A 60,948-nucleotide genomic window follows, 5' to 3' on the forward strand; every position below is an offset into this window, starting at 1 on the left:
GCAACTTATTAAAGCAGACCACAGATTTTATAAATTCTTCAAGATTATTTGTAATAATAAAAATGGTTATATATATCAAGAGAAATGAATCCAAGACAGATTCTAAAATGTGTAACATGTTAAATTAAAATGCTATTTTTTTCCTAATCAGGAATTTCAGTCAGTATTTTACTTGGCTCAAGAATGGAACTTTTTCATTAAGAATGGAACTACCACATGATCCAGCTATTCTACTTCTGGGTATTTATTTGAGAAATAAAAACACTAATTCAAAATATATATCCACACCCATGTACATTTACAATAGCTGACATAGGGAAGCAACCTATGTGCCCATGGACAGATGAATGGATAGAGATCTGGTATTTATATGTAATGGAATATTACTCAGCCATAAAAAAAGATGAAGTCTCACAACTCATAACAACATAGATAGACCTCGAGCATATTATGCTAAGGGACATAAGTCTGAGAATGATGCTCATGTGTGGAATTAAAAAAAAACACAGCAAAACAAAACAAAAACAAATATGTAGATGTGGAGAAAAGATTGGTGTTACCAGAAAGGAGGAGAAGTGGGGAGAAGGCAAAATGGGTAAAGGCAGTCAATTTTATGGTGATGAATGGAAACTAGACTTTTGATGGTGAGCACTCTGTAGTGTATGCAAAGCTGAATTATAATGTATGTGTGAAATTTATATAATGTTATAAGCCAATGTTACTTAAAAAAATAGAATTTTTTCCTGAGGACCTGGAGACATTTTATAAGCTATATTTAGCTGTTCCTAGAAGAGTTTTGCAAATGCAAAGAGTTAGAAAATATATGAAGGATAAATATAAACATTTCCCAAGATAACCAGTACTGTTTACTCAGGTTAGAAAGTTAGACTAGTACACTGATAAAATACTTGGAGCCTTGCAGCGGTTCATTTGCTTGAGAGAAAAGCACCAGTTTTTACTACCTTGAAATGTTTTCCTGTGAGATCAAAGGGGGGAAAAATATATATATATATATATATATATATATAACTATTTGATTAGTGGTTGTGGAAAAAAAACTTGAAATGTCCATTACTTCATAGAATCAAATTCCCTATAAATAAACATACCTTTAAATGTTACTCATTTTCTGTAATCAAATGGTATTTATTGTCTTCTCTTTTTAAGCAAGGCCTTCTACATTTACATTAATACCTAAGGGTTTTAATTTTATAATGACCCCAGGTGAAAAATTAAGGGAACATTTCCACTTGATTGACTCTAAGATTTGACTTAGTTGTAATTTACATCCTTTTAAAAATCTATTATAAAATACAAAATATATTCCCCGTGGCTCTCAGTGGATGTGTGTGAATATGTATGCAATGATGGAGGTGAGGGGAGGTTGGAAATTGATGTTTATAAGAGAATGTAAAGATTTTGAGATCTAGCATTTATAGCATTAGCATATCTTACAGAGTCCCATAATTAGCACATCTACCTTTATAAGATTCATTATTTCAACTAACAACAAGAAAATGAATTTTCTTTTTTGTGTAGGCACTTTCTTACCGTATAAAATATTTAGAAGGAAATTTAAAAAATAAATAATGCCCTTGATCAAGGAAAAATCCTGAAAAAGAAGCACAAATACTCTGATTTACTGAGATAGTAACCTCAGTTTAAAGCTCATGCTTATACTCATGTTGTTTCATACAGACTTCTCCAGGCCATTTCTTCTTCAATCAGTTATTTTGTTCACTCATAGCATTAGACTCTTCAAAAGTACTCCACGTACTGGGTCTTTATATGTTACAAACTTGTACTTACACACCCTTGGAATGTTGCTTTTGCTATTAAAATACAGTTATTTATTTATTTTGAAATTAAGAAGTAAAACTGTCTTTATTCACAAAATACATGAATCTTACATACAGAAAATCTGAAGGAATTCACTTAAACTACAAAATATGCAAGGTCAGCAAGATCATTGGAAACAAGACCAATATACAAAATAAATTATATTTCTATACATTTGCAACAAACAATCCAAAATTGAAATTAAGAAAATTGTTCCATTCAAAGTTGGAGAAAAAACACTTTTGCTCTTGGAAAGTTGGTTTGTATATATTCTAGGACTAGAGTTTTAGGTAAGGAAGTGCTAGGATAAAATTGTGTGTTCATGCTCAGTCGTGTCTGACTCTTCGTGGTCCATGGACTGTAGCTTGCCAGGGTCCTTTGTCCATGGAATTTTCAAGACAAGAATACTGGAGCAGGTTGCCATTTCCTTCTCCAAGGGATCTTTCCCCACCCAAGGATCAAGCCCACATCTCTTGCATCTCCTGCATTGTCAGGTGGATTCTTTACCAGCTGAGCCACTAGGGAAGCCAGACTATAATTAACCTGCAGCAAATAATTCCTAGGACCCTTTGGGTCTCTATATTCAAGGTTTACTAGACAGATTTATAGAGGGTTCTCTTTCTTAGTCTAGGGGAAGAATCAATCTTTCTGGTTTTTTCTCTGAAAAATAATAGATTTCTACATAGAATTTCAAGCAGAAATTGGATATATAACATGTTCTTAATAAATATGTGTTTATTGACTAATGTATTAATAAATTGACAGAACTAATAAATGTGTTAATTACCTCCAGAAATATTTAGTTAAGTGCCAAAGTTCACACAAGATTCAGTGATGAAATTACTTTTTTGAATTTGATAGTTGTTTATGCTACTTTCAGTATTGGTTTGTTTTATTCATTGATTTGGTTTCAAGCAAACACCAATGTGATTTATGACATCACAAATGAAATTATTTAATCTACCCCTGAATATTATCTGTAACTAGTTTCACACCATATATCCATTCTTCTAATCTTAAGATATAAGCACAGACTTTTTATGTCAAAACCAGAAAACTGAAGGCTGACATGATGATTTAATTTAAAGGGGGAAAAAAATAAAAACCTCTAAGACTCTGAATGGCCAATAAGGTCCCCAGACTTCATCACCAACTGTTTTTAATTACTGTCAGTGCTAACAACAGTAGAGAAAATTTCATAATTTCAGGGATGTAAAAGCTGGTATACTTCCTGTTTCAGAGACTGTGCTGTCTTATTTCTGTAAAGCAAACCTAATTTTATAATTCTCCTCCTTAACAGATAGTGATGGCTTCCCCTACCCCTGCCCATTGAAAGTGAAAGTGAAGTCGCTCAGTCATGTCCAACTCTTTGCGACCCCATGGACGGTAGCCTACCAGCCTCCGCCGTCCATGGGATTTTCTAGGCAAGAACACTGGAGTGGGCTACCATTTCCTTCTCCAGGGGACCTTCCCAACCCAGGGATCGAACCCCGGTCTCCTGCATTGCAGACAGACGCTTTACCATCTGAGCCACCAGGGAAGCCCCAACTGATGGTAATTCTGGTGTTTACAGTGTGGTCCCTGAGGCCTTAAAGAATTTCCACTTCACTTTCTACCTCTCAACCAATAGGCCTAATGCTTCTTCCAAACCCAGTTTTCCAAATATGCCAACTTTCTGTCTTTGAAAATGTTGCCTTTACCTGGAATAATTTTCTCTCTTCTCTTTGTTTAGCAAATTCTTATTTACCTTTTTTTTTCACCTAGCTCAAATATTTTATTCTCTTTAAAGCTTCTTTACATGTCTCAGTAAGAGCCAGTTTATCTCTCCTCTTGTCACTTTGTATAATTAATGTATTCAGTGTTTTAGGTGGTTAAATATTCCTTGATTTAGTTGTTTATTTATTTGTATCTTGTTGTTTCAATTTAGAATTTTGAGAGAGCCTTCGTCTCTCTCTGAAAATATTGTGGCCTATCAGACATTTTTTATCTCTCTGCTTGAGAAATGTATTTGTAAACTTACTATGAAAAAGAGATAGACCTAACTGTTGAATTAGATAATTCTGAATCCTGTTAAAATGGAAGTCATGTCCATGAGTATTCTTAGATTCTCTGGGCTTTCAGTAGGCCAAGAGAAAAATGGAATCAAACTTTATTTTCTTCACTGTCAAATCCTAATCTTGAAAATTAATATATAAATGTCAGTAATGTTTGATTAGAAAAATGATAAAACTAAACTTTTAGCAATAATATTGCCCTTGATAGTAATAAGCTTAGAAAAATTCTTAGGGGAAAGCTCAGAATCCTAGAGGGCTGACTATCTGATTTCAATGCAAGCTAGGGAAAATGTGAGACACAATAGTATTGTCTAAGAAAAAGTTAACATGCACACCCCAGAATAATAATTTCTACCAGGTACTGAGAGAACATGATGTGGCCCAGTACATCCTTGTGTGCCTTTCCAGCCCACACCCAAGGAAAGGATCATTTATCATAAAGAACCAGATCAAAGATAACAAGGGAACCCCGTTCACCTAAGAAAACTCTTCTTTAGGACTAAGTGACCTAAGACATTTAAAGAGGGCTCATAGGCTTCAGTCTTCTCTTTGGAGCACCGCTGGTCAGAGATTTTCCCTGTCTCATGAGCTTGCTGAGCCTTCAACATCTGCCTTCCTCTTTCATGTCATCCATCTTTACCTTCAAAGTTTTCATTCCTTAGCTTCAGGGATAGTGGTTTCTTGAACACATGCACTTATTTCTTCAATAAATGCTTGTGATTAAACTTGGCTGGACTCTTTTGCAAAACCACTGCCCTAACAGGAACACTCAGCCTTTCCCATATTTTTCTCTCACCACCATATGGTCCACGGCACAGAAATTATTGCCATTATTTTAAATATATATCATAGCTAAGTATATATACATATGCATTGTAGCTAATTATACTCAGAAAAATATTTTCCTCTATGTGTGCATTATTTTGTATATTTTTTCTTCTATTTTCTACCTTCCTTCCCTTCCTTTATTTCCTTTCTTTTCTTTCTACTCTAAATATTAACGACTTGCCCCCTACAAGCAAGAAACTCTATCAGATATTAAAGATACAACGTAAGGTAAGACACACTTTTCTGTTCTTTAAGGTATCTTGTTTTATGGGGATGTACTCAAAGAAATTATGCAAGGCCTAGAGAATCCCCCAACAAAGGGTTTGATATTAGTTTTATTATGTAACTTGTTCCTTCCATGCCGGAATAATTGCATTCACTTTGCTCTTCACCAATTTGCCAGAATTAAAATTAACAGTCTGAATCACCTGTCCCTTAAATTAGAACAGATTTATTACTTATAATTCATAGGATACTTGTTCCAACCAGAAGCCCCTCTATCAGTAAAGACAGCATCCCAGATGCTTCTGCTATCTATGATCAGCCGGGCATCTAAATTATAATAACATCCTGGAAAGGACATTGCAAGCAGAGGAAACAGCATGTATGGAGGCATAGAGGTGAGCAATAATAAATTATTGAGCATTTAGTAAGTGCCAGGCAATGCTCTAAGCACTGAACATACATTATCCAGTTAATCATCTTAACCACCTTGTAAGATAGGCACAGAGAAGCTAAATGATCTATATAACTTCATACAGCTAGTGAATGACATGGTCACACTTTAAACTAAGCACTTGACCACTGCTTTATATTGTTCCTGACTTTGAGAGTTTGATTTGAGAATTAAGACAGAGAGGATTCTGGATAGCTTCCATTTTGGGGGGTGGGGGGAAGGCTTGGGTGACATGGTATTATTAGTGAAGATAAGAAATAGGAGGAATGAGCTTGGCAGAAGGGTAAATGTAATCTTATATGTAGATATTCAACTGGAAATGACCAGTGGACTCAGAGAAAAATTTGAGACTGAGAATAAGATTGCATGAGCTCTCAGCATATGTAAAACAATGCATTGTAGAGGGTTACAAAAAAGACTATGCAGAAAACAAAGATAATATCTGTGGGAATGAACCTGCAGGAAGATTACCATCTGACAGGTGAGTGAAGGAATAGAATCACATAAAGAAAATAAGCAAATTGAAAAGTAAGGAAAAAAGAAGGAAACTGCACTATAGAAGTAAAGACCTTCTTGGGGTACCTTCTTTCTCCTGAAACTTTTGTGATCAACGATTGTCAAGAATGTATTATTTATTATACTATGAATACAGCATTGACCTCAAGCTACAGAGAAACATATTAACTTTTAAATTTATGATCTCATAGCAGTGTCAGAGGACACAGAGCTTACATTTAATTAGATCCTCTGCTGTAAAAAAATAAAAATGTTTTCACCCATTCTTTGAGTCCCCTGGTATTATTGATTGCTTTTGTAGAATTTTAAAATTCTTAACCTAATTTTATGCTCTGTATTTTCCCAAGTTTGCCTACCACATCTTTCTTCTTCATCCGAAATCCACAGTTTCTAGCATCTTTTACTATTCTGGCAAAATCTTGTTACTCCGTACATAGACTTCATCTTCCTTGTATGTATAGAGTCAGATAATGATTATTGTCTTTGGCTGAGAACTCAGCAAACCTTAGTAGAGATTCAGCCTCTGGCTTAATTCTGGTGAATAGATACTTGCATACTTTTTCTGAATCAGCTGTTCCATTTATTAAAAACTCAAAATGAAGTGGGTTCTAGAAATGTATTTAAAAAGAAAACAAGAATGGCATATATAAATCACACAAGATATATTTCTGCACAACCCTCAAGGGTATCAAAATTTAAAAGCTTAAAGACAATAATTTGATACCACTTAACATATTTGAATGTTTAGAAATTTATCCATGTTAACTCAGCTTTCTTTTTGTAATAGATTCTCCTATCTCCAATTCCTGGCTTCCACAATCCAATGCCTTATTGCTCAATGGGTATGAGTGACTAATAGGTAGACTTTACTGGGCAACTCTGATAAAGAAGGGGATACTTACGTATCTTTAAACATGTAATGATTTGTCTTAAATATCTCACTCTGCTTAGCCAGTTTCACAATTTACAAAAAGATAATTACTGCATAATTTCCTATGTCCACTTACACACACAACCACATACACATACCTGCTTTTTGCCTTTGGTAATCACATACAAAGAAGCCGCAAAATAAATCTGCCAGTGGCATTTTAAAGATACAGCATCAAATTCTTAGAAGACGAAGAATGAAAGCTATAGCCTTAGTATTACTTTCTCCTCCGTTGTTTTGTATGATTGATCTGTACCACCACTGTGTTTCACTGACTGTGTCAGACGTACCACTAGTTACTGCAGTTTAAAACTTAGGAACACCCTGCTTGCATGGGCCCTGGGTAAGAGGGCCTAGCAATGTGTTCATATTATTATGTTTTATAAGATTTACAAAAGGTATTTTAACCACAATCTGTTAAGACTGTAGTCTCTTTCCTCTCAGTTCCCTTCTTGTCTCACTTTCCCTCAGGTGAGCTAGCAGTGGAGTAACCAGGGGAATTTAGGGAATTGAGCTAACCAGCAGTTAAGTTGGGGCAGCTGTGTGTCGGACAGAGATCTCTAGGATCCAGTCTCCAACATGTTTAAATCTGTTATGTATCTTCTCCAACATCTTTCCTGTACTCTTTCCCTGAGTTTAGCATCTCTTGAGTTCTAGTGTTCATTTCTGCTGGTTCATTGCCTTCAGTTCAGTTCAGTTCAGTTGCTCAGGCCTGTCGGACTCTTTGCAACCCCATGGACTGCAGCACGCCAGGCCTCCCTGTCCATCACCAACTCCCGGAGTTTACTCAAACTCATGTCCATTGAGTCAGTGATGCCATCCAACCATCTCATCCTCTGTCATCCCCTTCTCCTCCCATCTTCGATATTTCCCAGCATCAAGGTCTTTTCAAATGAGTCAGCTCTTTGCATCAGGTGGCCAAAGTATTGGAGTTTCAGCTTCAGCATCAGTCCTTCCAATGAATATTAAGGACTAATTTCCTTTAAGATTGACTGGTTTGATCTCCTTGCAGTCCAAGGGACTCTCGAGAGTCTTCTCCAACATCATAGTTCAGAAGCATCAATTCTTCGTTGCTCAGCTTTCTTTATAGTCCAACTCTCACATCCATACATGACTATTGGAAAAATCATAGCCTTGACTAAATGGACCTTTGTTGCCAAAGTAATGTCTCTGCCTTTTAATATGCTGTCTAAGTTGGTCATACTTTTTCTTCCAAGGAACAAGCGTGTTTTAATTTCATGGCTGCAGTCACCATCTGCAGTGATTTTGGAGCCCAAAAATAAAGTCTGCCACTATTTCCCCATCAATTTGCCAGGAAGTGATGGGACCAGATGTCATGATCTTAGTTTTCTGAATGTTGAGCTTTAGCAACTTTTTCACTCTCCTCTTTCACTTTCATCAAGAGACTCTTTAGTTCTTCTTCACTTTCTGCCATAAGGGTGATGTCATCTGCATATCTGAGGTTATTGATATTTCTCCCGGCAATCTTGATTCCAGCTTCTGCTTCATCCAGCCCAGTGTTCCTCGTGATGTACTCTGCATATATGTTAAACAGTCTAGAAACAATAAATGCCGGAGAGGGTGTGGAGAAAAGGGAACCCTCTTACACTGTTGGTGGGAATGCAAACTAGTACAGCCACTATGGAGAACAGTGTGGTGATTCCTTAAAAAAATGGAAATAGAACTGCCATGTGACCCAGCAATCCCACTGCCAGGCATACACACCGGGGAAGCTAGAATTGAAAGAGACACGTGTACCCCAATGTTTATTGCATCATTGTTTACAATAGCCAGGACATGGAAGCAATCTAGATGTCCATTGGCAGAAGAATGGATAAGAAAGCTGTGGTACATATACACGATGGAATATTACCCAGCCATTAAAAAGAATGCATTTGAATCAGTTCTAATGAGGTAGATGAAACCGGAGCCTATTATACAGAGCGAAGTAAGTCAGGAAGAAAAACACCAATACAGTATTTTAATGCATATATATGGAATTTAGAAAGATGGTAACAATGACCCTATATGCGAGACAGCAAAAGAGACACAGATGTGTAGAACAGACTTTTGGACTCTGTGGGAGAAGGCGGGGGTGGGATGATTTGAGAGAATAGCATTGAAAATGTATATTATCATATGTTAAATAGTCCAGGTTTGATGCATGAGACAGGGTGCTCAGGGCTGTTGCACTGGACTGACCCAGAGGGATGGGATGGGGAGGGAGGTGGGAGGGGGGTTCAGGATGGGGAACACATGTACCCCCATGGCTGATTCAAGTCAGTGTATGGCAAAAACCACTACAATATTGTAAAGTAATTAGCCTCCAACTAAAATAAGTAGAATAATTTTTAAAAAGTAAAAAAAAAAAATAAGCACAGTGACAATATACAGCCTTGATGTACTCCTTTTCCTATTTGGAACCAGTCTGTTGTTCCATGTCCAGTTCTAACTGTTGCTTCCTGACCTGCATACAGGTTTCTCAAGAGGGAGGTCAGGTGGTCTGGTATTCCCATCTCTTTCATAATTTTCCACAGTTTGTGGTGATCCACACAGTCAAAGGCTTTGGCATAGTCAATAAAGCAGAAGTAAATGGTTTTTTTTTTTCTGGAACTCTCTTGCTTTTTTGATGACCCAACGGATGATGGAAATTTGATCTCTGGCTTCTCTGCCTTTTCTAAAACCAGCTTGAACATCTGGAAGTTCACAGTTTATGTATTGTTGAAGCCTGGCTTGGAGAATTTTGAGCATTACTTTACTAGTGTGTGAGATGAACTTAAAAGTAAATAAATAAAAGACGGGTTACACATCAACATGCAGCAGGGTTTCTCTACATTTCCTTCATTTGTGCAAACACGAAAAACCAGGTATTTCGTAGACTTTCTACTGCAGCATCTCTGAGATGATCAACATCTTTTAAAAACTATCCTGGGGCCTCCCTGGTGGCTCAGTGGTGAAGAATCTACCTGCCAATACAGGAGACATGGGTTCGATCTGGTCCAGGAAGAGTCCATATGCCAAGGAGCAGCTGGGCCCATGCACCACAATTTCTGAGCGTGCGCTCTGGAGTCCGGAGGCCACAGTCCTGAGCCCCGTGCTGCACCTACTGAAGCCACGAGCCCGCGAGCCTGTGCTCGGCAACAACAGACGTCCCGCGATGAGAAGCGCTCATGCTGCCAGAAGGAGCCCCCGAAGAGAGGCGCGCAGGCTGCAAGGTGGAGGAGCCCCGCTCACCGCGACTGGAGAAAAGCTTCTCAGCCGCGAAGCCCCCGCACAGCCAGAAATCAATCAATCAATCAATAAAGTTATTTTTAAAAGTTATCATGAAGATGGTTAGTACTCCCAATATTTTCCAGCATTTTTGAAACTGTTTCTTGATGTGTCACTGAAGTTTTCATTTTTGATATGTATTCTGTCTGGCAAGCAAAACTAGAGTTTTGAACCTGAGAAATGGTAAAGGCTCAAGTCACCTGAAAACGAAATTTCCTGAAGTTGTATGTATGCTAGCAGAGAAGTCCAGACTCCTAGCAACAATCAGGAGTGTTCTAGGAAAGAATAAAGTGGCCAGAGGGGGTTGGTTTAGTTTACAGTCCACACATTTCATAAAATTCTCTCTATAAGCTGAAATCTACTTTGACAGAAAAACAATGAGGCTGTTGATCGACCAACCCAAGGAAAAAAACAAAGAATTGTGCAGCTTGAGCGAGCGGAACAGTGTGAGAGGAGTTATGGAAATGACCGAAGCCCAGTTTCAGATGCAAAGATGCCTGCAGGGAGCTGGAAGGAGGGGCTGGCGTTTTCATCAGAGCCTCAGTTAGCTTGATAATGCGTTCAATTTATCCTGTGTAGATTAAGAGCGCCTTTAGATAACCGATTCCATTATCTCAAGGCCACAAATACCACTTTGGGTCAATTAGAATTAAAAGGAATCACGATCAGTTAATTAGACCATCCAGTGGCATAGCTTTAAAGTTCAAACATAGAGGAAAGGGGAAAAACACGTTTAGAGCCCAGTTGCCCACATTCTGCAACGTTAAACGGTGTCAAAAATGAAGATTCAAAGCAGGAAGCCGTGTATAGATGAACCTGTGCGTAGGGCAGGGACAGACACACACGTGGAGAACATCCGTGTGGACACAGCGGCGGGGACTAGCCGGGAGAGCGGCTCTGACACATGCGCGCGCGCGCGCACACACACACACACACGACTGTGTGCACTCCGGGCCGCTGAGAGCCTGTGCTCTGCCCAGGGAGCTCAGCTGCGTGCCCTGCAGTCAGCCAGGCGGGTGGGATGGGGTTTGGGGGTCGGAGGAAGGTCTCAGAGGGAGGGGTGTGTGTGTGTGTATAACTGATTCACTGCATTGTACAGCAAAAAATAATGCAATGTAGAGCAGTTATACTCCATTAAAACAAACATAAAAAGATGGGAAGCCATCACTGCAGCTGTGCTGCCTCCGCGCTGCGGGCTGGTCATCCGTGAAGCAGACGGTTGGTGGAGGTCCAGGGCCCCCGAGAGGATATGTGGGAGCTGCCACGGGCCTGTGCCCAGGACTCGCAGCTCCATTAGAGAAGACGTCTTTGGAAAATGTCAGCCCTTAGTTACAAGTTGAAAGATGGGCTTGAAAGGAAAGAGTATATGTTTTAACCAGTTAAAAGCCTCTTCATTCTGAGAGCGGAGAGACAGCCTGTTTGTCCCACCGCGTTAAGACCCGGAGCGTCTCTCGCGGGCATCCCTGTCCGGCCCCTCCGCGTCCTGCGCCGGAGCAGGACACCGGCGTGGAGGGAAGGGCTGGATCCGGCGTCGGAACCGCCGGGCTGGGACGTGCTCACCTCTCTGAGCTTCGCTTTTTTCACTCATACTAAGCTTCCCAGGGGCGGTAGGGTGAAACTCACTACGGTTTATAAAGCTGAGCTAGTGATGGTGTAGAGTAATCAATACTGTCTTCATCTTTGCGCCTCCCTCAGAAAGACGTGTCTTGGTTTCCCTAAAGAGCTTTCAGATGTATATGAAGGCCAGAGCCAGTTGAGTTACCAGGGTCTGTTAAATGTGGTGTTTTGTAAGACAAAAAAAAAAAAAAATATATATCCAATCTGCTCCTTAATCACCTTTCCCAGAACTCTCTGCTTTATTTTGGGGGCTGTGCGTTTTGAGGGATCTTATTTCCCCAACCAAGAATCGAACCCTCAGCCTGACAGGAGACCTAACCATCAGACTGCCACGGAATTCCCTCCAGAACGCTTTGGTGGAGGGTTTTAACACTCACAGGTCTCCCTAACAGAAACTTGGAATCGGGAGGCAGGCCCGCTGCTCTTAATCGGAAAGGGCTGGTCTCTTTTCCTAGAGGCAGCGTGGGCCACGGATGAGTGCTGGCGCATGACCTGATGGGGAGGTTCTGTTGTTCTCTGGGATCGGGGGCCCCTGCGCACAGCAGCCGAGGCTGACTGCACCCTGGGCGGTGGGGGACGCGGCTCCTTCTAGAAGCTGCTCCTCGCACCACGATCTGCAGCAGACTCCTGTCAGCTTGAACTGAACACCACAATGTCCCAAAGCCGAAGCCCCAGTGGGTCCTCAATGGCCAGGTTCCCATATCCCTGAACTGAACTCCAAAAAGTCCCAAAGCTGATGCACCAGCAGGTCCTGAGGAGACCAGACACCCACTCAGCCTGAACTCACCCCACAATGTCCCAAAGCCGAAACACCAGTGGGTCCTGACGAGACCCATCTCCTGTCAGCCTGAACTGAATCCCACAACGTCCCAAAGCTGAAACCCCAGTGGGTCCTGAGGAGACCAGCCTCCTGTCAGCAGCCACACGCAGGTGCTCAGTCAGAGCGGGATTTCCGCCTGGGGTGGGGGTGGGTCAGGGAGGCGGGCTCCTCGCTCCCTGCCAGCCAATGGGAACTGCAGGTCAAGCCTCCCTCGCTCGCGCAGGCACAGCTAGGCGGAGACTCCGCCGCTCAGGGCAGTTCTGCTAGGTCCATTAAACTGTGGAAATTCAAGCTGAAATATTGCCAATATCCAAAACTTCTCCAAAACAGTTAAGGAATAATTAACTTGAAACTGTATAGAATGAAATGTAGTCACCAAATTCACTCGAATTTATTAACAGACATTTAAATTTTGAAACTGTCAAAATTGTGGACATAAACATAGAAAATCTACATGACCCTGGGTTTGACCTATATGTCATGAGCTTTGAGTTTAAACACACAAGCTATCAGTCCACAAAAGAAAAATATCGTGGACTTTATAGAAATAAAGATGTCTATTCTGAAAGACCTCATTCAGAAAATCAAAATACAAGCCACAAACTGGGAGAAAAATATTTGCAAATTTTATATCTGATACAGGATTTGGACACAAAATAGACAAAGACCTCTTGAACAACCCTATAAACAATAAGTAAAGATCTGAATAGACACCCAGCCAAAAAAGTTATACAGATAGTACAAAACAGAAACACACTCAACATCATACACAATTAGAGAATTACAAATTAAAGTCACGAGCTATCACACTACACATATTAGGTCACATTCCTGGGGGAGAAGGTGGACCCTCACATGATTGCAAGGAAACCCTAGAAGAAGTTTATGCCAGCAGATCTGACTTGAGAGACCAGCCAATCCCGGACCCAGATTGGGTCCTGTACCCCAATGGCACCAGCCTGGTGAAACAAGGACAATGACTGCCAGGATGTGCAGTAGTCATGGAAGAAACCATCGTTGAGGCTAGCTCTCTGCCATCACACTGGTCCGCTCAACAGGCTGAACTATATGCTCTAACCCGGGCCCTCCAGCTGCCAAAAGGTAAGAAGACGAACATTTACACAGACTCCAGGTAGGCTTTTGCCACACTACATGTACACGGGGCTCTGTATAAGGAGAGAGGCCTTTTGACAGCTAGTGGAAAAGATATTAAAAATAAGGAAGAAATTAAGACCCTATTAGATGCTGCCTGGGAACCAGAAAGGGTTGCAGTCATATACTGCTGAGGACATCAAAAAGAGGATACCCCCTGGGCTCATGGAACAGACTGGCAGATGAGACCACTAAACAAGCAGCCAAGGGCTTGGGGGTGACAAGTGAGGCCCCTAATAAAGCTCTCATATTGGCAGAGCTGCCTGAGGTAGCTCTGGACTCTCCAAAATACGCTGAAGCCCAAAACCAACTAGCCAAAGTGGAAGGGGCCATCGAGACTGAAAAGGTATGGTGGGAATTGCCAAGTGGCAAATTATTGGTACTGGAGAAGCTGGCACCCACTCTGGTAAGCCAAACACACCAAGCAACCCACCCAGGCCATGATAAACTGGAAGAGCTAATTCAAAAATATTTCTTGGTTCCCCGCCTGTCTTCCCTATGCAGGACAAAATCTCAGAACTGCACTGCCTGCTCACAGGTCAGTGCTGCCTCTTGGCACAGACAGAAACCTCCAGGGATTCAGCTAAAAGGCACACTGCCCTTTGAACACCTGGGAGTGGACTTCATTGAAATGAAACCTCACTGACACTACCATTACCTGCTGGTCATGGTATGTACATTCTCTGGATGGATAGAAGCTTTTCCTACCCAGACAGAAAGAGCATCAAAAGTAGCCTGGTGCCTGCTTAGGGAAATACTTCCCAGATTTGGATTTCCTACCAGCATTGGATCAGACAATGGCCTAGCTTTCATAGCTGATTTAGTACAACAAGTAAGCAGAACTTTAAACATCAAATGGAAACTGCACACTGCATATAGGCCCCAGAGTTCTGGGATGGCGGAACGGACCAACCAGACACATAAAGAGACTCTCCGAGTGGATCTTAGAGACTGACTGCTCCTGGGTGGACTTATTTCTGATGGCTCTGCTCAGACTCAGGATGACCCCATGGTCCCATGGCTCGTCTCCATAGGAAATTGTGTGTGGGAGGCCCCCTCCCATAATAAAACAGGTGTCGAGGGGCTGAGACCTCCCAGCGGAAGGAACAGTTGGGTCAGGTAATAAACCAGGGAACTAAGTCTGTACAAGAAAGGATGCCATTCCCCCTTGGGGAGCAGATTGACAAATCTGTGCCCAGGGATCAGGTGTGGGTCAAGGACTGGAAACACGACTCCCTGGAAGGGCCCATGTACTGTTGTTCTAACCAGCCCTACTGCAGTTAAAGCTGCAGGTGTCACCCCCTGGATCCACCACATGAGGGTGAAGACAGCATACCACGCAGACCTGGAGGACGCCGAGTGGGCTGCACAGAGGGACCCCACTGACCCCTGAGACACTAAGATCATCCTCAAGAAGAAGAAGGAAAAGAAGATCCTGGACGAGCCCCTTCAGGGTGAAGCCACATAATCAACTCCTGCTGCTTGGCCTCATCAATGTGGTTTTGAATTTAACTTCCATTTCAACTCAGGACAATGTTTTCATCTCATGGGCACACTCCTACGCAGACTTCCACAACACCTCCAGCTGCTGCGTATGTGGGGCTATGCCTCTGTCTGTGGTGGATGGACTTCCTTGATGGGTGTCACCGCTCCGCCAAGATTTTAAACCATTCTGCTCTTTTCTGGGACAACAAAAAGAGACTTTCCTTTCTCTTATCAATCATAATCTCTCTCTGCTCTCTTGGTGTAAGCCAGACCTACAGTCAATAGACTCGGGTCATGGGGTTACATTTGAGGGAAACACCAGTTTCATAGGAGTAACAAAAGCCTATACCTCATATTTAAAGAACAAGAAGGAGAAAGGCTCCCTGACCAGCAAGGGAGGACAGGCCTCTAGGTATGTTGAACAATTCTACCAAGTCTGGGATGAATATTTCTGGATGACCCCAGAAAAGGGTCAATTAATTATTCCCGCCACTATCTGCTGGGAACATAAAGAACAAAGGGTAGGGTTTGGTGACCTCCATTAGACCCAAAAGAACTAAAATATATGGGGTACCTATCCTCCAAACAATGTAAATGAACATTCGAGGCCACATACCACCCCAACCAGTCCATTCACTGGCCAGGCTCTGATTGGAAATATAACCCTGGAATCTGCTGGATGGCACCCAATGGAACCCAATGGCTTTGTGGGCCTAAACTTTGGCCTTGGTTACCAATCGGCTGGGTAAGCCACTGCACAATGGGATTCACTTTTGCCCATAGCAACATAAAGCCTAACCTACAACAAGCCCTGGTAAATCTACCTTATTTACATGCTAGGTGGACAAGGTCTGTGTTTCAATGGTATGAGTATATTGCTGCCTTATTCTTACCTTCTATAGGGACAACAGATATTATGATTTAAGTAGAAGCTTTGACTAATTTCACAAAACAGGCCCTCCTAGATGGTGCTAAAACCATCCAAGCCTTAAATGAAGAACAAATCCAAATGAGAAAAGTGGTAATTCAAAATAGAATGGCTTTGGACATGCTTACAGCTGCTCAAGGAGGGACCTGTGCTATAATTAAGGTTGAATGTTGTGTATATATTCCTGATTTATCTGGCAATGTATCAGCTGCTTTAGATGACATGAAAAACCAGGTAAAAGCAATGTCAAATGAAAACATTCCTTTCTGGACTTTGATCCTATCTTGGGTGAAGGGTAAGCGGTGGAAAACTATATTTACCATTGTCACAGTTGCCTTGATAGTTCTGCTTTGTGGACCCTGCATTTTACAATGTATTATGAACTTTGTAACCCAAAGGTTGGTGACGTTCTCCCAAATTGGCTGTCGGAGAGCCAGGGTGCAATATATCCCTATGAGTGATGCTCATACTATGAGTTAAGAGCATCAAGAGGGGGGAATGAAGGAGGACACAGAACAGGCTCTATCTTGAAAGCAGGACTCCATCTGGGGCCGGACTGTGGACTCTGAGCTCTATGCCCAGTATCTATGGAAACAACATAGCAACTGGAAAACCAGACCCCCTCCCCATGGAAGAGCCCCAGGGCTCGTAGGTAGACTCTCCATCTCTAACCCTAAGAGAATACCCTAATTATCTGTGTAACCAAATAGAATCATACATTCTATTATGCTTATTGGGGTATGACCACAGGCCTATTGATAATTGTCCACTGTTAACTACCTTGGCTTAAGGCACATGAATCAGGGGTTAACTTTGACTGTATATTTCTTTTCCTTTGTTTGGACTAGTTTCAGAGAATTTGGGGAGGTGGGTTTGAGCACGTATACTTAGGGATATAAGGTTTTCACAAAAACTGGTCGGGGTTCTTGGCTAACAGGAGACTCTGCCTTGGGCCCGCTGGTGTGATAAACTGCCCTCCACTATCTGCATTTTCCTTCTGAGTGAATTTGTTTCCTGGAATGCATGGCTACAACAGCATCTCCTGCACTGCAGACAGATTCTTTACTGTTGAGCCACACCAAGGAAGATCCACTCATTATTAAATCAATGCTAATCAAATCTGCACTGAGGAATCCCCTCCCACCAGTCAGAACAGCCATCATCAGAAAGATCTCCAAAGAATAAATGCTGCAGAGGGTGTAGGAAAACTGGAATCCTCCCACATTCTGAGTGGGGATGCACAGGCATGCAGCCACGATGGAAAATAGCATGGAGGTTCCTGGGAAAAGGAAACAAAGAGGAGCCATGGGACCCGGCAACCCCACTTCTGGGCTCAGATCTGGAGAACATCACAATTTGAAATGACACGTGCACCCCTGTTTTCAGGGAAGCACTATTTACAACAGCCAAGACATAGAGTCCACCAAAATGTCCAGCAACAGGAACATGAAGACTGAGTGGTCCATCTATACCCTGGACTACTCCTAGGCTCTGGGGGTGGAATCAGGATGGGAGAATGTGGCCTCTGACCAGCAGCTGGTTGGAAGAAAGGAAACTCCTGAGGGCAGAGGGTTCCCTGAAGTCTGTGGGCCCCAGTGCCCTGATGGCCTTCATCCCCAGTGGGGACATGGGCAGGGCCTGAGCCCCTTTGATGAAGCCACAGCAGCACTGGGCTCAGAGGTCTCCTGAGGGTGTCTCAAACTCTGACACTGTGTTTTACAAAGGAACAGGAGAATGAAGCTGAGCTCCTAAGGGCCAGTTCTGGCTCTGACTTGCTTCCAAAAGACCACCATCACCTGCATGGGGTTGGCTGTGATCCACCTGCCCCCTCCTGGCCTTCCCCCTTCCTCCCTGTGATGAGTCCAGTGACATTTCCAGCCTGCACCCCTCTCCCAAGCCAGGTGCATCTATCCATCCATGGCCTCCCCATCTCACCCTGGGGGCTAACAGGCCCCTCGAGGACTGCGATCCTGCTGCTCCCCATGCCCAGGAGGCAGCCCCAACTTCTCCAGCTGCTGAGCCCAGACACCTGGTGTAACCAAGGAGGAGCCTGTGGGGCCCTCCCAGGACAGACCCCACCCTGTATCCTCTGCTGCAGCTCCTCTCTGAAGTATGGAGATGACAGCATCTGATGCACACTCTAGGAGTTGTTTTACAGATGCTAAAACCCCCACTGAGTGTAAGAAGGTAACTACTTGATGAGCATGAACACGTCACCCCCAGAGCATCCAGTGCCTGAGGGTTTGTGAGGTTCACCACCTGTCACCTCACCAACCAGAGAACCGTGCACAGTGGATCACACAATCTGTGACCCGCCCCCCCCCCCCACCCCCTGCCCTCATGCAGCCTATAAACTGCTTTCCTGAACCCTTCAGGAAGTCTGGGATTGAGAGCTCTGTGACCCCCTCCCTCATGTGGCCTGTAAACTGCTTTGCTGAAACCCTTCAGGGAGTTCGGGGTTGAGATCACAAGCCACCTATCCTCTTTGTTTCGGTACTTTTATAATTATCACTTCCCTTTCCTTCACCACAACCTGGTGTCGTAGACTGGCTTTATTGCACTCAGGTGTGTGGATCCAACTTCAGTTCAGTAACACGGGGGCCTCCCAGGCTCCCACTTCCTTGTGCCCCAGTGACTGTCAGCACCTCCTCCAGAGCCCACAGCCAGTCCCCACACTAATTCTCCTCTACCCCTAATCCCGTAGTTACTGGTTACATCATGGTATTGATGATGACATCTAGAAGAGCCAGCTTTGCGAGGTAGACACTTCTGGACTTGACACTGGGCCCCTTCCCATGGGTAGGTTGGAGTGACTGCTGTCACAGGTCCTATGGTGGAAGAGCTCACCTTCTGATGAAGCCAGGCCTTGATCCTTTCCAGGTGATTCCATGGTCCTCATTCTCCCCAGAACCCCACACATGGCTGCTTCTGTGTCAGTTTATATGGGACCTTGGTAATCTCCTAAAATAAGCATGATTTTATACACAGATAATGGGCTTCCCTTGTGGCTCAGATGGTAAAGATACCTGCAATGTGGGAGACCTGGGTTTGATCCCTGGGTTTGGAAGGTCCCCTGGAGAAGGGAACGGCTACCCACTCCAGTATTCTGGCCTGGAGAATTCCATGAGAATCCTGGCAGGCCCATGGGGTCACAAAGAGTCAGACATGACTGAGTGATTTTCACTTTCAATGGGTTGAATGTAGGCCCCAAAAGATGTGTCCCCCCCCCCGCCCAGAACATGTGAACAAGGCCGTATCTGGGAAAGGGTCTTTGTAGTTGCATTTGAAGATGTTGAGATAAGGTCATCTTGGGTGTGGGTGGCCCTCAATCCAATTAGCAGGTTCCTTGTAAGAGACAAAAGAAGGGAGACAGACATAGAGGACAAGCTGCATGAAGACGAAGGCAGAGATGGGAGGGAGGGGGCCGCAAGCCCAGAGACCCCTGGAGCCCCAGAAAATGGAAAAAGCAGGAAGGACCCCATCCTGGAGGCCCACACCACCTTGATCTCAAACATCTGGTGTGCAGGACTCGGGGAGAATGAACTCCTGTTGTTTTAAACCACCCAGCTTGTGGTCATTTGTTAGAGAGGCCACAGAGCAGCCTCACAGACCCTACTCTGTAGGATCCTGGAAGTGTGGGTCTCAGTAAAGGCAGATGGAGGCTGGATTACTGAACCCTTACAGTCAGCACTGGGCCCTCAGGAATGCTAAAGCAGTGGCTGGACCCCAGAATGTTAAGGAGTCAAGTCTGAAGCCTGTCCCTAGGGCTGCACACATCTCCCCAGGTTCTTACACCTGAACAAGTGGTGTAACATCTCAGTCCTGACAGGACTTTTAATGTCACTGTTCACACTGCTAATTTCACCAGTTACACAAGTGAAAACCCAGTTAGGATACTTGCTACACTGATCAATTCTGAAGATGGTCAGGGGGGTGGGGACTCACATGCAGCCAGCAGCCCTTCCACTGTCTCCACCCCCTTACCCCACCCCTTCCTCCACCCCACCCCCCAAGGAGCATCCTCAGTGGGAAGGTGGGGGACACAACGGAGGCCTCTCTAAGTAAACCTTGGCTGAGCCCCAGGCGAGCTGCTCCTGAACCTCATCCATCATTCCCAGGTAAAACACCCGAATATGAGCAAAGACCTCACAGGCTGAAGAAAAGGGTTTGGGGCCACCTCAGCGACACCGTGCTTGCCGAGCTGGTCCTGACCCAGGGGCTCTTCTGGAAGCTTTCTGTTCCCCTACCTGAGTTACCTCTCCAGTCCTGCTCCCACTGCCTTTTCTCTTACTTCCTCACCACCACCACCACCCCACCCCAGGGAGACGTCCAACAGCAGGTACGGATGACACACCGCTTCCTTACCTGGTCTAGAGAAGACCTGATCACAAACAGCAACCGCAAGGCCGTCTCGCCAGCCCAGCCCACACACCCCACAGAGTATGGCATCGAGTCCAGCTGCAGGCACTCTTCACCTGCTTACAGAGACCTCAGCCCAGGCACACCTGGAAGGGCTGGCCGGCGGCTCAGGGGAGCCAACCCTCCCCCACCAGGGACTCCCTGGTTGCAGAAATGGGCCTTGCTGTGCATGCCAGGTGCAAGGAACAGGAGTGGGTCCTGAGGGTCAGGATTCAACCAGGCTGGAGCTCTGGCTTGTTTTCTAATCATTTTATCTGGCCCACAAGCGGGAGGTAATTTCAAGAGGACCTTCTCCTAATGTGTCAGGGAGGGGAGGGGTGGGGTGTGAAGACAGGGCCCAGTGCCCAGGTGCAGTGGAAGTCTCTGGAAGACTCAGTGGAGGGAGACTGCATAGTGAAGCCCAGGGTAACTGAACTGTCCAGGAGCAGCTGTTTGTTAGTTCAGGTCCTGCTCTGAGGGGCTCAGGGTCAGACCTGACCAACAGGTGGACTGGGGGTGCTCTGCCGTGAGGGCACCCTGTACTGTTTCCTGGGTGATGAGCCCTGCGGGTACCTGCCCAGGTGAGCCCCATGCCCTTGGAGGAGCCTGCCCACCAGAACCCTGTGCTCCTGGGAGGGGCGTGTGAACGAGCGCCCCCTGTGCAGCAGGCGCAGAGTAGCGCCCCTACGGGCAGCGCCGGGATGAGATGAGCACCAGGCGCGCAGTGGGGCCCTGAGCCCACCCTGGGCCCATGCAGAGCGAGGAGGTCGGGAGGCGGGTGTGGCCACTGTGCTGTGTGAGGGAGGCCCCACCTGACACCACGGGGCCTCCCCAGGACAGAGCAGAAAGCCTGCCCCGGGCAGTGGGAGCTCCTGGAGACCCTGCAGGAGGGGCGGTGAGAGGGAAGGGCCAGGCCGGAGGGGAGTGAGCACCCAGGCGGAGCCAGGGGGCGTGGGACCCAAGGGGGCCTTTGTGGTCTGAGCGCGGAGTGGGTGAGCAGGTGGTGAGTGTGACCAGGAAAGCGGCCCAGGTAATGGGAGACTGAATCCACCTCAGCGGGACAGCCTTCCGGATGGTCCCAGGACCGGGTGTGAGACGGGAGTCCTGGTGAAAGACGGTGAGTGAGTCCCCCTAAGAGGAGGCTCTGTGAGCTGCCCCGGGAGGGGGTGAAGGGGGCACATGTGAACCTGCTGTGAGTGGGCACTCACCCTGGGCGGGGGTGAAGGGGGCAGATGTGAACCTGCTGTGAGCGGGCACTCACCCTGGGCGGGGGTGAAGGGGGCACATGTGAACCTGCTGTGAGTGGGCACTCACCCTGGGCGGGGGTGAAGGGGGCACATGTGAACCTGCTGTGAGTGGGCACTCATCCTAGGCAGGGGTGAAGGGGGCAGATGTGAACCTGCTGTGAGCGGGCACTCACCCTGGGCGGGGGTGAAGGGGGCACATGTGAACCTGCTGTGAGTGGGCACTCACCCTGGGCAGGGGTGAAGGGGGCACATGTGAACCTGCTGTGAGTGGGCACTCACCCTGGGCGGGGGTGAAGGGGGCACATGTGAACCTGCTGTGAGCAGGCACTCACCCTGGGCGGGGGTGAAGGGGGCACATGTGAACCTGCTGTGAGCAGGCACTCACCCTGGGCAGGGGTGAAGGGGGCAGATGTGAACCTGCTGTGAGTGGGCACTCACCCTGGGCAGGGGTGAAGGGGGCAGATGTGAACCTGCTGTGAGCAGGCACTCACCCTGGGCAGGGGTGAAGGGGGCAGATGTGAACCTGCTGTGAGCAGGCACTCACCCTGGGCAGGGGTGAAGGGGGCAGATGTGAACCTGCTGTGAGTGGGCACTCACCCTGGGCAGGGGTGAAGGGGGCACATGTGAACCTGCTGTGAGCAGGCACTCACCCTGGGCAGGGGTGAAGGGGGCAGATGTGAACCTGCTGTGAGCAGGCACTCACCCTGGGCAGGGGTGAAGGGGGCAGATGTGAACCTGCTGTGAGTGGGCACTCACCCTGGGCGGGGGTGAAGGGGCACATGTGAACCTGCTGTGAGCAGGCACTCACCCTGGGCAGGGGTGAAGGGGGCACATGTGAACCTGCTGTGAGCGGGCACTCACCCTGGGCGGGGGTGAAGGGGGCACATGTGAACCTGCTGTGAGCGGGCACTCACCCTGGGCGGGGGTGAAGGGGGCACATGTGAACCTGCTGTGAGTGGGCACTCACCCTGGGCGGGGGTGAAGGGGGCACATGTGAACCTGCTGTGAGTGGGCACTCACCCTGGGCGGGGGTGAAGGGGGCACATGTGAACCTGCTGTGAGCGGGCACTCACCCTGGGCGGGGGTGAAGGGGGCACATGTGAACCTGCTGTGAGTGGGCACTCACCCTGGGCGGGGGTGAAGGGGGCACATGTGAACCTGCTGTGAGTGGGCACTCACCCTGGGCGGGGGTGAAGGGGCACATGTGAACCTGCTGTGAGCGGGCACTCACCCTGGGCGGGGGTGAAGGGGGCAGATGTGAACCTGCTGTGAGCGGGCACTCACCCTGGGCGGGGGTGAAGGGGCACATGTGAACCTGCTGTGAGCGGGCACTCACCCTGGGCGGGGGTGAAGGGGGCACATGTGAACCTGCTGTGAGCGGGCACTCACCCTGGGCGGGGGTGAAGGGGCACATGTGAACCTGCTGTGAGTGGGCACTCACCCTGGGCAGGGGTGAAGGGGGCAGATGTGAACCTGCTGTGAGTGGGCACTCACCCTGGGCGGGGGTGAAGGGGCACATGTGAACCTGCTGTGAGCAGGCACTCACCCTGGGCAGGGGTGAAGGGGGCACATGTGAACCTGCTGTGAGCGGGCACTCACCCTGGGCGGGGGTGAAGGGGGCACATGTGAACCTGCTGTGAGCGGGCACTCACCCTGGGCGGGGGTGAAGGGGCACATGTGAACCTGCTGTGAGTGGGCACTCACCCTGGGCAGGGGTGAAGGGGGCAGATGTGAACCTGCTGTGAGTGGGCACTCACCCTGGGTGGGGGTGAAGGGGGCACATGTGAACCTGCTGTGAGTGGGCACTCATCCTAGGCAGGGGTGAAGGGGGCAGATGTGAACCTGCTGTGAGTGGGCACTCATCCTAGGCAGGGGTGAAGGGGGCAGATGTGAACCTGCTGTGAGCGGGCACTCACCCTGGGTGGGGGTGAAGGGGCAGATGTGAACCTGCTGTGAGTGGGCACTCACCCTGGGCGGGGGTGAAGGGGGCACATGTGAACCTGCTGTGAGCAGGCACTCACCCTGGGTGGGGGTGAAGGGGGCACATGTGAACCTGCTGTGAGCAGGCACTCACCCTGGGCAGGGGTGAAGGGGGCAGATGTGAACCTGCTGTGAGTGGGCACTCATCCTAGGCAGGGGTGAAGGGGGCAGATGTGAACCTGCTGTGAGTGGGCACTCACCCTGGGCGGGGGTGAAGGGGGCACATGTGAACCTGCTGTGAGTAGGCACTCACCCTGGGCGGGGGTGAAGGGGGCACATGTGAACCTGCTGTGAGTGGGCACTCACCCTGGGCAGGGGTGAAGGGGGCACATGTGAACCTGCTGTGAGTGGGCACTCACCCTGGGCGGGGGTGAAGGGGGCACATGTGAACCTGCTGTGAGCGGGCACTCACCCTGGGCGGGGGTGAAGGGGGCACATGTGAACCTGCTGTGAGTGGGCACTCACCCTGGGCAGGGGTGAAGGGGGCAGATGTGAACCTGCTGTGAGTGGGCACTCACCCTGGGTGGGGGTGAAGGGGCACATGTGAACCTGCTGTGAGTGGGCACTCACCCTGGGCGGGGGTGAAGGGGGCACATGTGAACCTGCTGTGAGTGGGCACTCACCCTGGGCGGGGGTGAAGGGGCAGATGTGAACCTGCTGTGAGTGGGCACTCACCCTGGGCGGGGGTGAAGGGGGCACATGTGAACCTGCTGTGAGTGGGCACTCACCCTGGGTGGGGGTGAAGGGGCACATGTGAACCTGCTGTGAGTGGGCACTCACCCTGGGCGGGGGTGAAGGGGGCACATGTGAACCTGCTGTGAGTGGGCACTCACCCTGGGCGGGGGTGAAGGGGGCAGATGTGAACCTGCTGTGAGTGGGCACTCATCCTAGGCAGGGGTGAAGGGGGCACATGTGAACCTGCTGTGAGTGGGCACTCACCCTGGGCAGGGGTGAAGGGGGCACATGTGAACCTGCTGTGAGCAGGCACTCACCCTGGGTGGGGGTGAAGGGGCACAAGTGAACCTGCTGTGAGTGGGCACTCACCCTGGGCGGGGGTGAAGGGGGCACATGTGAACCTGCTGTGAGCAGGCACTCACCCTGGGCAGGGGTGAAGGGGGCACATGTGAACCTGCTGTGAGTGGGCACTCACCCTGGGCAGGGGTGAAGGGGGCACATGTGAACCTGCTGTGAGTGGGCACTCACCCTGGGCGGGGGTGAAGGGGGCACATGTGAACCTGCTGTGAGCAGGCACTCACCCTGGGCGGGGGTGAAGGGGGCACATGTGAACCTGCTGTGAGTGGGCACTCACCCTGGGCAGGGGTGAAGGGGGCAGATGTGAACCTGCTGTGAGTGGGCACTCATCCTAGGCAGGGGTGAAGGGGGCAGATGTGAACCTGCTGTGAGCGGGCACTCACCCTGGGTGGGGGTGAAGGGGCAGATGTGAACCTGCTGTGAGTGGGCACTCACCCTGGGCGGGGGTGAAGGGGGCACATGTGAACCTGCTGTGAGCAGGCACTCACCCTGGGCGGGGGTGAAGGGGGCACATGTGAACCTGCTGTGAGTGGGCACTCACCCTGGGCGGGGGTGAAGGGGGCAGATGTGAACCTGCTGTGAGTGGGCACTCACCCTGGGCGGGGGTGAAGGGGGCACATGTGAACCTGCTGTGAGTGGGCACTCACCCTGGGCAGGGGTGAAGGGGGCAGATGTGAACCTGCTGTGAGTGGGCACTCATCCTAGGCAGGGGTGAAGGGGGCAGATGTGAACCTGCTGTGAGCGGGCACTCACCCTGGGCAGGGGTGAAGGGGGCACATGTGAACCTGCTGTGAGCAGGCACTCACCCTGGGCGGGGGTGAAGGGGGCACATGTGAACCTGCTGTGAGTGGGCACTCACCCTGGGCAGGGGTGAAGGGGGCAGATGTGAACCTGCTGTGAGTGGGCACTCATCCTAGGCAGGGGTGAAGGGGGCAGATGTGAACCTGCTGTGAGCGGGCACTCACCCTGGGTGGGGGTGAAGGGGCAGATGTGAACCTGCTGTGAGTGGGCACTCACCCTGGGCGGGGGTGAAGGGGGCACATGTGAACCTGCTGTGAGCAGGCACTCACCCTGGGCGGGGGTGAAGGGGGCACATGTGAACCTGCTGTGAGTGGGCACTCACCCTGGGCGGGGGTGAAGGGGGCAGATGTGAACCTGCTGTGAGTGGGCACTCACCCTGGGCGGGGGTGAAGGGGGCAGATGTGAACCTGCTGTGAGTGGGCACTCACCCTGGGCAGGGGTGAAGGGGGCAGATGTGAACCTGCTGTGAGTGGGCACTCATCCTAGGCAGGGGTGAAGGGGGCAGATGTGAACCTGCTGTGAGCGGGCACTCACCCTGGGTGGGGGTGAAGGGGCAGATGTGAACCTGCTGTGAGTGGGCACTCACCCTGGGCGGGGGTGAAGGGGGCACATGTGAACCTGCTGTGAGCAGGCACTCACCCTGGGTGGGGGTGAAGGGGGCACATGTGAACCTGCTGTGAGCAGGCACTCACCCTGGGCAGGGGTGAAGGGGGCACATGTGAACCTGCTGTGAGTGGGCACTCACCCTGGGCGGGGGTGAAGGGGGCACATGTGAACCTGCTGTGAGCGGGCACTCACCCTGGGTGGGGGTGAAGGGGCACATGTGAACCTGCTGTGAGTGGGCATTCACCCTGGGCGGGGGTGAAGGGGGCACATGTGAACCTGCTGTGAGCAGGCACTCACCCTGGGCGGGGGTGAAGGGGGCACATGTGAACCTGCTGTGAGTGGGCACTCACCCTGGGCAGGGGTGAAGGGGGCAGATGTGAACCTGCTGTGAGTGGGCACTCATCCTAGGCAGGGGTGAAGGGGGCAGATGTGAACCTGCTGTGAGCGGGCACTCACCCTGGGTGGGGGTGAAGGGGCAGATGTGAACCTGCTGTGAGTGGGCACTCACCCTGGGCGGGGGTGAAGGGGGCACATGTGAACCTGCTGTGAGCAGGCACTCACCCTGGGTGGGGGTGAAGGGGGCACATGTGAACCTGCTGTGGGTGGGCACTCACCCTGGGCAGGGGACACACACCCCATTCCATGGCCACACGTCTATCTTCTGGGTGGGTCACTTGGCTTTTCAGAGCCTCAGCCTCTCAGCCTGCTTGTGGGCTGATGGTAGCACAGACTGACTAATCATTTGCTCGGAAAAGGGCAGGAAGGGGCCTCATGGAAATTCCACAGAACACCACCAGGATGGGACTCACTGCAGGCCCCGGAGAGCAAAGGCGAGGAGACTTGCAGCAGAGCCTGGGACGGGCTTGGTGTGGTGGTTGGTGGAGTGACTGCTCCCGTCCCCAGGCCCTGCCAGCATTGGCCCTTCAGGCTCCAGGTCGGGGGGCCTGTGGGGTGTGGGTCCAGCTGTGCCCACCAGGGAGGCCTGGAGGACCTGGTGAAGAAGCACTACTGTGGCCCTTACCTGTCCAGAAGCTTCCAACCCAGGGTCCAGTGGGAGCTCTTGCCCGGCACGTGGGTTTCAATCCCACAGCGCACATGAGCTTCTACGGCTCTGCTTGTTTCCTGCATACCAAGTCCTGACACCCAGGACACCCACTGCCTATGAGGAGGCTCGGCCGACCTGGCTCCAGCTGCTGCTTCTGGGCCCCTCCTGACCGCGCGCCCGGCAGCCCCCATCACCGGGTCAGACCGTCGGGTGCCGTCAGGGTGTGGGGACGAGAGCACAGTCCAGGCCTGGGGGGCCACGCTGACCACAGCAGTGCTGCGGCTGTAGGTGCGCCCTCCACCTGCCGCCCCAGGTAGAGACTACCGTCCCGTTACAGACTATCACCAAGTCAGTCCATGGACCCTGCTCGGGCCCTAGCTTGGCCAAGGCTCTCTGCCTCAACAAGGAAGGTTTCCTTTTTCCATTCGGGTTCAAGTAGGTGATTATGAAACCAAAGCTGAGGCCAACACAGAACAGACTTTGTTCAGAGGCCAAAATTGAGAAGTGGGAACAGAGCTCACAGCTCAACTTCTCACCCACCTGGAGAGACTGCTTTGATTTTAAACAGTGAAGACAAAGGGAGGGGGAGTGAGGCTAATCCTAGGGAGGCAGGCACATTTAGGGGGAGGGCGGGGTTTTTACGAGGTAGTGGGGTGCCACCTCCTTTTTACCTTTTTTTGGTTCTTCCTGTTGGGTCATGGCCAACGGTTGGTGTGTCACTTAATATAATAATCAAGTTAGCAGAGAGCAGTGATGTGAAGTGAGATCTTAATTCCCTGCTCAAGAATGGAGCCTGGGAAGCCTGGATGAGAACCAGGAATCCTAGCCACCAGACCAGCAAGGGTTATTTTTTCCCAGATCCTTGCCCCCAGTGAAAAATGTATAAAATTTATTATTAGAGACATAGCATAACAACAAGTGGGTGAGCACATCGAGAAATGGTTTGTTAAGATAGAAGCAAGGCAGAGAAAGGGTGAGGGTGTCCCCCACCACCCCCAGTGAGGGGGAGCACAGTAAAGAGGTGGTTAAGTCATTTATACAGGGCAGCTCTTCTGGGCATTTGTCATCCTTCAACCCAATTATCTGGTTTCTTTTCCCACACCTGACCTACCCTGGGACCCTCCCCTGGGTGCACACTCACCCCTCAGCCAAGATGGATCTCGAAGTGAAGGCTTCTGGGAGGAGCAAGACTCGTATGGCCTGGCATTCTCTCTTCAGTTCTGACCCACAAGAAGCCTTGCTGTGTGTGTGCAGTGCCTCCCGTGTCCCAGAAGAGTGGGGGGCAGAGCTCCCTGAATCCTGTACTCACACAAGCTTTCGCCCTCTCTCTGTCTTTGTCCTTGCCGTGACTCTTACCTTAAGGTGTTTACAAAGAGACAAACACTGGCTACTTACTCTCTGTTGTGACTTCCATTTCAAAGGGCAAACAGGAGGCTGACTGTAAATACCTAGACTGAAGCCCACCTATCTCTTCTCTCAGAAATGCTAACAGTTGTAAGCATCCAGCCTGAAGCCCTCTTCTTCATGTCCCATGAAATGCAAACAGGAGGCCAGTTATAAATGTCTAACCTGGAGCCCATCTATGTCCTACATCAATAATACACTAAAATCAACATACAATGAGACTCAGGATCTGCTGGAGGTCAGATTCATCTAGGTCCTAGCGAGAGAGAAAAGTATCAGGTAGTCAGTGTAGGGCCAAAAGAAAAAAAGCCTGTTTCTTTTTCTAAAAACCTAATTCCAATCTCCACTTATTTTTCACATAAGCATTTCACTCCAGTGATCTATAACCACACAGGCTGTTCCCTTTTCTTGACTTTCAAAGAGAGTGTCTTCATGTCCCCTTGACCTGAAGGCCATGAAACACCCAAACCCATGACAGGACAATCAGAAACTGATCAAGGTGAAAAACACCAGGTGGTCCATTAACTTTAGAACATACATCTGGTCCTTAGACAATGGTCTGAAGTCATGAGAAAAGGTCAGGGGATATCATAACAAATATCATAACTCAATATCATAACAAAATTCAACAACTGGGAGATCAAAAAGAGAGCTATAAATATTGACAGGCTGACATGATTTTTAAACTGATTGGCCAGGGACTGCATACATCAGGACCCTAGTTCAGTTCAGTTCAGTTCAGCTACTCTGTTGTGTCTGACTGTTTGTGACCCCATGGACTGCAGCATGCCAGGCTTCCCTGTCTATCACCAACTCCTAGAGCTTGCTCGAACTCAGGTCCATTGAGTTGGTGATGCCATCCAACCTCTGTCGTCCCTTTCTCCTCCTGCCTTCAATCTTACCCAGAATCAGGGTATTTTCCAGTGAATAATTTCTTCACATCAGATGGCCAAAGTATTGGAGTTTCAGCTTCAGCATCAGTCCTTCCAATGAACACCCAGGACTGATCTCCTTTAGGATGAACTGGTTGGATCTCCTTGATGTCCAAGGGACTCTCAAGAGTCTTCTCCAACACCACAGTTCAAAACCATCAGTTCTTCGGTGCTTAGCTTTCTTTATGGTCCACCTCTCACATCCATACATGACTACTGGAAAAACCAGAGCCTTGACTAGACAGACCTTTGTGGGCAAAGTAATGTCTCTGCTTTTTAAAACGCTGTCTAGGTTTGTCATAGCTTTTCTTTTAAGGAGCAAGCGTCTTTTAATTTCATGGCTGTAGTTACCATCTGCAGCGATTTTGGAGCCCAAGAAAATAAAGTCTGTCACTGTTTCCATTTTTTCCCCATCCATTTGCCACGAAGTGATGAGACCAGATGCCATGATCTTATTTTTCTGAATGTTGAGTTTTAAGCCAACTTTTTCACTCTCCTCTTTCACTTTCATCAAGAGGTTCTTTAGTTCCTCTTCGCTTTCTGCTATAAGGGTGGTGTCATCTGCATATCTGAAGTTATTGATATTTCTCTCGGAAATCTTGATTCCAGCTTGTGCTTCATCCAGCCCGGTATTTCGCATGAGGTACTCCGCATATAAGTTAAATAAGCAGGTGACAACATACAGCCTTGACGTACTCCTTTCTCAATTTTGAACCAGTCCGTTGTTCCATGTCCGGTTCCAGCTGTTGCTTCTTGACCTGCATACAGATTTCTCAGGAGGCAGGTCGGGTGGTCTGGTATTCCCATCTCTCGAAGAATTGTCCACAGTTTCTTGTGATCCACAGAATCAAAGGCTTTGGCATAGTCAATAAAGCAGAAGTATATGTTTTTTCTGAAATTCTCTTGCTTTTTCTATGATCCAATGGATGTTGGCAATTTGATCTCTGATTCCTCTGCCTTTTCTAAATCCAGGTTGAACATCTGGAAGTTCTCGGTTCATGGACTGTTGAAGCCATGAGCATTACTTTTAAACATTACTTTGCTGGCATTACTTTACTTAGAGAAAGGCAAACTGGTCCAATGAGATACCAGTCTGAATGGCCATCTCAACAATCTCCAACCAGAAATGCTGGAGCTGGTATAGAGAGAAGGGACACTTCTGCACTGTTCTTGGAATTTAAATTGTTACATCCACTAAGGAGAACAATATTGAGGTTCTTTTACAAAATTAAAAGAAGTACCTTAGGACCAAGCAATCCCACGCCTGGGTATAGAGCCAGAAAAAATCAAAATTTTAAAAGACACTGGTACCCATGTTATTATAGCGTAGTAGTTACAAGGACAGATGAATGGATGAAGAAGATGAGGTACATAAACACAATGTAACATTACTCAGCAAAAAATAAAAAAGGAGGAAATGTAGAGATGATCATACTAAGTGAAGTAGGAGAGACAGACAAGTATCATGTGATATTACTTCTAGATTGAATCTAAAAATGGATACAAATGAACTTCTCTACCAAAGAGAAACAGCCTCACAGACTTAGAAAAGAAACTAAGGGTTACCAAAAAAGAAAGGTGTGGGGCAGGGAAGAATGAGCTGGTTCAGACTAACATATGCATGTTACTATTTATAAAATAAGCCACAAGGACCCACTGTGTAATGCAATCCTACACAACATCCTATAATAACCTATATAAGAAAAGAACCCAAACAAGAAAATACATACATCTCTGTGCATAAGGGAATCAAGTTGCTATAGATCAAAAAGGAGGGAAAAAAAAAACAAACCAACCACCCACAGAATTGTTTTATATCTATATAGAAAACTTCATCTTAAAAAAATTCAAACTTTTTTAAGGTAGAAAAAGAAAACACACAAGAAATGCTAACTCTATTCCTTTAGGCCATGGTGACCTGGGCTGGTATCACATCCCTGGAGCCAGAGCAGGCTTTGGTACCAAGGCTAGAGTGGAGCTGAGTGAGCTGGGAGGATGAGGCAGGCAATGTGTCCTCACGATGGACCTGGAGTGCTTCTTACTTTGAGACTGAGTCCCCAGTCTCTGGATCCAGGCGAGCCCTCTGGCAGAGAAACCAAGCCTACTGCATCCAAAGAACGGTGGAGCCTCTGGGCTGGAAGAGCTTTGAAAAGTTCCCTGGGATCCATGTGTCCTCTGGGCTGGGGATCCCCCCGCCAGCCCCCTTCCTTATGGTCGCCCCACCTACGGTGATAGCACCCTCCACAGAGTGGTGTTCCAGGAACTGGGATGTGCTTTGGGGAATAAAGGGGAAGGGGAAGAAAGAATGAGATGAGACACAAGCCTTGAGAGTGTCTTCCGTCGCGCTGCCCTCCACACGATCGGGCCACAGGATCTTCCTTAAGGCTCTGCCTGCGAGAGGAGCCAGTTGTTCACGAAGAAATGCTGCCGCCTAGTGGCCACTCTTTGTAACAACTTTAAAATCTCGATGAAAGTGAAAGGAGTGAAAAAACTGGCTTAAAACTCAACATTCAGAAAAAGAATATCATGGCATCCGGTCCCATCACTTCATGGTAAATAGATGGGGAAACGATGGAAACAGTGACAGACTTAATTTTCTTGGGCTCCAAAATCACTGCGAACGGTGACTGCAGCCATGAAATTGAGACACTTGCTCCTTGGAAAAAAAGCTGTGACCAACATAGACAGTGTATTAAAAAGCAGAGACATTACTTTGCCCACAAAGGTCTGTCTAGTCAAAGCTATGGTTTTTCCAGTAGTCATGTATGGATGTGAGAGTTGGACCATAAAGAAAGCTGAGCGCCAAAGAACTCATACTTTTGAACTCTGGTGTTGGAGAAGACTCATGAGAGTCTCTTGGACAGCAAGGAAATCAACTCTGAATATTCATTGGAAGGGCTGAAGCTGAAGCTGAAACTCCAATACTTTGGCCACCTGATGCAAAGAACTGACTCATTGGAAAAGACCCTGATACTGGGAAAGATTGAGGGCAGGAGAAGAAGGGGACAACAGAGGGTGAGATGATGGACATGAGGTTGAGCAAGCTCTGGGAGTTGGTGATGGATAGGGAAGCCTGGCATGCTGCAGTCCATGGAGTCACAAAGAGCTGGACACGACTGAGTGACTGAACAACAAGCCACGCAGTCAATGGTATTTTGTTACAGCAGCCTCAACAGTCTCTGACACCCCAAAGAATTGAAAACTGCTCATATAAGCACCAATGAGTATATATGCACATGTATAAGCATGTTCATAGCAGCATTATATACAACAGCTAAAAGATGGACACCACAAATATCTATCAACAGATGAATGGACAAAAAACCTTTGTTACGTAATACAATGGAACACTATTCTGCCATAAAAAGCAGTGAAAGAATAAGACAGATACAAAAGGTCACATCATGTTTTATTCCATTTATATAAAATATCCAGAATAGATAAAATCCATAGATACATAATGTAGACAGTATTTGCAAGGGGCTGAGGGGAGGGAATATTGGAAACTACTTACTGAGGAAGGTGTTTTAATTCAGGGTGATGGAAATGTTTTAGAATTAGAGAGAAGTGATGGTTGGGCTCCAAAATCACTGCAGATGGTGATTGCAGCCACGAAATTAAAAGACACTTACTCCTTGGAAGGAAAGTTATGACCAACCTAGAGAGCATATTAAAAAGCAGAGACATTACTTTGCCAACAAAGGTCCGTTTAGTCAAGGCTATGGTTTTTCCAGTGGTCATGTATGGATGTGAGAGTTGAACTGTGAAGAAAGCTGAGCACCGAAAAATTGATGCTTTTGAACTGTGGTGTTGGAGAAGACTCTTGAGAGTATCTTGGACTGCAAGGAGATCCAACCAGTCCATCCTGGGGGAGATCAGTCCTGGGTGTTCATTGGAAGGACTGATGCTGAAACTGAAACTCCAATACTTTGGCCACCTCATGCGAAGAGTTGAGTCATTGGAAAAGACCCTGATGCTGGGAGGGATTGGGGGCAGGAGGAGAAGGGGATGACAGAGGATGAGATGGCTGGGTGGCATCACCGACTCGATGAACTTGAGTTTGAATAAACTCTGGGAGTTGGTGATGGACAGGGAGGCCTGGTGTGCTGCGATTGATGGGGTCGCAAAGAGTCGGACACGACTGAGCAGCTGAACTGAACTGATGGTCGCCCAGCAATGTAACTGTTCTAAATGGCACTGCCTTGTGTACTTTAACAGATAACTTTGTTATGTAAGTTTCAGTTCAGTAACATATTAAAGGAGATTCAAGGGTGGTGTTCCTGTGTGTCATAATGAAATGACCTTTAAGAGGCAGGTGGATCTGAGCAATGTGGGGCTATGTGGCCATGGATGTTGTTGACACCCCACCTGAACACTTTTCCCCTACCTGCTTTGAGTGTTGAACTCATAGCTGCCTTTTCCCCAGAGACCTGCCCTTGCTAAAACAGGAGCCACTTTGAGCTAGACACCACACGTCATCCCTTCCACCTGTTCCTCTTCACACACTGTGCTAACTGGCACAAAAATCCCCCCGGTCTCAAAGTGGGATCAACCCTGCGGGACAGTCTGCCCTCAGAGTTCCCTCAGGGAGACGCAGGCTGAAGCTGGTCCCTAGCAGAGACAGAGAACTGCCCCAAATTCATCTAACCAAGATTTGTCATCTTCTCAGGCTTTGCTTCTATGAGAACTGACTCAAAATGGTTATGTAAGCCCAATACTCATGGTGAATCTTATGGTATTTGAATCATATCTCAACGAAGCCATTATTTTCTAAACACATTATTCATTTATAATAAAGGTTTTTTTTGTTGTTGTTCTTGTTTTTAAAAGCCCATCTCTCCAGGGTAACACATTCCTGAATTCAGGTTACATTTCTTAAGTTGAAATTGTAAGCATCAATAATTTAAAAATGTTTGTTCTTCAGCATGTATACTATCTATGGTGAAACAGATCACCAGCCCAGGTGGGATGCATGAGACAAGTGCTCCGGCCTGGTGCACTGGGAAGACCCAGAGGAATCGGGTGGAGAGGGAGGTGGGAGGGGGGATCGGGATGGGGAATACGTGTAAATCCATGGCTGATTCATATCAATGTATGACAAAACCCACTGAAATGTTGTGAAGTAATTAGCCTCCAACTAATAAAAAAAAAAAATTAAAAAAAAAAAAATGTTTGTTCTTGATTCCCAAACAAATACCCATTCTTTTAAAACCCTAAATTCCACTGAAATGATCTCTGTGTCAATAAACACAGTGAACCTGGTCACCCCTGCTTGACAAACACAGCCATCTCCCCCCATCAATGCGGCTGTTGGTCCACTCATTCCTTTGTGACTTTTTGCTTAGAAAAAGAATCCGTACCCACAAAGCAGGCACATTGACTCAATGTTTCTGTAATTCAATCTTTATTGTAAAAAAAAATTTTAATGAAAACAATGTACAAGATGATCATAAAAGCATTCTAGTGAGCGACAAGTCCTGGCGATAAATGGAAAAGGCAGCACAACAGTTCTCAGCAGCCCTTGCCACCCAAGGAGGTTCAGTGCCCACACTAGTCCTCAGAAAAATTAAAAGCCTATGTTGAAATGTGGATTTTAAAAGCTTCCAAGTCAATTTCTTATCATGCATGCCTTGTGATGTGGCTGTATTGACCCTTGATGCTCACAACAATGATGTTTGTGTTACTGTGTGGCCAGACCGGTCACCTGCTTTCACTTGATGTTAACAGCAAACTTGGGCCTGTGATCTTAGCCTCACTGTTCATCAAAGTACTGGCCATATCCAGAAGAGCTCTAGAAAAACTTATGGAACAAACAGCTCTCTGCTCAAAATCATTCTTAAAATGACTTGTTTAGCTGGGAGCCTAAAGAGGAGAAAAGTCAGGAATTAGAAATCATCCTCTTGGTGGAAATGCAATGAATAGGCCCTGACATCAGCTCTTGAGGAGGGGGCAAGGGGAGACACCTAAATATCCTTGATGAGACACACAGAGAATATTCCGATTCTCTTTACTGTCCCATATGACCTGGAGGGTCCATCCCTAATTTGGCTTCAGGGTCTGGTATGGGCCTTACACCTGTTAGTGGCATGTATTGAAGGATCAGGTTTCCCGGGCCATGGTTGGAGGGTGCAAATGGGACAGCTGGGTTTGCAGGTGTAGCAGGGGACGGCCTGGGAGAGTGCCTCCACTGAGAGTTGAAGGGCTGCCAAGGGAGGTGGGCCGTGGAGAGGCCTCCTGTGGTCAGGAGGGAGACGGGCTCTGGGTGCGGCCGGGCTGCTCCTTGTCCGGTATCTCCTCCTCCTCCTCCTGCTTCAAGTCGATGTTCTGTGAACAAGGCGGCAGATGAGGCCTGGCCTTGCATGTGCCCAGCTGAGGCTCTGACACCTCTAGGGACCGTGCCCACGAGAATGTGCTGCCTGCCAAGTCGGGTCTACTGGGTTAGCTCTGCAACTCTATGGAGAGAAGCCGTTTTCTCGATGCCACCTACCAGATGCCACCTCGATGCCAGACCTACCTCAAGCTCCTGCAAAACCTCGTCCATGAAGTCCCGGGAGTTCTGTTTGTAAGATACAGCTAATCGAATTGCATCATTGAAGAGCTGGGGTGGTGGGAAGGAAAACAGGGCTATGGGCACCAGTGGCTGCGACTCTGCCTGCCCTGCACCACTGGCCCATCATCATCATGTGTCCACACAATACTCCACCCTAAAATCATCACCTTTTCCCCCATCCCCTGATCCCATGCTGGTCAATATGCCTTTTCTTCACCAAGCCCAAACCATCACCTCCCCTACTGTCAACACTCACAATGACCCCTTCCTGTTCACCAGGGCCCCCAGCAATGCTGTCCTCACCAACAGCCCTGCAGCCAGCCCTTCTCTCCACCACTTCCCCAGAAACGTCAGGCCTTCCCCACCTCACTAGACCATCTCTGCAGTCTCCTATTACCTTCACAACGTTGGTACCATCAGCAGCTGAGACAAAGTACAGAGGCAAGGAGAACTTCCTGGCAAAATTGAAACTTTTTTGGGTCATCTTCATGTCTGCTGTAGAGAGAAGGTAGGACATTGGCCTGTCTACCAAGGAAAAAGGAGAGTTTTGAAGGGTAGGTCACTGGAGGTCCCCATTCCAGGAAGTGGGACAAGCAGGGACAATCAGCAGACAAGTCATAGAAACAGCTCATTCAACTGGGATCTGTGTCTCAAGGAGGAAGGTTGGCTCACGTGGATATTACTGGAAGGGGAGTGATGGCAAGCTGCCAAGGGATCTATTTTGGGAGGAACAGATCACTGATGGTTTGATGGCCCAGGAAAGGAGGACGACACGTGTGATGGTGGGTTCCCCCATGATTTGCTGGCACCCAGATGTAGGGGTGGCCTCACCATCGATTTTATTGGCCACCACAATGCACGGAATCTCTGGCCTGAACTCCCGAAGCTCTGTATACCAGGTGCTGAGGTTCTTGTACGTGATTTTCCTCTGCACGTCAAATACCTGAATCAGCAGAGGAAAGAAGACCGCCCAAGTGCATCGACATCTCTTCACACCCCCCCCCACCCCCAGGTGACACACATACAAGCAAGCACACACAGGCTTGGGAACTCAGACCACGAACCACTCTGAGCTGCAGCCCCTCTAACCACAAGCCTCACCCACACTTCTGAGCATCCCTCCAGAACCTTCAGCTTGTCACCTAATTTACCTGTTTTAACCAGAGTATCATTTTACTTATTGTACCATTGATAAATCTGTGAACATTTAAAGTTTTTTGGTTTTTTTCTTAGTCTAATTACTGCCTATCCATTTTTTTAAAACTCCTTTATGATAATCTTAAATGTTTGTAGAATACCCTTTCAGTTGTTTTACCTTTAATTATAAACTTTTAATTTTATATTTTAAACTTTTAAAAAGTAACTTTTATCTCTTATTATTTTGCAGCTTATCATTTTATGAACTGTTCCTAATTTATACTGCTTACCTATTAAAATATCAGCAAGACGCATGAACACTGACTAGCTCTAAGGACGAGCAGGCCAGAAGCCCTAAGATGCTTCAAGAGGCCGCTACAAGCATCCTTCCAGCTCCTCAGAGGAACTCCCCAGAGGTCAGCTGCTTGCCGCTAAGCCATCTCCCAGGACAGACTCGCAGGTCCAAACTGCCCCAGCACAACAGTGGGTTGAGAGGGATGGCCATGTACCCTGATGCAACGGCAAGTCTTACTTCAAGACAACGCAGCCCTTTGTGGGAGCAGCTGTGGCCAGGACAGGGGCTCCCCCTGCACAGCTGCGGGCTCCAGTCAGCAGCTGACCCGCCTGAGGCAGCAGCAGTTCTACTGAGAGGCTCTTGTGTGGTATTCCCCAGGCCCAACTTCAATAAATGACCATATTTTATTGAATTCCCAAAAAAGACTTCTTCTAAAATATGCTTGCAGTGAAATCTTTGGAATCTGCTTCACTACTGCCATGATCACCATCAGACCTTTTACCCAGGTCTAGTTTCCTGAGCTTCCTTTCCTTGTTTTGAGCTGAGGAGGAGCTGGTTAGGCTGAGCAGCACAGCCTTCGCTGTTTCAAAGTAGCGGGCAGACGACCTCCCTCCGGGGCGATCAGGTCCCCACGTGGCCAAGGCCCCTACAGCAGGCTGGGGCTGGTGAGAGGCGCAGGCAGACACAGGTTCGTGGGCAGGCTGACAGGACAGAAGAGGGCCACAGGGGCTGACAGATGCGCATCACAGGCCAGAGGCCACGCCCCGGGCGCCAGCGTCTGCCTCACCCTCACCCTTCCATTTCATTTCATCCATGTACAGTTTGTTGCTGTTTAGTCACGAATCATGTCTGACTCCTTTGCGATCCCATGGACTGTAGCCCAACGGGCACCTCTGTCCATGAGATTTCCCAAGCAAAAAGACTGGATTAGGTTGCCATTTCCTTCTCCAGGGAACCTTTCCGACTCAGGGATCAAACCTGAACCTCTTGCACTACCACTGGGCCACCAGGGAAGCCCCCCTGTATAGGTACTAGCATTAAATTCTGGAAGGTTTGATGAGACTTTGTACCTTAAGCACAAGGGCAGGACAGGAGCACCTGAAAATGCAGTCCGTGGCTCCACTAGGGAGGGGCAGTGTTTGGCTCTGAGACGGCTGACAGGCCCTGAACCTGCTCCTCCTGAAGGAATGGAGGCGCCACAAACCCCCTTCACCCTCACCCCAGATGAGACGCTGGCCCGGGCAGGCTCTCACACAGAACCTCTGCAGTCTGAAGCCTGCCCTGATCCTTCCCCCGGCACCCAGCCCTGGTCAGGAGGGCTCAGGCCCCCATCCCTTCACCCCTCAGGCCAGACCTGCGCAGAGCCTCTGCCTCCCGGCTGGTTTCATACCATGATGCAGGCGTGGGCCTTGTGGTAGTAGGAGGCGTGCATGCTCTGGAACCGCTCTTGGCCTGCTGTGTCCCAAAAGTCTGCAACATGAACACAGCTCTGACTGCCTGATGGGGGCAGAGAGGCAGAGAGCCCGGACACTGAGCATCTCTGCAGCGGCGGGGAGGACGGCCGAGGGAGACGGGGGCCAGGAGGAAGGAGAACGCAGACAGGAGACCCCACGAGGGAGAGGTTCAGCGCCCGGCCTCCCCCACCCAATAAGATGCAGGACCCTCAGAGGTCAAAACCAGACCCAATTCCCATGAGTGCTGGGCACAGAGACAGATGCGTGGCCTGGCCAAGAAAAAGGCCGTAACCCCACTTAAAGCCAAACCTTTGTGGAAGACAACATTTGGACAACACCTGTTATTTTCCTGACTGAAGAGAACCGGAATAGAGCCCTGCGTGCTTCTTTCCACCTACCCTTGCTTCTCGGCTGTGGGTTGCACCTACCACCCCTCACCTGAGCCTGACTCTCTCCCCAGCCCCTCTCCTCCCGCTTGAGCACCGCTGCGGCTCAGCGCTGTGCTGCTCACCCACAAGGACGGTCTTGCCATCCACCACGGCCGTGTGCTTGTACAGGGTCAGGGCGTATGTGGACAGCTGCTGGGGCTGACTGCATTTGGGTTAAGGAAAACAATGAATAAAGAGAAGCATAAAAAAGGTGCTAGGGGGTGGTTGCTGGTATGACGGAATGGAGACTCTCTCTCCTTCTTTAGAAAGTTATTCAGATTTTAAATTGAATGAGTGCTGCAGACAGAGGACCAACCTCAACCTCAAACATCACAGGCACAATCTCCACGAAAAGTGAGGGGCAGGAGAGGCTGGGATTATGTCCTGGCCACCTGAGTACAAGGGAAAACGTGGAATGGACTTTTACAGAGCAGCTGTCCGAAGCAGCATCACGTAGTCGGCAAATACCACTGTGGTTGCCCCAGCTCTTTATGGATGGGGCTCTTGCAGACATAGAGCAAACCCAGTCATAAGAAGCAACATAACAGTTCCAGGGAAAACAAGCCTCCTTCTTAAGACAGCTAGCTGACAAGCTGTTTATGAACTGCAGTTTGTCTGTGTATGAAACCATAACAAAAAGCATGGGGAATACGACTTTCTGAAGTTGCAAGTTGTCAGAGTTGGGACAACACAGGTGGGTGAGTGCAAAGAACTGAGGAAAAGGTGAAGAAAGATAGACTCTGCGTGGGAGGCTGAGGCCCAGGGCTCTGCTGACCCATAGTTCTCAATGGACTCACCTGGGAAGATTCTTACAAATCATCCCAGTTGTCTCATTCCAAACCTGCGTAGCAACGACAATTCAGGAAAGGAGGGTGGGGCTGGCAGATCCTTCTTCAGAAAGTTGATGCAAACCAGAGAATTTTTAAATTGTAGAGAGTTCAAGCTCTGAGGTCAGAGATGTTAAGTGACTTAGCCACTGCCAGAGCTACTAAGGAGGAGGTGAGGTGTCAGTCCAGGCACTGGATGAGGTACGGTTGGCCATTTCACTGCCTTCCTAATATAAGGCAAATCCAGATGTGAGTAACCTTCAGAATATACTGCAGCATGCCATGTGGGTCAGCTGGTAAGAAACCAGCGTGAATGAACCGTCTGCACGCGCTCAGCTGCCCCTCCCTGGACCCCTAGAGCAAAGCAGGGGCAGGGGCGCTGAGTTGGCATGGGAGTGGAAAGGGCCACAAGGAGCATTTCAAATTTGAAGGATACAATCCATCCATGAGGAACCTCTCCATGAGTCTGTAGGGAGAACATGCAAGGTGGTCAGCCGCATCCCTCAGCACTCCTGCTTCCTCCTCGCCCTGCTGAGCCACCCAGGGGTGGGACACTCGGAAGCCAGCTGTGGCTACCCCTCTAGTTCCTTCCTCAGCTACAAGCTTCCTTTCAAAGACAATGCCCAGGGACCACCCATCCACTCTCTTCATGACTCGGGGTAAGTTCTTGACACCCTTTGGCTGTAACACTGACCAGCACCCACAGGTGCTTTTCCTATGAGCAGGGACCCCAGTTTACTCCTTTTAGGGAATAAACAAACTGTGGTAGTCTACTACAGGAACTACCACCCAGCAATAAAAAGGAACAAATTACTGATCTACCCAACAGTTTAAATGAATCATAAGGGTATTAGCTGAGTGAAAAAGGTCACATGTTATATAACTCCTTTTATACAGTGTTGCCAAGATGACACCACTACACACATGGAGGATGTTAGCGGAGGCAGGGCTGGGCTGGTAGAGGATGAGGTGGGATAGGCGTGGCTACAAACGCGCAGCACGACCTCGGCTCCCGCTGTGCCAGGACAGCTGTGTATCTCGACTCCAGTGATGCTACACAGGTCTACACGTGATGAAGTGACACAGAATTATACACAGGCATTGAACAAACGCTGATTTCCTGCACTTGATCTTGTACTCTGGTTATTTAAGAGAGAACCAATGGGGACACACAGGAGGTGAGGGATACACAGGCCCTCTCTGTATTCTCTTTGCAACATCCTGTAAATCTGTTATTTCAAAATGAAAAGTTAAAGAAAAAACAAACAAACCAACAGAAAAATCCCCTCACAGACTGGGAGAAGCCATGGGCAATGCCAATCACTGACAAAGAATCAGTATACAGAGATCATGAACAGCTCTGATACATAAAAGAACACACATACAACCTTGTTCTAAGAATATGAATAGGCAATTCAGATGAACAGCTAACAAACATGAAAAGATGTTCAATCTTATAATGATTTTATGCAAATTAAATAAAATGAAGTAGCACACTCATCCGTTAGAGTAACAAAATTGAAAAAGTCACATGATAGTCACAAAGTTAGGGACTTTGTGAAGCAACAGAAATTCCTATACTGTGCTGTAGGAGTGAGAATCTACCATACTACTTTGGAGAGAAAACGGGATAACTCAAAATTTGAGCTAATGCTAAAACTGGGCAGTTTCACCTCAGCTCTTAATAGAATTTGTGCCCAAGATGATAGGCATAAAATATTCACTGCAGTACTGTATCTAATATCATAAAAATGATAATTTTCATAACTGTTCTTCAACAGGACAGATAGTTTAGTACAAAAAAGTAAAAAAAAATTACTGAGTGCTTGCCATATGCTAGATGCTAGGCTAGGCACCAGGATATAACACTGAACAAAACAGATGAAAATTCCTGTCTTTGTGAAGCTTACATTCTAGTGGGGAAGACAGACAGACAATAAACACACTCTTAAAATATGTATAGCCACATGTATGGTCAATGGATTTAGACCAAAAGCATTACTGCAATTCAGTGGGGCAAAGGATTGTTTTTGAAGAAAGAAATGGCAACCCACTCCAATATTCCTGTCTGGATAATTCCATGGACAGAGGAGCCTGGTGAGCTACAGTCCATGGAGCTGCAGAGTCGGACATGACTGAACAACTGAGTGCATGGACACACACAAAGGACTGCTTTATCAACAAATGGTGTGGAGACAACGGAATACCTGTGTACGGAAAAAAATGGACCTTGAGGACATTACACAAAATGGTGGGGTAGGAAGTTCAAGGGGTCACTCCCTCAACTGGTAACTGGGAAAAATGATCAGAATCAACCATTTCAGAGCTCTGGAACCTGACTGGACTCAACAACCAGGAGAGCGCTAGATGAAAGGAGAGTGTTGGCCTTGTGCAGAAGAACAACACACACAAACCAGCAACAGCTACACACACCACAGGCCCACCAAAGCCATACAGTGAGCGGTGTTCCCCATGTCTGGAGGGCAGTGGAGACACCGTCCTCAGAAAGTTTGTCTTGCAATTTGTGATCAGCTGGTAGATCCCCAAGGAGCCAGATCTGAGCTCTCTCAGGCTTCAAAGGCTTCCCCTGCAACTACTGGAAATTTAACAGGATAGGACTATCCCTTTTTTTCTTTCCCATTTTGGAGCCAAATATTTAAAGAAATTTTTATCAGGTCACTGTCTGACCACAGATAATGGAATAGAAATATCAATGACCACACACAAGAAGGAATAAACACTTTGTAAAAAGTATGGAAAAGTTTCAAGTAGACACTCCAGCCCTAAACAGGCAGAAATCAGCCATACCCAAGGAATGGGAATATCTGAGTTCCAAAGTCACCACTGCAGAAGGAAATGGCAACCCACTCCAATATTCTTGCCTGAGAATCCCATAGACAGAAGAGCCTGGAGGGCTACAGTCCACGGGATTGCAAAGAGTTGGACACGACTGACTGACTGACACACACAAAGTCACCGCAGTAAAACACTCAGAACATCTAATTCTAAACCAGAAAATCACAAAGCATACAAAGAAAACAGGAAGGTATAGCCTATTCACACGATAAAAAAGAACTCAACAGAAATAATACCTGAAGAAATCCAGATACTTGACTAGTCAAAGATGTTAGATCAATTATCTTAAATATGCTCAAAAAGCTAAGGGAAACCAAGGCCAAAGAACTAAAGGAAATTAGAAAGCAACACATAAACAGAATGAGAGTATTAATAAAGAGACAGGAAATATGAAAAGAAACAGATATTCTGGAGCTGAAAAGTACAATAATTTAGGTGAAAAACTCACTAGAGGGTTTCAACACCACTTGAGAAGCCAAAAAACAGTTTATCTTCAGCAAACTTGAAGTTAAGGCAACCAAAATCATCCAGTCTGAGAAGCAGAAAGAAAAACAAGTGAAAATGACCAGTGCCTAAGGATCCACGAGACAGCATTAATCATCCTGACACAGGCATCATAGATAGAAGACAGGAGGGGGCAGAGAGGTTATTTGAAGTAATAACGGCTAAAAACTTCCCAAACCTGATGCAGGACATGAATATACACACCTGAGAAGCTGAACAAACCCCAGGCAGGATAAACTCACACTGTTCCACATTACAGGCAAATTGTAGGAACTGAAAGACAAAATCCTCAGTAAAATAAACAGCCGATTTCTCATCAGATGCCACTGAGATCAGAAGGCAGTGGAAATATATTTGAAGCTGAGGGGAAAAAAACTGTCAAGAAAGAATTCTATGCACAGCAAACTATCCTTCCAGAATGAAGGCAAAACTGGGACAACTCCCAGATAAACATAAGCTGATGTGGCTCATAAGCAGATCTGTCCTAGAAGAAACAGTGCAATGAGTCCTCCAGGTTGAAATGAAAGGGCTAAACAGTAATTTGAAGCCATATAAAGAAATAAAGATCTTCAGTAAAGGTAGTTACATAGGCAAATATAAAAACAGTACTCTCATACTTTCAGTTTATAACTCCTGTTTTTTCTCCTATGTGATTCAAAACACATAAAATTATGGCTATAAATCTATATTAATGAACAATTAATGTATAAAGATGCAATATGTGACAAAACAATATAAAGGGAAGGGACAGAGTGTGTTTGTATACTATTATAATTAAATTGATATTCAAATACGCTGTTATAAATTTTAGATATTAATTATAATCTTCAAGGTAACTATTAATAAAAAATTTTAAAAATTATACATGAAAGGAAGAGACTCAAAACAGTATACTACCAAAAATCAACTTAAAAAAAAATGTAATGGAGTAACTGAGAAATAAAACAGGAGACATATAAAACAAATAGTTAAATGGCAGAAGTAAATTCTTCTTTATCAGTAATAACTTTAATTACTGTTGTTGTAAATGGGAATAGATAAAACTCTCCAATTAAAAGTGAGAGACTGGCAGAGTATATTTAAAAAATATGTACCAAGTATGTGCTAACTGTAAGACACTTGCTTTAGATACAAGGTCAAAAAGAGGCTGAAAAACAAAAGGATGATAAAAGATATTCCATGCAAACAGTATTCAAGAGAGAACTAGGATGGCTATACTACAACCAGAGAAAACAAACTTTTAAGTGACAGATGTTACAAGAAATGAAGAACATTATATATCGATGAAAAGTTCAATCTGTCAAGAAAATAGAAAAGTTAAAACATATATGTGAAGAACAGAAGAGTTGTTCCAAAATATATGAAGTTGTTCGAAAATATATGAAGTCAACATTGACACAACTAAAGGAAGAAATAAACAGTTGCACAGTAATACATGAAGACTTCAACATCCCACTTTCAGTAATGAATAGAACAATGAAACAGAGGACTTGAACTACACTATAAACCAAATAGACCTAACAAACATATACAGAATACTCTATCTAACAACAGTAGAATACATATTCTTCTCAACATACATATTCAACTCAGCTTAGGCTACAAAAAAGTCAATAAGATTTAAAAGACTGAGATTATACAAAGTATCTTCACAAATAAAATGGAATGCAACTAGAATAACAAAAGGAAAACCAGAAAATTCACAAAACAGTGCAAATTAAATAAACAACGTAACTGTACATTTTAAGGTAGTAGATATGAAAGACCAAACTAAACTCAAAGATAGCAGAAGGAAAGAAACAATACAGATTAGAGTGGAGATTAGCAGAATATGGAATAGAAAGACAACAGAGAGTATCAGTGTAACCAGAAATTAGTTCTTTGAAGAGATCAACAACGTCAACAAACCTTTAGCTAGACTAAGAAAAGAGAGAGGACACAAATGATCAAAATCAGAACTGAAAGCTGGGAGAGTAACATCAGTCTTATAGAAACAAAACAATTACCAGTGAACACCATGAACTACTGCACACCAATAAGCTGGATAACCTAGAGGAAGTGCACAAATTCCTAGAAACACATGAACTACCAGATTCAAAATGAAATAGGAAATCTGAGTAGACCTATACCAAGTAAGGAGATTACATCAGCATTGAAACACTCCCTATAACTAAAGGTCTGGGACTGAATTACTTCCCTAGTGAATTCTACCAACCATTTCATAAACAAACACCAGTTCTTCTCAAACTCTTCCCAAAAACTGAGGGGGGAGCACTTTATAATTCTTTCTATTATTTCTACCACAGGCCAGTGGTACCCTGATTCCAAGACCAGATGACACTATCAGAAAAGAAAACTACAGGCCAATATTCCTCATGACTTTAGTTGTAAAAATCCCCCCAAAATCCACTAGCAGACTTCCCTGGTGGTCCAGTGGTTCAGAATCCACCTGCCAATGCAGAGAACACAGGTTTGATCCCTGGTCCGGGAAGATTCCACATGCTGTGGGACAACTAAGCCCGTGCACCACAATGAGCCTGCATTCTAGACCCCATGCTACATAACAAGAGAAGCCACCGCAAGCAGAAGCCCGTATACCTCAACTAGAGAGTAGCCCCTGCTCGCTGCACTAGAGAAAGCCCATGCACAGCAACTAAGACCCAGAACAGTGCCAAAAAAAAAAAAAAACCCACTAGCAAACCAAATCATATTAAAGGGATTATACATCATCACCAAGGGAGATTTATTCTCAGAATATAAAGGTGGTACAACTTAAGAAAATTAATCAAACATATATAAATAGAATGAAGGAAAAATTCCACATATTCATCTCAATAAATGCAAACAAAGCAACTGACAAAAACCAAACACCATCTCATGACAAAAACACTCTATAAGAAGAGAAGGCAATCACCTCTAGGATAAAGGCCACATATGAAAACCCCAATGCTGTAAAGAACAATACTGCCTAGGAACCTGGAATGTCAGGTCCATGAATCAAGGTAAACTGGAAGTGGTCAAACAGGAGATGGCAAGAGTGAACATTGACATTAGGAATCAGTGGATTAAAATGGACTGGAATGGGCGAATTTAATTCAGATGACCATTATATCTACTACTGTGGGCAAAACCCCTGAGAAGAAATCGCATAGCCCTCATAGTCAACAAAAGAGCCCAAAATGCAGTACTTGACTGCAATCTCAAAACTGACAGAAAGATCTCTGTTCGTTTCCAAGGCAAACCATCATCATAGTAATCCAAGTCTATGTCCCAACCACTAACGCCGAAAAAGCTGAAGTTGAATGGCTCTGTGAAGACCTACAAGTCCTTCTAGAACTAACACCAAAAAAAGAAGTCCTTTTCATCATAGGGAACTGGAATGCAAAAGTAGGAAGTCAAGAGACACCTGCAGTAACAGGCAAGTTTGACCTTGGGGTATAAAATGAAGCAGGGCAAAGGCTAACAGAGTTTTGCCAAGAAAATGCACTGGTCATAGCAAACACCCTCTTCCAAAAACACAAGAGAAGACTCTACACATGGACATCACCAGATGGTCAATATCGAAATCAGATTGACTATATTCTTTGCAGCCAAATATGGAGAAGCTCTATACAGTAGCTGACTGTGGCTCAGATCATGACCTCCTTATTGTCAAATTTAGACTTAAATTGAAGAAAGTAGGGAAAACCACTAGACCATTCAGGTATGACCTAAATGAAATCCCTTACAATTATACAGCATAAGTAACAAATAGATTCAAGGGATTAGATCTGATAGACAGAGTGCCTGAAGAACTATGGACAGGGGTTAGTGACATTGTACAGAAGGCAGTGATCAAGACCATCCCCAAGAAAAAGAAATGCAAAAAGGCAAATGGTTCTCTGATGAAGCCTTATAAATAGCTGAGAAAAGAAGAGAAACTAAAGGCCAAGGGAGAAAAGGAAAGATATGCCCATTTGAATAGAGAGTTCCAAAGAACAGCAAGGAGAGATAAGAAAGCCTTCCTCAGTGATCAATGCAAAGAAATAGAGGAAACCAAGACAATGGGAAAGACTAGAGATCGCTTCAAGAAAATTAGAGATACCAAGGGAACATTTCATGCAAAGATGGAACAATAAAGTACAGAATTGGTATGGACCTAACAGACGATATTAAGAAGAGGTGGCAAGAACACACAGAAAAACTACACAAAAAAGATCTTCATCCTCCCAGGATCGCATCTGGAGAATGGCTTGTATTCTGCCAGCTTCGGAGTTGGGAGGGAAAGCAAGCCTGGCAGAGGTACCCATTCCATTCCCAGTTTGCTCAGTATCTGGTGATTGGAAGACACTCTGCAACAAGAGCTCAAGCCTCCGGGCAGGGTGAGAAAGTCTCCTTCCAAGAAGTCATCTTTGACGTGGTCTCTTGCCTCTTTCTTGAAGGAAAAAAAAAAAAAAAAAGATCTTCATGACCCAGATAACCACGATGGTGTGATCACTCACCTAGAGCCAGACATCCTGGAATGTAAAGTCAAGTGGGCCTTAGGAAGCATCACTACGAACAAAGCTAGTGGAGGTGATGGAATTCCTGTTGAGCTATTTCAAATCCTAAAAGATGATGCCATGAAAGTGCTGCGCTCAATATGCCAACTCAGCAGTTTGGAAAACTCAGCAGTGGCCACAGGACTGGAAAAGGTCAGTTCTCATTTCAATCCCAAAGAAAGGCAATGCCAAAGAATGTTCACACTACTGCACAATTGCACTCATCTCACATGCCAGCAAAGTAATGCTCAAAATTCTCCAAGCCAGCCTTCAACAGTACGTGAACCGTGAACTTCCAGATGTTCAAGTTGGATTTAGATAAGGCAGAGGGACAAACTGCCAGCATCCGTTGGATCACTGAAAAAGCAAGAGAGTTCCAGAAAAATATCTACTTCTGCTTTATTGACTATGCCAAAGCTGTTGACTCTGTGGATCACAACAAACTGTGGAAAATTCTTAGAGATAAGAATACCAGACCACCTCACCTGTCTCCTGAGAAATCTGTATGCAGGTCAAATAGCAACAGTTAGAACCAGACATGGAACAATGCACTGGTTTCCAAATTGGGAAAGGAGTACGTCAAGGCTGTATATTGTCACCGTGATTATCTAACTTCTATGCAGAGTACATCATGTGAAATGCTGGGCTGGATGAAGCACAAGCTGAAACCAAGACTGCTTGAAGAAATATCAATAACCTCAGATCCGCAGATGACACACCCTTATGGCAGAAAGCGAAGAACTAAAGAGCCTCTTGATGAAAATGAAAGAAAAGAGTGAAAATGTTGGCTTAAAGCTCAACATTCAGAAAACTAAGATCATGGCATTTGGTCCTATCACTTCATGGCAAATAGATGGGGAAACAATGAGAGACTTTATTTTCTTGGGCTCCAAAACCACTGCAGATGGTGACTGCAGCCATGACATTAAGATGCTTGCTCCTTGGAAGAAAAGCTATGACAAACCTAGACAGCATGTTAAAAACCAGAGAAACATTACTTTGCTGACAAAGGTCCATCTGGTCAAAGCTAGTTGGACCATAAAGAAAGCTGAATGCCGAAGAATTGGTGCTTTTGAACTATGGTGTTGGAGAAGACTCTTGAGAGTCCCTTGGACTGCAAGAAGATCAAACCAGTCCATCCTAAAGGAAATCAGTCCTGAATATTCATTAGAAGGACAGATGCTGAAGCTGAAACTCCAACACTTTGGCCACCTGATGCAAAGAACTGACTCACTGGAAAAGACCCTGATGCTGGGAAAGACTGAAGGCAGGAGGAGAAGGGGACAACAAAGGATGAGAAGGTTGGATGGCATCACCGACTCAATGGCCATGAGTTTGAGCAAGCTCCAGGAGTTAGCGATGGACAGGAAAGCCTGGCATGCTGCAGTCCGTGGGAGTCACAAAAAGTCGGACATGACTGAGTGATTGAACTGAACTGAACTGATGAAAACCCCAGAGTTAGCACCATACTCAGTTGTGAAAGACTAAAAGCTTCCCCTCAAGGTGAGAAATAAGAGGATGCCTGCTTTTGCCACTTCTATTCAACACAGCACTGAGAGTTCCAGCCAGAGCCCTGTGATGAGAAAATCGTTAGTTTGAGTTCCTTCCTAGGCATTTTACAGTGACAGCCCTGCTCCCACCTAAAGTCTGGGCACTGAGATGAAGGCTTAAGTTTAGGACTCCTGCTACAAGTTTCTGCTTTGCTTTTCCCAGGGCATCTTTTAAAATAAACAGAGTTGAGGTTGAGAAAAGTTAAGTTACCACTGTGCCAACCAGCAAAGCCCCTAGGGAATTATTCACAGCTCCCTGATTCCAAGGATATGTTAATAAAAGATAAAAGTGGAAAAGAAGGTGGAACTGGGGCTCCTGGGATATAAGACTAAACAAGGTATCTGGTCAGGGGCAGAAATGGATGAGTGCCCCACAGCCCCAGAAACTGACAAACAGGCTCACACCTTCTGGAGACAGGCTGCTGCACTGCAGAGCCTCCCTTAGAGTCTCAGGGGAGTCCCACCTGTGCACAGAGGCACTGCAGTTATGATCGAGCCAATCTTTATGCTGATTACAGTCAGTCACCATTTCTATCCACTCTTCTCAGTGAGTTCTTTGAACAAAGTTTCCTCACCACCTTTCTTCAACAGGCTGCTGGTTGTGCTAGTCACTTTTCACACCTTCCTTTCCCCGTTCCCACTGTCTGCACCTTGAAATCCCAGCCCACACACCACACACAGGAAAACACAGCTTTCACCTCACCAGAACTGCTCCAGCAGTCTCTGCCAGGACTCACATGTAAAGCTCACCTCTCTCAGTCCTGACTCAGCCCTCTCTGACCCTCCTCCCCAGGCACACACAGCTGCTGATGGGAGGCTCCCTTGTTCCCCCACACCTGGGCTCCCTCACCACACCCACAGAAGCCATGCTCCTCTGTGCCTCTGGAGGGTTTTTCTAAGACCCCAGATCTGTTCTGGGCCTGGCTTTGCTCCCCTAATCCTCCAACATACTTGGACTTGCCCACAGCGCTGTCTCCCAGGCAGATGATTTTCACATTGTCATCAGCATCGTATTTCTCCTGGTCCAGCTCACAGGATTTGGCTTTGTCCCTAGCCATTGGCTTCTGGCTATAGAAACGGCATCAGCTCAGGGGAGGGGGGATCTTGTCACTGGAAAGATCAAGAAGAGGCTGTTGGTAAAGAGATGAGAAGTGCCCTCAACCAAACTCCCTTCCTCTTCCTGGACAGGGGAGACTGACCTGATGAGAGAGGAGCCCCAGGAAACACTGATATCCTATTCTATTCACTACCAACCTGGCTAGCACTTGCTGAACCACAGCGTTGTAATCTTGTCCCCAACAAGATCTTCTTAGAGTTGTTTACCCTGCGTCACCTCTTTACTACAGCTATGCTCAGGACCACAACTCCCACTCCCATCTGGAGAGACTATTCTAAAACCATGTTGAAGTTTTACAAGTTTTATGTACAAACATTTGCTCACTTGTAAAGCAGGGGCAAAAATCAGTGCTTATACCACATAATCAATTTGAGACATTGTGTGGGCCTGAATTCTCACCGCTGAATGATAGACCACACAACCAAAGATGTCTCTTCCCAATCCTCTACCTCATGCTTCTCACCTCCACCTCATTTTCCATCCTACTGAAATCAGTAGCTGTTTTTTCCTTTCCCAAACCTGGCATTCCCAGGCCCTCTTCTCTAGGGTACTTTCAACCTCTACTAGTTTCAAGGATCTCCTAAATGCTGATGATGCCAAATCTGCATCTCCACAGAGACCGCGCAGCCTTCAAGTATGCAATTGCCTACCAGGTTTTGACTAGCAAACTACTGCACACAGGCAAAAGTGACATGTGAAACCTAAGCCCCGCCCACTCCAAACTCACTCTTCACATCCCTTGTCTGTACAAGACATCACCAGACACCCAATGCCAGCATCGAAGTATAACATAATCTTTAGATCTATTCCACTATCCTCACGTCATCACGCTCAAATATATTAATAACTTCACAAACATTACTGAGAATGTGCCACAGTCCACACACTGAGCTCAACGATGCAACAATGCAGCAGCAGAGCCCGCACTTACTGAGCCTTAAATACGGGCAAATCTTGCACCGGGACACAAGACACGAAGGAAAACTCTGCTGTTGCAAGAGCTATGACAGAGATGCACACAAGGGTGGAAAATACCAACAGGACCCCTGAGTTTCCCTGGCCGCAATGCTATTGCTTCTGCTCAGGAAGGGAATCAGCCTTATTCACCGAGGCACCCTCAGCCTCAAGAGCAGTGACCGGGAAGTGGCAGATGCTTGCTAAGCATAATAAGGGGCTGCCCCTTCCACCTCCACCCTGCAGCTGGAGCCAAATCTATTCTCGAAGACCTTCAAGGCTTGTCGATAGTCTCGCGACCCACTGGATAAGCTCTCTTTCACTCAAGTAGTTTTCGAGCACCTCAACCTCTTTGCCAGAATGGGCTGCCTTCACCTCCCTCCTCCCACCGTTGCCAGAACCACTGTCCCGTTCTTTCCCCCCACCGGGCCCTCCGTCCAGCTGAGGGCCCGAGGACAGCCTTGAAGGGGCGCTTCCCACAGGCGAGGCCGCCACTCGCGCGGTTTCGTCATCTCGGCTGTTCCCGAGCGAGGACTGGAGACTAGCGGCGCCGCAGGTCGGTCCGCCCACGGCCAGCCGCCCTCAGGGCCCCCAGTCGCCCACAGGGTCCCCAGCCGCCCTCGGAACCCGCCAGTCCCGGATTCCCTCCAGTGTCGGACCCCGACAGTCAGCCCAAGGCCCACCGCCCCTCAGTCGGCGTCCAGCTCTGCCCGCGTCCCCGCAGCTGCTACGCAACCGCTCAAGGACCTCAGGAGGGCTGCCCGGCCGAAGGCCTGAAGGACCTCGGGAGGCTGGCTCGTGCGATGCCGGGCCGGGGTACCGCCGGTGAACGAGCATCCGGATCAGGCCGGCCTGGGGTTTCCAACTGCCAGAGTCTGCGTGGGCTTCGCCTGGGGACTGAGCCAGGATCCAGGCGGCTTAAGATCCCGGGAAGTTGCTGGAAAGCGGGAGTCTGGAGTCTAGGGAAGTGGGCCTGAGGCGCGGGGCGGGGCCTGAGGCGTGGGGCGGGGCCTGGGGCGCGGCGCGGGGGCCAGTCGTTGGCCCCTGGTAGGCGGCTGAGGTTAACAACCGGAGTCTCCTGCCTTGCAGGAGGACTCTTTACCACCTGAGTTATCAGGGAAGCACTGAACAACCCTAGAATCTCTATATCCGTATAGAGATGACATCTCATATACATAGAGGACTGATTACACAATGGATAATGCAAGAGACAATCTTATAAAATGGGCAAAATAAATGATACAGATCAAAACAATGATTAGTATAGCTAGTTGCCATCCGGTCGAAATAAACCATCAAGTCCACAGGAGAGCCAACTGGAGAATCCAAATTCTGGAACGATCAGGTAGTTAGAAAAATGTTTCATCTTTGTTTTCGAAAATATACTGTAGCGATTTGTTGATACCTACTTAAGTATGTATTAGCCTATACATACTCATGTGCAGGGGTCTAGCCTATTTCAAGTCCAATCATTCCAAGCATAACCCTCCAATTTGCTGCAATTCTATCTAGTCATTTGTCTCAGTTTTATAGCAAAAGGACAGAAGCCCTAGTGCATTCATATAGACCAGTCAAAGATGCTAGGATGGCTCAGTCTAATGGATTAAAAGTACTTATTTTGTCCAAATTTCACAAAATTTTATGCCAGTGTCCATTATTTGTTTTCATATCTTATTCAAGATTCCGTATTGTATTTAGTTGCATTGAGTAGCCTCAGCTGCATGCAACAAGTTCTGATAAATGCTTTTTTCATTTTTATTCTGTTACAAATATTTTCTAATTTTCCTTGTTATGGCATCTTAGATACACCCATCATTTAACAGTGGACATTTAATTTCCAAATACATGGGGTCATTTTGGTATTTATTTCTCATTTAACTTCTTTCTTCTCTGCAGTCACTCTCTGTGTTTTTTTAGTCTTTTAACTTTATTGAGACTTTCAATGGCTGAGTCAAAGATCTCTCTTGGTAAATGTCACCTTGCACTTGAAAATATGTGGGTTGTTTTCAAATATCTTTTGACATTAATTTATAACATAATTGCACCATGATAATAGAACAGACTTTATATGATTTCAATACCTTTAGACCATGAAATTTTTGCGCCCGACTTTATGTCCCTGTACGTTCCAGCGTCTCCTGGTTTATAGTCTTTGGGAACTTGAACAGAGTTTGTATCCTGCTGTTGTATGCATGCATGCTAAGTCGCTTCAGTCATGTCCAACTCTTTGCAACCCTATGGCCTGTAGTCCGGCAGGCTCCTCTGCCCGTGGGATTCTCCAGGCAAGAATATTGGAGTGGGTTGCCATGCCCTCCTCCAAGGGATCTTCCTGACCCAGGGATCAAATTCCTGCATTGGTAGATGGACTCTTTACCACTAGCACCACCTGGGAAGCCTGAAAATTTATCTGTCTGGGTGCATCAGGTCTTAGATACAACATGTGGGATCTTTAGTTGCAGCATGCGAACTTTTAATTGCGGCATGTGGGATCTAGTTCCCTGACCAAGGATTGAACCCAGGCACCCTGCATTGAAAGCAAGGAGTCTTACCACTGGACCTATAAATCTTAATTATGTTGAATTGCTTCATAGTGCTTTTCAGGTCTATTGTATCCTTCTACTTTTCTGTCCATGCATTCTGTTAAATTTTGAGAGTTTGATATTGAAACTCCAAATAATTATCTACTTTAAAAATAATTTTAATATACTATGGAATTGTGTGTAACTTTGTTCTGTATGTTCCAAGTCTCCTGTAAATGTGTTTCATAATTTAAAACATTTAAAAAATACATTTACCAAAAAAAAAGCAATTGAAAAGTGGGCAGAAGAATGCAATAGACATTTTTCCAAGGACAAAACGCACATTTAAAAACTGCCATCAGGCATGTAAAAAGATGTTGAACATCACTAATGCGGGAAATGCAAATCACAACCAGAGTGAGAAATCACCTCACACAAATCAGAATGACTATCATCAAAAAGAACACAAATAACAAATGTTGGTGAGAATGTGGAGAAAAAGGAACTCTTATACACGTAGGTGGGAATGTAAAATTGGTGCAGCCACTGTGGAAGACAGTATAGATCTAAAAAACCAAAAATAAACCATATGACCTAATGTTTTTTCTTTTATGAGCCTTCTCTGTTTAGCAGCACAGTCTATGCAAGGACATACATTCTTGGTTTTACCGTGAGAATGGTAGGTCTCATCTCAAATTAGTGACTTGCCTTTACAACTATACTTATATTTATTTTATTTCCATATAAGGCACTTTAAAAATGACCTTTCTAGTGGTATATTTTAGAAAATTTTGAAAGAGATTTTAATATAATACACTAAAATTTTTTATTTTTAAAGATAAAGTCTTTTTAATAATAGCTCATGATGAATTTAACTTGACAGTTGAAGCATGATGTGGTAACTACATTATACTGTTTAATTCACAGATTTAGGAAAATGTTTGATTTAAAAAAAATATAACTAAGGTGAAAATAAAATTAAATATAACCAGGTGAGATTCATAGTTATGAGCAGTAAAATACTAGGAAACAGTGACTGAAAACATAAAATTATCTCTCACTGGTGGTCATTCATTATTTTGCTTTCAGAAGCCTAGAAGAAATTGTCTTCATTGTTTCACATCTAGTCTGGTAAATCTCGGCATTTCTTAGCTTACTCAGTATAACTTTGAATTGCTGAAATAAGTGAATCTAAAGAGCCAAAGGAAAAAAATAAATAAATAAATAAAGAGCCAAAGAAGGTTTTTTCCTGTCTGAGACAGCCAAAGATGAACATATTGAGGATTTCCCCATAGAAGTCTACCCTGATAGACTATCAGGTATGCCTGAAATCAGTTTCCATGGGCATTTTATATTCTTGTAATATGAGTTCCAACTTATGCTCACCACTGTCTAGTGGACATCTCGACTTCCAACACTGGTCCAATACTGACAAATGTCAGTGGATCCATAAGAATGCTGCTTGTTCAGGAAGGTTAACTGTGGAGATGCCTAGCTACTTGGGGCTGCAACCAAAGTCCCACTCTACTTAACCATGGCAGAAATATGACAAGCACCTCAGAACACCTCCTGCTCAGTGCTGAGGCCCTGTCCCACATTCCAGACTAACCCGGGGACACATTGTGTGGAGGTTGGCCACAAAACCAAGCCAGCAGTGCCAGTAACAAGCCGGTCTTGTACTTTTCTGCCCCTGCTTTTCTCCATTCCTGCATTCTTTTGGATTTAGCTGATTTTTTTTGTACTATAATTTTTTTTCACTTTTTAAATGTTAAAATGTATATAACAAAATTAACCATTTTAACTCATTTCTAAGTGTGCAATTCAGTGACCTTAGGAACATTCATATGTAACCTTCACCACTGTCAATTCCAGAATTTTTTGTGATCCCAAATAGAAACCCTAACCATTAAGCAATTGTTCCCCATTCTGCCCTCCCCTAAGCACTGGTAATGCTAAAAAAGTAATGCTCAAAATCCTTCAAGCTAGGCTTCAGCAGTATGCAAACAGGGAACTCCCAGATGTACAGGCTGGATTTAGAAAAGGCAGACGAATCAGAGATCAAATTGCCAATTTGATCAACTGGACCATAGAGAAAGCTAGAGAATATCAGAAAAACATCTGCTTCTGCTTCACTGACTACACTAAAGCCTTTGACTGTGTAGATCACAACAAACTGTGGAAAATTCTTAAAGAGATGGGAATACCAGACCATCTTACCTGCCTCCTAAGAAAGCTGTGTGCAGGTCAAGAAGCAACAGTTAGAACGGGACATGGAACAACAGACTGGTTCCAAATTGGGAAAGCAGTACGTCAAGGCTGTATATCATCACCCTGCTTATTTAACTTCTAGGCAGAGTACATCATACGAAATGGCAGGCTGGATGAAGCACAAACTGGAATCAAGATTGCCAGGAGAAATATCAATAACCTCAGATATGCAGATGACATTACTTTATGGCAGAAAGCAAAGAGGAATTAAAGAGCCTCTTGATGAAGGTGAAAGTGGACAGTGAAAAAGCTGGCTTAAACCTCAACATTCAAAAAGCAAAGATCATGGCATCTGGTCCCACCACTTCAAGGCAAACAGATGGGGAAAAAATGGAAACAGTGAAAGACTTTATTTTCTTGGGCTCCAAAATCACTGCAGATGGTGACTGCAGCCATGAAAATAAAAGACTCTTGCTGCTGGGAAGAAAAGCTATGACAAACGTAGACAGTGTATTAAAAAGCAGAGACATTGCTTTGCCTACAAAGGTCCATGCAGTCAAAGTTATGGTTTCTCCAATAGGTTCAGTTCAGTCGCTTACTCGTGTCCGACTCTTTGCGACAACATGGACTGCAGCATGCCAGGTCTCCCTGTCCATCACCTACTCCCAGAGTTTACTCAAACTCATGTCCCTCGAGACAGTGATGCCATCCCACCATCTCATCCTCTGTCATCCCCTTCTCCTCCTGCCTTCAATCTTTCCCAGCATCAGGGTCTTTTCCAAAGAGTCAGTTCTTCGCATCAGGTGGCCAAAGTATTGGAGTTTCAGCTTCAGCATCAGTCCTTCAGTAAATATTCAGGACTGATTTCCTTTAAGAAATCTCCTTGATGTCTAAGGGACTCTCAAGAGTCTTCTCCAACACCACAGTTCAAAAGCATCAATTCTTCAGCACTTAGCTTTCTTTATGGTCCACCTCTCGCATCGATACATGACTACTGAAAAAAACTATAGCCTTGACTAGACAGACCTTTGTTGGCAAAGTAATGTCTCTGATTTTTAATATGCTGTCTAGGTTGGTCATAACTTTTCTTCCAAGGAGCAAGCATCTTTTAATTTCATGGCTGCAGTCACCATCTGCAGTGATTTTGGAGCCCAGAAAAATTAAGTCTGTCACTGTTTCCACTGTTTCCCCATCTGTTTGCCAGGAAGTGATGGGACCAGATGCCATGGTCTTAGTTTACTGAATGTTGAGCTTTAAGCCAACTTTTTCACTCTCCTCTTTCACTTTCATCAAGAGGCTCTTTAGTTCTTTGCTTTCTGCCATAAGGGTGGTGTCATCTGCATGTCTGACGCTATTGATATTTCTCCCGGCAATCTTGATTCCAGCTTGTGCTTCATCCAGTCCAGCATTTCTCATGATGTACTCTGCATATAAGTTAAATAAGCAGGGTGACAATATACAGCCTTGACATACTCCTTTTCCTATTTGGAACCAGTCTGTTGTTCCATGTCCCGTTCTAACTGTTGCTTCTTGACCTGCATACAGGTTTCTCAGGGGACAGGTCAGGTATTCCCATCTCTTTAAGAATTTTCCATAGTTTGTTGTGATCCACACAGTCAGAGGCTTTGGCATAGTCAATAAAGCAGAAGTCGATGTTTTTCTGGAACTCTCTTGCTTTTTTGATGATCCAGCGGATGTTGGCAATTTGCTCTCTCATTCCTCTGCCTTTTCTAAACCCAGCTCAAACATCTGGAAGTTCACAGTTCATGTATTGTTGAACCCTGGCTTGGAGAATTTTGAGCATTACTTTACTAGCGGTGAGATTGAGTGCAATTGTGTAGTAGTTTGAACATTCTTTGGCATTGTCTTTCTTTGGGATTAGAATGAAAACTGACCTTTTCCAGTCCTGTGGTCACTGCTGAGTTTTCCAAATTTGCTGGTATACTGAGTGCAGCATTTTCACAGCATCATCTTTTAGGATTTGAAATAGCTCAACAGGAATTCCATCACCTCCACTAGCTTTGTTCGTAGTGATGAATTCCATCACCTCCACTAGCTTTGTTCGTAGTGATGCTTCCTAAGGCCCCCACTTGACTTTGCATTCCAGGATGTCTGGCTCTAGGTGAGTGATCACACCATCATGATTATCTGGGTCGTGAAGATCTTTTTCGCATAGTTCTTCTGTGTATTCTTGCCACCTCTTCTTAATATCTTTTGCTTCTGTTGGATCCATACCATTTGTGTCCTTTATTGAGCCCAGCTTTCCATGAAATATTCCCTTGTATCTCTAATTTTATTGAAGAGATCTCAAGAAAATGACCTTACAGTAAAACAATCAACACAGAGGATGCACAAATACCTTGAGAGATGCTGAGAAACTTTTTCTTTGACTGTTGGAGTCGAGTAACTAGCAGTTGCAGCAGTCAGAGACTTCCTAAACCCACTGCTGCAGACTTGCTTGCTAAAGATGTTCCTGTGTACCTTTTTTCAAAATAACTTCCTACACCTCTTATATACCTTATGCAGTCCAGGAGCTCAAAGCAGTTGGAGGTGTGATGATTACTGCCTTTCACAACTGCAAGGAAGACAATAGACAAAGGGTATTGGGAAACTGGTGTTTAGATCACATCTCGTGATAATGTGTGAGTGCTCACTGTGTCCGACTCTTTGGACCCCATGGATTGTAGCCTGCCAGGCTCCTTCATCCATGGATTTTTTCCAGGCAAGAATACTGGAGTGGGTTGCCATTTCCTTCTCCACCTCGTGATAAAGAAAGTCCAAAATGTGTAGGGGATTGTTTGGAGCCCTGGAATGGTTCTTGGAATGATAACTTGGTGGATGCCAGCTTACTAGAGAGAGACCCTCTACAAGACATTTAGAAGAGACAAATGGGAGATCTGAAAAACGATGATTTTCACAGGGAATCAAACTCAAAGACCACCTTGAAATTTTCACATATATCATTTCATCCGTCAGACATGACTATTTGCAGTTGACTTTGCAAGTGTTTGGTTTGAAGTCTTCAGTTCCATGACAGAACAAAAGATCCTGATTCTAAATTTTCTACCACTTAATGCCCAAATAGGAAGAAGGAGGATCTGTGCTGGAAATTTCTCTGAGACTGGCAGAGGAAAAAAATGCTCAGATATGCTATCCACAGCTTCTGATGCAGACCAGCTGGCAGAGGCAGAACGTCGGGAGGATGGTCAATGGAAAGTTTTCACAGGAAATGAGTTAGCAACTTTCTTTGGGGGAAAGGGTGAATACTTGGTTGCTGGAGGAAAAATCAATCAAGAATCTCTGATGTGAATAATTATATATTAGCCACCACAGTCACCTCCAAAATTTTGAATTCAATTGCACTTTTTAAAAAATTTATTATGAAAAAACATTACCAGATTTTAAATGGATTAGAAGTAGGATAAATGAGCTAGAAAATGGGAAAGAAATCATTTTTGAACTTTAAGAGTCTTCTGGTTTTCTGTGTGGAACTTCAGTTTTCAATAAAAATGGAGTGAGTACAGCTGTTGTTGTTGCTGAGATGTTATATTAACTGGAAACCATAGCCATAACATTGAGCCAGTAACTGATTAAGGTTTGTGAAAGATAGTCATATTTCCAAAACTTCATATTTCTTGTGTTATGCTCTGACTACCAACAAAAGTATATTTGAAAGTCTTCACAATATTGATTCTCCAAAAGAATATCTACTATATTGCATACATGGGACGTTATTTCTTAATATGACAGCAGCCAGACTAGTAAGAAATCTGTGCCGCCTGGGAATAAAAATAACCAAATGATTACATTTGTTACCAAACTCAGGTTCGGCCATTCAGTGTTCAAAAGACAATAATCAAGAAGCCAGTGTCAGCAGACAAGAAAGGTGTTTTAAAGAAAAACCAGCAATTGCGGAGAAGATCTGCAGAGTGGACTCATGTCCCAAGACCAAATCCAAAGATTCTACTTGGCCATGACAGCCTTTAAAGGGAAAGGATACTCTTTCCTGAAGGGGAAATAATCTCAGTGATTCACTGGGGCAGGAGGCTGGGCTCCACAGTACTGAGTGCGGGCTGACTGACTCTGCCTTCAGCTCTTGTCTTGCCCACCTGATCTACCTGCAGGATTGCTCACGGAGTTTTTGTAGGTAGAGTTAGTCATCCTTTAACTACTTAATTCTTTATTCTTACTTCTCTTTATCTAGGAAAAGAATAAACAGGTTAATTAAGTGCTTTGCAGGTTAGAGGGAAACAGAAATGGGCAAAAGAACTGCTTTCACATTTGCTTTTCAAATGTCTTCAGACAAGGAGGAGAAAACCAAACGTTTCTGTGCAGAGAGGCGCACATCACCCAACCAGAGTGGCGTTGCCTTACTGAAAGAAGTATTGGAGAAACTCATGGAGGCGCTTCAATTAGTTACTCAAGTAATCAATAGAAAGGGACAATTTTACTTGAGCCAATTTCAGGA

The 60,948-nt window shown here is 46.1% G+C and overlaps 1 protein-coding gene, 1 non-coding gene and 1 pseudogene across 14 annotated transcripts; 2 read left to right on the plus strand and 1 right to left on the minus strand.

Annotated features, from left to right (window-relative positions):
• Positions 1-34,948: 34,948 nt before the first annotated feature.
• On the minus strand, positions 34,949-52,720 carry RABL2B (RAB, member of RAS oncogene family like 2B). Of its 13 annotated transcripts, none has more exons than XM_061124204.1 (9): positions 52,536-52,720; positions 50,634-50,792; positions 40,689-40,718; positions 39,509-39,588; positions 38,934-39,013; positions 36,943-37,054; positions 36,509-36,636; positions 36,076-36,159; positions 34,949-35,885 (listed from the first exon to the last, which is right to left on the minus strand). In XM_061124204.1, exons 2-9 carry the CDS (start codon positions 50,738-50,740, stop codon positions 35,802-35,804), a joined length of 705 nt encoding a protein of 234 aa, XP_060980187.1. In that variant the 5' UTR covers positions 50,741-50,792; positions 52,536-52,720; the 3' UTR covers positions 34,949-35,801. The 13 variants fall into 13 exon arrangements, with proteins under 13 accessions (XP_060980187.1, XP_060980186.1, XP_060980185.1 ...); XM_061124203.1 differs by having other exon boundaries at positions 52,501-52,720; XM_061124202.1 differs by lacking the exon at positions 52,536-52,720 and adding an exon at positions 52,437-52,511.
• On the plus strand, positions 47,815-47,954 carry LOC133044095 (small nucleolar RNA SNORA7). Its single transcript, XR_009689843.1, has one exon. It is a non-coding gene; the product is annotated as a small nucleolar RNA SNORA7 (small nucleolar RNA).
• Positions 52,721-54,671: 1,951 nt separating the features above from the next.
• On the plus strand, positions 54,672-60,336 carry LOC133044058 (glucose 1,6-bisphosphate synthase-like; annotated as a pseudogene).
• The last annotated feature ends 612 nt before the right edge of the window (positions 60,337-60,948 follow it).

The sequence above is a fragment of the Dama dama genome, chromosome 22 (genome assembly GCF_033118175.1).
Source record: "Dama dama isolate Ldn47 chromosome 22, ASM3311817v1, whole genome shotgun sequence".
NCBI classification, from domain to species: domain Eukaryota; kingdom Metazoa; phylum Chordata; class Mammalia; order Artiodactyla; family Cervidae; genus Dama; species Dama dama.

Excerpts from the sequence above, each read along its gene's own strand:
- RABL2B (XM_061124204.1), bottom strand. The coding sequence starts at position 50,740 with ATGGCTAGGGACAAAGCCAAATCCTGTGAGCTGGACCAGGAGAAATAC. Across the intron at positions 39,014-39,508 it reads TGGCAAGACCGTCCTTGTGG|ACTTTTGGGACACAGCAGGC; the intron begins GTGAGCAGCACA and ends TTCATGTTGCAG. Across the intron at positions 35,886-36,075 it reads AGGTTTTGCAGGAGCTTGAG|AACATCGACTTGAAGCAGGA; the intron begins GTAGGTCTGGCA and ends CCTTGTTCACAG.